At 37.9% G+C, this 72,089-nt stretch overlaps 3 protein-coding genes and 1 non-coding gene across 4 annotated transcripts in view; 2 read left to right on the top strand and 2 right to left on the bottom strand.

The window, feature by feature from the left end:
- Positions 1–39,231: 39,231 nt before the first annotated feature.
- Trnai-gau (transfer RNA isoleucine (anticodon GAU)) lies at positions 39,232–39,304 on the top strand. Its single transcript has one exon. It is a non-coding gene; the product is annotated as a tRNA-Ile (tRNA).
- Positions 39,305–40,874: 1,570 nt separating this feature from the next.
- Positions 40,875–46,308, bottom strand: LOC140230418 (6-pyruvoyl tetrahydrobiopterin synthase-like). Its single transcript, XM_072310569.1, has 5 exons — positions 46,186–46,308; positions 45,681–45,760; positions 44,913–44,935; positions 44,462–44,518; positions 40,875–43,424 (listed from the first exon to the last, which is right to left on the bottom strand). Exons 1-5 carry the CDS (start codon positions 46,260–46,262, stop codon positions 43,227–43,229), a joined length of 435 nt encoding a protein of 144 aa, XP_072166670.1. The 5' UTR covers positions 46,263–46,308; the 3' UTR covers positions 40,875–43,226.
- Positions 46,309–55,327: 9,019 nt separating this feature from the next.
- Positions 55,328–61,879, top strand: LOC140230417 (uncharacterized). The gene is made up of 3 exons (XM_072310568.1): positions 55,328–55,469; positions 58,216–58,374; positions 58,875–61,879. Exons 1-3 carry the CDS (start codon positions 55,428–55,430, stop codon positions 58,983–58,985), a joined length of 312 nt encoding a protein of 103 aa, XP_072166669.1. The 5' UTR covers positions 55,328–55,427; the 3' UTR covers positions 58,986–61,879.
- Positions 61,880–70,227: 8,348 nt separating this feature from the next.
- The window catches only part of LOC140231102 (lysosomal acid glucosylceramidase-like), a 13,371-nt gene continuing 11,509 nt past the window's right edge, over positions 70,228–72,089 (bottom strand). Inside the window, exons 9-10 of the mRNA XM_072311255.1 lie at positions 71,538–71,654; positions 70,228–70,378 (exon numbers count right to left, since the gene is read on the bottom strand). Coding sequence (XP_072167356.1) covers positions 70,267–70,378; positions 71,538–71,654 — 229 coding nt within the window. The 3' untranslated portion in view covers positions 70,228–70,266. The remainder of the gene's footprint in view (positions 70,379–71,537; positions 71,655–72,089) is intronic.

The raw sequence follows: 72,089 nt of genomic DNA, 5'->3' as shown, positions 1-72,089 counted from the left end.
CCGAAGGTTCATTGTTCCGAATTTCATTTTCAGATTAACGAATCTTCGTAATAACGAACCTTCGGAATAACGCCATAAATGTTCGGATTAACGAACCCTTTTTCATTTTTGGATTAACGAACATCTAGGTATAGGGAATTTGTGTGTTTTGGATTAACGACCCTTCGGAACAACGAACCTTCGGAATAGCAAACCTTCGGAATAACGAACAGCAGCCGGTGTGATGTGTGGTGTGTGCTGAGCTGACCCGACCGCCATTTCAAACTGGTGCAGACTTGCAGAAATCAATGCCTTGTGGGAACCTTGGTAGGAGTGTTATTCCAACATTACGACTATCACATGACTATCACATGACGTTGCATGTAACATGAATGCTGCCATATAATTGTCAGGTGTTCAGTGTCAGAGCTGTTACCATGCGGTGCATCTGCATATGCTCCAACATCAATACATCACATGCATTTTGTCTTTTCTTCTTTATCTCACCTGACATATTCTGATATCAACAACTATATTTTGTTGGTTGTTGTTTTTGTGTGTGTGTGTGTTCCTATTCACATATTTCATCCTATTTACATATTTTATATTATGTAATGAATGAATTGAATTGAACCAATTGAATATATCCATTCATCAAATAATTATCTGAAAAAAAAATAATAATTCAGTGTTTCTAAAAGCACACGTAGGTTGATGCCATCATGCAAAGTCATTTGGTGGAGAAAAGACACTTCACACCAAACAAGCATATGTGTAGAAAAAAAAAGAAAAAAGAAAACACCAACAAACAAGAAAACAAAAAAACTTGTTTGTCAATTATGTGTGGCTTTATAGAATAATATGGAATCCAACTAAATGTATCAATAACGTGGGCCCTGTTTCACCAAAAGATATGATCGATTTTAAATTTCCTTAACACACAGGCTGCCATAGACTTATGATAGAAATCAACTTTATAATCAACTTTAACTCTTCATAAAACAGGGCCCTGAATAGATAATTGATGAAAAACAGAAAACAATCAAACAAAATGCCCGAAATGATGAGCAATCTGTTTTCACTGCACACATCCATGTGGCAAGTGAATTGCACAGCACATTTCTACTTGAGGGACCCTCAGCTGAGATAGCGTATGGAATGCTGAAGCAGTCAGTAATGGGCCTAATTAGAAAGAAGTGCTTTGCTCTACTTCTTTTCACACACACACAAAAAAAGACAAATAAAATATACAAGACTCTTCATCACTGACAGAATGAAAGTGGTACACGTAAGTTGCAAGTGATGCACAGGATGCAAAGTGGACTACTGATGATGATATGCTGCATTTCATGCAATTTTTTCTGGTCCAGAAACCAAATGATATACCCCGAAGACAGTGAAATCATCAACCAATTTTCCTTCCCTACGATAGTGGAAGCACGGTGCAAAAAGTCATCATTTTCCCTTCCTCTTTTCTGCAATGATCTACACTCTGCATTCTTTCCCCCACCTAATGAGGCATATATGACTCCCTTGATTACTTTCTTTAGTCCCCCCCAACATCAGGCTGTGAAATTTGGCAGGCACGTCCAATTTTCTCTTAAAAGGGTGCTGCACCACACAAAAAAAAGGGTCTCTGGCAAAAAACAAAAAAGAAAAGAGGAAAAAAGAAGAAGAAATAGGCTAATGACATAATTGCAACACATTATCATTTTTTTCTGGAGATGGCATTGTCATCTGACTTAATAAGTTGAAGTATATCATGGTTGATTTTTATTCTTGTCTGCAACATGATAATACCTATTAAGTCTGGTAAAAAGAGCCACAGTTTAGAAATAACCTATTAAGTTTAATACAATATACAGATGCTTCCTACAGTTAACAATTTGTCACTAATAAGATCAAGCAAATTTTTATCATTACTTGTTTAAATGATCAGTTCAACCACCTTTTGACCCATTATAATGGTTGAGCATATGATAATCAAGATATGATATCCCCATATGCTCTAAATACAAAACAAATGCAAGCATATTCTTTTTAGCTCCACACCATACAGACTATAGGCCCCTACACCTCTCCTTTAGACTGCAGACCAACTGCATACTACATGCAGACTATTGAGTTATAAGCAATAGGTGTATGTGCCTCACTCAGGTTCAAGTAGGAAGCAAACCTATTTCCTGTTCTTTGACTGTCTTGAGGAAACTGGTCAAGCATATGAACTGCATTCGGAATCATAAATGCTTGTTGTTGTTGTTGTTGTTGTTGCTGATGATGATGTTGCTCATGTTGTTGATGTTGTTGTTACTGTTGTTCTGGTTCTTGTTGTTCTTGGTGGTGGTAGTGTTGTTGTTGTTGTTGTTGTTGTTGTTGTTGTTGTTATTATCATTATTATTTTATTATTATTATTATTATTATTATTATTATTATTATTATTATTTATCATCATTGTTGTTGTTGATGTTATTATTATCATTATTATTGTTCTTGTTACTGCTGCTGTTGTTGTCATTACTATTGTTTTTGTTGTTGTATCTGAATGAAAGGGAAAAGAAAGAGACTGATTTTGATTCTAAATGTGGGAGATTATCTAACGTTTTTCTGAGAGCTTGTTTAAGCTATAAACATTAATACACCAACAATTATAAAAAGCATTACACCAACCTGCTGGAGACTGTGTTAACGTGAAAGTTACGACCAAAAATACATGTGCAGTCATTTCAGACTACCAAGAGTGTCATGTTTTGAAGTGGCAAACTTACCATGGACCATCTGTTCAGTTCATTTTCTTTCTCAATGGGAACTCCCATCATATAAAAGCTGTTTGATACGCTTACACTTATAAACCGACAGACTACATGTATCACATAAATACTTGGGCAGATATTGTTACAAGGTCTAGCTTTTAACCCTGAATCCTTGAAACTTATTTGACATATCAGCAACACAGTTGGTTAAAGTATTTGACAAATGTGTTTGGGAGAAACGTGCCTGAAGTTCTGCCCTCAGACTTCAGAAGTATGACATTGATTAACTTGATCAACATGAAATGTGTGTCAATTCCACTTGACTCCATTTGACTCCATGGGCTTGCCACTATTGGATAAGCAGTTTTCAGCACCATTTTTTTGGCTACATTCTTCTTCTTTTTTCTTTTTTTTTTTTTACACAAGGTTCTTTTGGGAGTGTGAAACCTCTCAAAAATGCCTCCTTCTTTAACTTAATGAGATTCATGTTGACTGGTGTAAAATGGTTTCTTGCGATCTTTCTTCTTCCTATGTTACAATTCTCTCAGAGGAGTGTGAAACCCCTAAAAGACCATTTGCTCTTTAACTAAGTGTAATTCATGTCTTCTTCTTTGTATGGTAGTACAATGTGCCTGGCTGAAACCATTTGCTGACTGGTGTCAGTCACCTGGGGCAAACCGCAAGGGGTCGACATCATTCCCACTTTGGTTTCCCGTGATGAGACAATGATCACTAAAGCTATAAAACCAGAAAAGTGTACCTGTTAGAAAGAATTTAGCAGCAGCATTATCTTTATATTTTGATTTGATTCAGACTTCAGGTTTCAAGGGCAAGAATCAAATTTGAATTTGTTTGCCCCTCATGTGGAATAAAAATCCAGCTGGTAAGAGGAATTGGTACATTCACACTAGATCGAATGCCTGTATACGTGTTGAACAGTGCGCTGAACTGCACATTTCTACAAAATAGGATGTATGCGGGCTTTCATGATATGAAACATGGTATCGGATGGTTAGACATAGCAATGCAAAGCAAAAAAAAAAAAAAAAATGTAGCAGAGCTGACTTCCAGCACTTTCTAGCTCTCTAGAAAGAGTAGCATGCTGAAATGTTTATTGGGAATTGAAACCCAACAGTTGTCATGTATGGTGCATTATCAATTTTTGAGCAATCATAATGGAATTTTTTATAAATTGATGATGATTTTGAACAGGAAGTTCCCCTTCCACAGAGCTCTTGAGACTGAAGTGAAATTGGCAAGCAATTTTCCAGAGCTGTGCCTGGATCTATCTGATGAATGACACAGTCTTTGCATTTCTTTTCACAACATCCAGCTGAACAGTAAGAAATTTTTACTCAATCAATCATACCTTCTCTTTTTGGGGGGCGGGGAGATTTCTAGTAGAGGTTAATCTAGACTTGCTTTCCCGTAACCTAGCAGCTCCTAGCTTAGGGATCATGCTATTCCAACCCATGGTAACAAGTCTCATTCTAAGAAATCTTGAGTTGAATTGATCACCCATTTTAAACACACAAACATGCCACCCACCCACCCACCCCCCCCCCAACACACACACACACACATACACACACACACACACACACACACCAGGAAATACTGCATTTTTTGAACACGGGACTAGATTCTGCTTTGCATTTAGATTATCTCTTTAAATCATAAAAAACAATGAAATTACCATAGCTTTCTACCACCTCTCGGTGCCATTAAAGTCTTGTAAGGAAAATTCACTCAGGTGAGCCAGTGATAGTATGGCAAGCCAAGCTCTCCCAGACAGACATAAAAATGAAATGCCTTATTGGACTTCAACCATTAAAAAGATTATAACAATATATGATGAAATAAGTATCAAATAAGATATTGCATTAACAGTTTGATCTTGAGAATTGCTGAATTTTCATACATTTCAGTTATTTGGATACTCATACCATTTTTCATACCAATACCATTTTCATTATAATACTTATCATATGTGCTTACATTAGCAATAGAATAGCATACTGGGTGGGGATTATAAATTTACACCTTCATTTCACGTTCTTTAGATTTCAGAAAATCATCAGTACAGAAAGGACACAGGGTTCCAATTCAGCAATCATCCTGTAGACGAGAAACATAGCTGGAAATAAGAGCAATGTAAGCAGTGATAGAACATGAGGAAGAGAGGGATATAAAGCCTCATGGTAAAAGAAGGGGAGGAAAAAACAGGAAGGGAAAAAACCAGGGCAAGAGGTCCATTGTCTGTAGGCTATGTCTCGGCGGGTTTATTAAATCAGCAAGAAAAGGGAGACGTTCTGATGGAAATTGAGATGGATGGAGTAGTCTTTTGAAGCGGTGGAAACCTGGAAGAACATACCCAGACAATGTTGAACCACGTCTTCCACCAACGAGCGACTGAGGGGCATGGGCGGAACAGATGCAGAAGTCACAATCTCACCGCTATCATAGACAGGAGGTGCCTCGAAGGGCGGGGGAGAATGAGGACAAGATGAAAATATTTGTGAAGCAGCACTGAAAAAATGGGGGAGAGTAAGACAATAGCAGACGGACGTGATGAACATTTTCAAATGAAACAACAAGACGGAAGACACGTAGACACCTTTCAAGAGTCGCAAAGATGCAATTTAGCAGGGAATATATACACATGTACATAGCCATCCATTATCACTTCAGTATTGTCTCTTGTCTACAGTACTGTATACGAAATATTTTTTTCGCAAATTTCACAAGTTGGGTGCTATACGTGAATTTAACAGAATGCAATATTACTTGCTCTGATCATGACATGAATGCAAAGTGCACACACATTTCTCTGTTCATAACTCTACTCCATGATCTCGAATTCAACAACTCTCGAAACTGTCAGGAAGTCCCAATTTGAAGAAAAAAATTAGACCAGCTAAATATATGAATATACAGTACTCCTTCATACAAATATCATCATCAGTCACTGAAGACACACATACAAACACAAAACAGACATATGCACAAAAAAAAGGGGGAAAAGAGTCATAAAGATGTAAAGTGCATAGATCTTCAAGCAGTGGCATGATTTGAATATAAGAGTGGAAACCATTACAACACATAGTGCATTCAACCTCTCTTTCAAGCTCCCATTCACATCCTCACAATATAATCGCTCCCACAAGAGAGTAATGGAAATCAGACTATGGAAGGTTTGCCAGCAGGAGTGGAAGAAAGCAGAAGAAATAATGCAATAGAAGACTTTGCTCTCAATATGTATTCAGAACAGAATCCTCTTTCAATCAAGCTACAGACAATATATCTTTAAAAATTGTACTGCTTTCCTATCCCCTAATATCCTGCCAGACATGTGTACACACACACACACACACACACACACACACACACACACAAACACACACACACTCTCAAAGTTCAACTCACTCAGGCACACACACACACACATACACTATATAATGCACATGTACACACGGAGTGAAACTTATAGACATACAATTTGCAAACTTAAGCTTAGTCAGTGTAGCTTCCATTGAACACATTTAATATACCATTAATATATTCTTCTTCTATTGAACACATTTACCATACCAGTAATATATTCCTGGTTTCTCTGAAAAAAAAAAAAAAAATGTCAAGCGAGCAACAAGGGAGAAAGGAAAGTAGGTACAAATTCTAAGAATGATTCTGAAAGAATGGATTTACCTCATTCTGTCTGACTTAAATGTAGCATGTAAAGAAGTCTAAAACTGAGAAAGATACATGCATAGGTCCTATATATCACAATGTGTCAAATCAGTGAGTTCATATCAGCTGAAGATCACAGTCTAGTCTGATGTCCAGACACACTTTTGCCATTGTGAGACTTCTTGTCGTGACCCTGTTGGAATGGAAGAATTCATTATCCTCGACTAATCTTTATCAACTAATCTTTCCTCTAGAAACTGACTTCGTTTCTTGGCTCCTGATCTTAAAGGCACACAGATCAGTGATTCAAGAGGGCACTGTTGAATGTGTGATGATCACAGGCATCTTCATTATGAAGTTCAACCATGTCGCAAGGCCGGCGCCACATTTTTAGAATTGAGGGGGAGGGGATGGGGGCAAAAAAAAAAAAGGCCTTACCCACACTTCTAATTCATTTGTACATCACAAATAAAGCTTAACCACGTTTTGTTTGTTTGGTTGGTGTTGGTTTTTTTTTCTGGTGCCACTTCCGGGGTACAAAAAATGGGGGACCCCAAGTGGTTAGACCCTATCCCTGTGTAAAGCTAGTTAACTTGCAATTAAAGTAGGTAATGGGTGCAGATTGCCTGCACTTTCTTAGTTGCTCTCAATAGCTGTTCATGATTTGATGTACACTGAACATGAGCCAGGAATAATGACCAAATCAAGAGACAAGCTGAGATTGGTATTATTTCCACCATTTTCAACATGCTCACCATACAGATCAGTTTTACTCTTACATTCAGAACATGACAGATGCAAAAAGCAGCAAAGTTATCAGCAGCGCCCTCTTGAAACCCAAGTTCATGAGCTTTTAACATTGATCAAAATAGTCCAGATTTAATCAGGATATTGGCTTGATATACTACAAATCATATAACTGTAAGTTATACTGTCTGATAAAATAACAGCAAGGAAATCAGGACCTTAAATGCTTTGAAAAATATCAATCTGGGCAGTCATTTAACCCTTATGCATAACATTCATGTACACGGAATGACAAATATTTGGATTAACATTCACATTAAATGAGTGAGTTATGTAAACAAAAACAAGACATTAGAAGAGGCTATCAGACACACTAGAAAATATGATGCCTCCAGTAATGGTTCCTTCATAAATTACTGGTAATGACCCATCATCACCATTTCAACATGGCTATAAAGTACCAAATTGATGATGTCACAGTGTTTTGTTATGAATTGGGTTGGAACGAGGAGCGTGCACAAACACTCAGACTGGGTGAGGTTGTTAAGAACCAATTTCCATGGCAATGAATGGCTATGACATCCCACTTAGGAACTCTACAATATACCTATTGAAAATTTAGGGCTCACGGAACCATTGCTTTTTCAAGAGTCTGCCAATTTCCTTACAGATTATTCCCAGGCACACTTTTATTTCCATGAACAGACTGAATGTCACATGGAATGTTGTAGTAATTTCTCTCGACCTCACAGAGGTCCCTAACAGATACCTGCCATACTTTGTATTAACTTTCTGTTCAAACAGCTTTGAGTGATTGAGGAATAGATATAGTGGGTAAGATCAGTCTTCCCTGTGCAGCTGGAAATCAACTGTTCTGACTTTCTCTCTGCTGTTTGAAGTTCTTAGCATTGAGAAAAGGTTGTCACCCACATTCTTGTTTCCCATAGCCTCCACTCTCTACAGAAACATATACCAGTATGTACAGAATTACATCCCAATTATCATCAAGGTCATCAAAACAATTGGGGAGAAAATTGCCTATATTCTGAATAAATGTTCATAGAATAGCAATAAATTCTTTGTGTCAGATGGACTTCTATGAAAAAACCAATCAAACACTTTGGCCCGAATTCACGAAGGTGGTACAATTGAAACCATGGTTTAAACCACGGACAAAGACCGTAGTTTTTTATGGGGCACCAAGAGTTGCATGGCCTATTTCGTTACGAAATCAGTCATTTCATCGACAAAATGACCATTTCGTTAACGGAATGATAATTTTGTCGACGTAATGTTAACATTTCATAACGAAATGAACATTTCGTCAACGCAATTTTAACATTTCGTTGGTGAAATCGACGAAGTGACGGATTTCCTAACGAAATAGGCCATGCGACACTTGGTGCCCCATACAAAACTACGGTCTTTGTCCATGGTTTAAACCATGGTTTCAATTGTACCACCCTCCTGAATTTGGGCCACTGTGCAAGCTATAACTGTGTTATGAGTGTGAGGACAGTCTATTTTCAAGATATTTTTTTTTCTACTTCCTCAATATTAAGGACTGGGTTATTTGACTACTTACAGCCCAAACCCTCGAAAACTTGGCTGTGTGATCGCATGTCATATATAACATCAACCTCTGTGATCTTATCATTAATTTAGCACTCCTGTATTTCATTACACATCCTGTTTTAGAGACAGATGAGATAAATTGGCTTTTATTAACCCTGCACAAATTAGTATTAAAAGAATTTTACGATAAACTGCACATTTGAGAGGGAAATGGAAATATTGTCTCAAATGTTATGCAATTTTAAGAATCAGTGGTAAATCAAACAATTAGGAGGCTGCAACCAAAACAAACAATTACAAATGAACAACAACAACAAAGAGCTCAAGTGGAAGAGAGTTCTTACTTTACCTCATAAACCACTGACAAAGAATAGTAAACAAAATAACATACCATGTACTGAGAGCCCCCAGCTGAAATTATTGATCCTCAAGTAAACAGCATTAGCATTATTATTCGAGGGCCATAGTTCTGAAGATAATAGTGCTCATCCTGTCACCAGGAACCAATGATTTAACTTGCGGCTCAAAATAGTGCCTGATACATTTGTCTTATATTCTCAAATAAATCTTGTAAAAAAAAAAAAAAAAAAAATGTTTTCACTTACAACACATGTCATTCTAGTTTGGTTGTATGTGTACATACATATGTGACCGTGCACCTCAAAACGAACATAAAGTCGCACACACTGATTTTGCGTGAGGACTGAAAATAACTGAAATGGGTCAACCTAGCCGAACTTGACTTTTTCATATTTTCTGAAAGAGCGGGTCTTCTTTTACATTATGCTAAAATTTGGTATCAGAAAACGGGCAGGAAAGTGTGTTTTTTAGCAGTTTTTCTCGAACATTTTTGGCAGAATAGTGTGATTAGGTGCGTCTTTCGAATCCCTTTTTCATTTCTGAAAAACCTTGTCCACACTCTTCACTTTCAACTCTAATAACTTTTGAAAAAATAGTGCTACTGCTTTGAAAGTTGGGATTAATTATGGACAGAATGTGTTAATGAGGCATGCTTAATTTCAGTTTAATCTGATAATCCCTTAATTGTTGTTACTCTGGTGGTTTACTTCCTGTTTTTTTGTCCCATTCATCGCACAGCCAGCATGGTTTGGTAAAGATTAAGCGCTTGAATAGACACTGCACTTCAGAGCCTCTTTTCTCAGTTCACACTTTTCCTGAGTTTGTGCTTTCTTTCCAATATTTAGATAGGTTAGGAGAGTCCATTTGATTTGAGTTATACATCATTTTAAAGCTTAAAGTCTGGTCTTTCAGAATATGGTCTTAACTAAAAATTCATATCTGGCGACTTTTTGTTTGTTTTGAGGTGCACTGTCACATATTACAGCACAGAAGATCAGCATACTGCCATGCAGTGGACATGGTTTTACACAATGGTCTATGAGACTGATACTGATAGCACTTAACACACAATATGGATGAATATACCATGAATATGACGTCACAGTATGGCACATTTTTTTTTTTTCAATCGGCATTTGTCTTCAACGCAGCAATGCTATCTTTAGTCACATGACACTAAGTAGACCTATCAGCAAACAGGATTTCATTAACGAAGGATATCATGAAAAATTACACTGAAGATTCATACTGAAAAGATAGTATCCAAACAAAAGATAGGTGCTTTCTTGGACTTGACAGATTGAACTAGAATTACGTGTTGTTTGAAGGTTTGGGCAGTCATTTAACCCTTATGCATACCATTCATGTACACTGAATGACAAATATTTGGATTAACATTTTGGATTAACAAATATTTGGATTAACATTCACATTAAATGAGTGGGTTATGTAAACAAAAACAAATGAACTAGAATTATCACTGAAGGTGATTAATACCCCCGCCCCTAGTGTTGTCTTATAGTATGTGATGTCATGAGGGCAATGACGTTAATACCAAGTTTGTGCACTTGTCGAATTGGAAACAGAATAGTTTTAGTTTACTGTACAATTGCAGAGTTGACACTGAGTATAAAACTTACAGCAAATGGAAACATGCTTTCCCCCAGCATCACTACACTTAAAGACCATCATACACACCAAATTTGACCTTCATAGCTTGAATGGTTTATTTTGATACAAAAATGAGTGGTTACCATGGCAACACATTATCCTTAAACTAAGACATTGGTGTCTTGCAAAACTACACTTCTAGATGATGATACATACTAAATTTGACTTTAATTGCTTGAATAATGGAAAAGTTATTCGATCTGCAAGGATTTGGTAAAATTGTGGTTACCATGGCAATGGTTTGTGTAACAAACACAAAAATTATGTGTTCCACATCTATACCTCAGGGCCATAAAGCCTACAAAAATTTGGTTTCAATTGCTTGAAAACTGTGGAAGAAGTTCACTCTACAGGATTAAAAAACAACATGCGGTTACCACGGCAACGCATTGTCCGATACAAATACAAAGGACATTTTGCAAAACTACACTTAAAGAGCATCATACACATCAAATTTCACCTTCATAGATTAAATGGTTCAATTTGATACAAAAATGAGTGGTTACCATGGCAACACATTTTTCTTATATCAACACATTGGTGTCTTGCATAACTACACCTCCCGATCATCATACATACTAAATTTGACCTTAATTGCTTGAATGATGTGGAAGTTATTCAATCCACAAGGTTTTGGTAAAATTATGGTTACCATGGCAACGCTTTGTCCCACAAACACAAAAATTGTGTTCCCCATCTATGCCCCAAGGCCATAATGCCTACCACATTTGATTTCAATTGCTTCAAAACTGTGGAAGTTGTTCACTCCACAAGATTTCAAAGAAAACATGCGGTTACCATGGCAATGCTTTGTCAAGTACAAACACAAAGAGTGTCTTGCATAACTACACCTATAGATCATCATAGATACCAATTTTAAAATTGATTGCTTAAATACTATGGAAGTTATTCAATCCACAAGGTTTTGGTAACATTATAGTTACCATGGCAACGCATTGTCCGACAAACACAAAAAAACATGTATTGCACATCTATACCTCAGTATCATCATTTACCCTAAGTTTCATTTAAATTGCTTCAAAACTGTAGGAGGAGTTCGCGACGAAAGATTTTGCAACAGACCGACCGACCGCTCGACCAACCGACCGCCCGACCGCCCGCCCGACCAACATCACTGTGATTCCTATATATCCCCTTCACACTATGTGTGGCGGGGGTATAATTATTTGAAATGTTTGCAATTTTGTTTAGGGTGATTTCTCTTTCTTGTGTGATGGCTTGTGTGAGAAATTCATCTTCAAAATGAAAATAGAGCAGTTATTCTGAACACACCTGAATGAATGCTTTAGAATAGTGGACAGTTTACCAAATAAGGAAAATAACTGCTGCATTATTACCTCCATGAAGGTGGTTAGGTTTTTGCCCACATTAGTTTGTCTGTTCACAAAAACAAAAACAAAGTCAAAAGGTTAAAAGTGGATTGGAATTGAATTTTCAGGAAAAGCAGATAATGACACAAGGAACAGAGGATTAGATGTGGAAAGTGATCCGGATCACTACTATATCTGGTCACCAATGAAATGCCAGTGAGTCACTTAATATAGGCATTTCATTGTTTCATTATAATGGGAGCTCATACTTTAGATAATAATATTGTGGCAGTTACCTACATGACAATTCAACATTTTTTACAGTAAGATTTATAATGTAGCATTTTTTTTTTGTGCTAAATTATGTTTGGTTTTTGAAAGTCATCTAAACATTCATACATTGCTCAGGAACTAGATAGCTGAGAGTTTGTTTCCTCACCTCATGATACATTGTTGAAAGGAACATTATTTGATAATGATCCAGATAATTTTAGACATCACAAAAATAACAGGCTGATGTTCTTGACACAACAGGAGCTGTCATGCACTACTGTCACTATAGAGACAGTGACATTCACATTTGCTGGCAGAGCCTTGAGAATAAGAAAAAAGGAAAATCTTATTTTCCTGTAAGCATGTTCTGGCACACTGTCACAACCTCCTCTGGCCGTAGTTCGGGGCTGCACTCACGTGTTAACCTTAGAATTGATTGATGGGCTAAAGAGGAAAAATTCACGACACGACACTCGTGCGTCAAGGTTAACCAGAACGTCAACGAAGATGACACAATTTCCCTGCTGTAGCGCTCTGCAAAGATGCACAAAAAAGAATTTACTCAAAGCAGGATCCAAACACACAAGGACAACTGCAGGAAGGTGACATGCATCTGTAATTTCCCCCCCCCCCCAAAAAAAAAAAAAAGAGAAAAAAGATATATATATCACATATATAAAAATAAAAAAAATTGAATAAATTTCCAGTTGGTGGCACATCAGTATAAAGGAAAAGGGTGACGTCTACTAACTATGTTTCATGTGCCTCCTTCTACAAAAAAAAAAAAAAAAAAAAAAAATTATCCACTTCACCCAGGGAAAAACAACTATGAAAGTATTGCAGACATTTAAAGACCACTGACTAGTCAATAATCTCAACTAAGATCCCAATGCACAGATTTGCAAAATCCTTCTCATATTTTTTGAAACTCAACTATGTACATAATATGGTATGTCATAAAAATCTTTAAATGCACTCCACTTCTTGCCCCTACGGAGAGAGAAAGACAGAAAAAAAAGAGAGAGACTGCCATGAAGATGACACTATTTGGTGACAGAAGTCGTCATCTAAAGATACAGTGTGAGTGATGACCAGATACGTAAGATATCTGTGCTCCGATCTCCCCACATCAACTGCCAGGCAAAAAGGACGCCGGTTCTTTTAACTCTTTCGCTCACGTGGACAACATTGTATAAATACAAGTCTGCGGGATCTCAGTACATTGGTCTCAAGAGGGTTATACAAAAACATTGACAAAGTACCAGTCCTCCATTCAATATATTCTCTCTCTCTTCTCTCCTTCCCATCTTCAAATTGTCGCTCTTTAATCAGGTAGGCCAGAAGCAGGGCAATCGTACTAATCTAATTTGTCTCTCTCGGAGAGGAGCTCGCGGCTCCTGCTGTAAGTGTGCGCTGATCAATATTGGTGGTACAATAATAAACCAATCCCAGGGTGGGTTTCAGCAGGAAACGTGACGTCGCATAGCAAGCATTCTATTTCCTCTCTCATTTTATTTTTCTGTCTCTCTCTCTCTCTTTTTCTTCCATGGCAAAGGCTCAGAGTCAAGATATCCCACCTTTAATACACGCAAGAAGACATTAAAGCATCAATAATCTATGTATATCCACATATATACACAAATCATAATGTATGGCATTAATATCCCAGTACAAATATACCTATGCACGCAGGTCAAATCCAAGGCTTCTGATACTGTAAGAATAGGATATTTTCGCGCAACTAATTTTTCACGCTCGGCCGGGAAAGAAGAGTTTTGCATGTTTTTAATTCCGTGGAATCAAGACATCAACTACTGGAGCCTATGACAAGCAAAAATATTTGCATGCTTTTATATTCGCACTAGTTTCTCTTTGTGCATAATGCACAAAAATTTCAACACTGCAAAATTTTCCACTTTTACAGAAGATTAGGGAAAGATAATTTCCATTTTCAATGGTGTTCATCCTCTCACAAAAGACAGGATTCATTGAAATTCTAATGATATCAGAATGTTTATTATGCATGCTGTGTTCGTACTAGTTTTGTCTCCTTCTAATTTGTCACTTTCTAAGAGATATTAAGCTTTTCAAATAATTCACATATAAGAGACCTAGTAGAGTAGCATACCACAGAGTGAGGAGGCTGGCCTGGCTTGGATATATTCAAGAATCCATCTACAGAATTGTGTATAAATATCTCTGTGAAGTACACAGATGGTATGTGAAATAATTAACTCCCCTTTCTGTTAAAGACCCTGTAGTAGTAGTGGGGATTTATGAAGTAGGATAGCTGGTCTGGCTCAGATATATTCGAGAATCCCTCTAATTGAATTGTGTATAATCATCTCTGTAAAGTACACAGATGCTTCGTGAAGTAATTAACTCTTCTTTTGGACTGATTTTGCTACAACACGCGTTTCCCATAGACACCTGCCCGAGTATACTCGGGACTCGTCCTCCACGGGTTAAAGACCCTGCAGCAGTGGGGATTCATAGAGTGGGAGAGTTGGCCCGGCTCAGATATATTCAAGAATTCGAGTAACAAATTGTGTATATAGCTATCACTGATCACTGTGTACAATGCAAGCGCACAAACAGCTAAGGAATCTCCACTGGAGTCATTCATTACCAATGAGAGTACGCTGATGCACATATTTGCTGACCGGTGCTATTCATGGTTTAAGGTACCCTGGTCGGCGCAGCAAATGAATCAGGCCAACTATGAATCCCCACATTACTGGGCCTTTAACACATTACCTTCTCATATTTGTCTTTGCTAGACTTTCTATTCATCGTCAACTTTGTCATAATACATCCAAAAATCCTAAATCTACTCCATGTTTAACATGACTTTCAGGAAAGTGAACTAAAAAAAGATAGAAAGTTTATCAAAACTGGACCTAAAACGAATGACAAAATTTGGTCACTATAAAGATATCCAGTGCAAATGGAGAGATGTCATTGTTTCACATCTGTCCCACAGAATTACACACTAATCTTCACTACAATTTCCTTCTTTTGAAATGAAATATACAAAACATGTATCTTTCAAATCAAATTATCGAGTTGTGAGTTAGCAATGATGACTATGAAGAATGAGGGCATTGTGGTTGTTAAGTTTTTAGTTAATTCATAATTTTATCATATTTAATAGGTAAAAGGTGACAGGAGAGTTTAAGTATAAGATGATGCTATGTATTATGTACTTAAAACCAACACTACTGTTTTGTGGAAACATTTGAAATCTCCATATTCTGTAACTATAAATTATAGGTCTGATTTCATTGAAACACTTTAGCACTCTGGTCATGTTATTTTACACTTGACTTTCCTCAATTCAGTACAGTGCATTCCTGTTATAAGGAAATTCCAGTTACAACACAATAAAAATTCAGGCTGCAACATTATCTGCTGTATGTTTTTCATGTTTATTTGTTCAGTTATAACAAAATTTCGATATAATGACAGAAACTGCCAGTGCTGAGGACTTTGTTATAAAGGGAGTCCACTGATGTTGACATGAAAGGGGATTTCACCTTCAAAATCTTGACTCAAAAACCTCTGGCCTCTATACCCTCATGCCCGAGGCCTTGACTGATCTCCTTGTCAATATCCTTTGGACAGCTGACTGATCTCGCACGGCTTCTGAGACACCTCGTTTCTGTCAGTGTAATGGACCATCTTATTTTGCTTCCTTTCTCCAAAAACTTTCCGAGCCATTTGTAATCTTTCGCCCAGACAAAACATTACATACGAACGATTGATGTTCTTCCTCTCAATCATACATTCTTTTCTCACTCCTTGCTTGATTTCTGCTAACTTCTATTTTGCATCCCTCTCTCTGCCCTGCTCAAAATGTCAAATTTCCCACACATATGTGTATACTCTACTTCTCTTTCCTTCTTTCAAAATCATGCTTTGTTACCATCTTCATTCCAGTCTCCATACTGAGGTGGGGTGTCTTTTCCCATCTGTTTTGTTATTGTTGTTCCCCATATTTCTTTATTTCCAAGACAATCTTCTTGACTATGATACTGTTCTATTCTTTTACCGTCTCCTACTCCATTATACCCTATCCTTCCTCTCTATTAGTAGAGATGATACATTTGTATTTCCACCTCATAATTTTCCAAAACACAGAGTGAGCCAAATACGGTCAACCACAATGTATTACCTCTCCTTTCATTTTTGGTATTCCGTATCTTTGCAGAGAAACCGATTGAGCTGACTGATGATGTAACGGATTCCCACCCAGGGTTTGGGTCTTACAGAGTGGCATTCATAGCCTGGCGGACATCTTTAATTAAAGATGTACTCCCCACTTCTTCTCCTCATCACACTGCAAATGTCTTCCTCCTCAACATGCCTTTGAGACATCTGAATGGATGAGAAGGGAACAAATTAGAGTACCAATACCAAGTCTCTCTCTCCCTCTCCATCTCCTCCATCCATTCTTTCTTTCTTTTTTCTTTCTTTCTTTCTTTCCTTCTTTCTTTCTTTCTTTCTTTCCTTCTTTCTTTCTTTCCTCTATTTCTCTCTCATTCATTCCTGAACATAACAGCTTTGTTATAGTCATTAGGAGCATTACTACTAAACAATTTTCCAGACCAAAATGAAACTGAACTGCATGGTCTTACATGCTACAATATCCCAATGACTCTCATCTTGTATAAAATGAACATCAACAAAACAGATACCAAATGATTGATTTTTCAAAAAAAAACAATGTAGAAATCTGTAAGTAACCAGATTTGCCAAATTCAATTTTCTGCCGAGGTGTTTCTTAATGATTTTGAACATCATCACACAGCTAAGTTCACTGGTGTTCAGAAATTGAGAAACCTCAATGTCATACATATTCAATCTACGTCCCTTCTCCTTTTATTGCATTGATAGATGCATTGAATTGTTAACTGTATATGGATACTTTTAGGGCAATGCCCTTGCATGTTCAATGTAAACTTTGCTAAACAGAGCACGATCAAACAAAATGGGCAAGCATCATTAAAATTGGACATTAAGAGGCTTCCCTGGATGACAGAGACCATATTAGTATCACACCATTGAGAATTAACCACATTTTGAAGCTTCACATGTTGCCACGAACTAGTAGTATCAGCGACAACCATACATGTAAATTTTACCTAGTCAAGGACATCATCATCCCTCACGTCCATAATTGTTTTGTGCTGGAAATGAGTTAAATAAATCATATTTCCATCAATATTTTGGTCACTACAACTCCCTACCTCTTGACAGTCATAATTGCTAAGTTATTAGGACTCTACAATATATTTTTTTTAATGTACACATATGTCTAAGGATATCTATTTGGTGTAATTTAATTCCAAGAGAGGAAATCCTGGCCCAATTGTGTACAGGTTAATTGGTGCATAAAGGAACAATGACTTCATCCTCAGATTGTATTGTAAACATGATCTACAACACTACTTCACGTAAACACAAAAGCTGGTAATTTGAACTTTATTCTAAACCTGTCCAAAGTTTATATTTGATTTTTTCTTTGTGTGTGTGAAGGGCTTTTTTTCCTCCATTTTTTATTGAAAAAAAGAATGAATGAAACTTCTACCATGTTGTGGGACTGATTGTTACTATTTATCTAACTCACTCTAAACACAGTTTAGTTTCACTTTAAATAATTAGAAAACCAATGACAGCAGAAGGGATACATTTTACACAGTAGGCTAACATTTGTTTTTTTTTTCTTAAAGTTTATTGCTGTCATGTTTTTTTCCTCAATGAAAAATGGAGTCAAGAACCGGATTAAAATCTCAAAGATAAAATTCAACTACAATGTACAATGATGTTTGCACGTTAAAATGTTGACCAATGCAGTTGACATTCCAACACACACACACACAAAAAAAAAAAAAAAAAATGCTCACATCTGATTGGTTGATGATTATGTCACACTATCACTATGGAAGCCTTTTTAGTCATAAGAGCCAGAACCAAAGTCTGCGTATCTATCCAGGCTACACTGGAAGTGGCATTCCATAGCTATACTGGCACAGAAATGAAATTCCACTTCAGGGGGGAAAACAATTATCGAACCAAACATGAATAATTGCTGCTGTCTGAGCTGATACTGAGCAACACATAAAAAGGAAAAAAAAAAAAAAAACTCACACATACATGCTGCCTCATCCTAAAATCAATCTGCATGAAGTTGTTCATGATCAAACAATATGGTCTGGAATTTTGAATATGAATTTCCATGTAGTAGTGTATATGTCAAGATAGTTATTGTTGTTTTGCAAGTAAGCATGTGTGTGTGTGCGTGTGTGTGTGTGTTTGCCTATTTGTTTGTCTGTCTGTCTGTACAATCATGAACAGCCAGAAAGTTGAACCTTTCAGTATCTCCCCAAAGCAGAAAAAAACTTCCTCCAACAAAATAACTAGTAACTCGACTTTTTATTTTCAAACACATTCAATTTACATATTCATATTCACTATATCTTTTTATATCTGTTCATATTTATACTTAAAGACACTGATGTGATCTTAAGTTTCTTAAAGTCTTTTTCTACTCTCTTATCCATCTCTACCTGTTTATCTCCTAATGACTCTTATTCTGTCCCCCTTCCCCCCCCCCCCCCCTCGGTTCTCATAAGACCATAGCATCACACAGAGGTTCTTAAAGGTACATGGTCACGGTGGTTTAGTTAAATGCATACGCGGGCGCACGGCGCAAGTTTCCTATAGAGACCTACGCTATCGACTCCTCTTTAGCGCTTACGTTGTGGCCCACTTCCCCGAGTCCGAAGAAGTCCGATCCCCTGTAGTCAGTGGTCTGATCACAGTTCAGCTCATGATTCGGCTGAGGGGGATGACAACTTTAGCAAACTTCTTTTGTGATGTCACAATAAGAAGCACATATGCACGCACCCTGGCATTACTACAGACTGCGCGATGCGCAGAGAAGACGACGAAGGCAACGTTACTTAGCAACACCTACGCACTTTAAGCCTCTCTTACATCCCGTCGTGCGTGTTTAGAGATCGTGCGGACTCGGAGTTCCTGTCAGGCGTGGAGTTGTCGCAGGGTGAAAATTAAATCGGAGGGGAAGTATGTAGTAATACTTAATGAGTGGGTGTGTCTTGCTCAAAAAGTGAGGCCCGCAAGTGGTCTGTACACCTTTTTGGAAGTAGGAAGAAGTAAGGAGCACGTAAGATCTCTACTTCTGTCGCACAAAATGAGTGGGATAATTGTACGTGAATTGCAAGTGAAGCGTACATTTTCAGAAACGGTACTTATGAAGTAAGAGAAACGTAAGAGAAACGTGGACTCCACACCTGAGACTTCTTCTTCTCCTTCAGTCCTTTCCCCTTCTCTCTCCTCTGCAGCTACTTTTCTTTCCCTCTCTTCCCTTCTCCTCCTATCTTCTGATTCCTCTTCCCTGCTCTTCTTCCCCTTCCTGCTACCTGATTTTCCTTTGGGAGCCATTGTGCACAAAATGTGGACTCACTGCAGAAAATGTCGACGCGGAACTGAAAGTACGCTGTCCGTATCAGCTTTTATATAGGAGCACGATGCACCTGAGCATGTCTCAAAATGTACTTCTGACACACTTTTTATCGTGCCGATCACGTTCGTCGTCTGAGTGTGACGTACTCCACAAGTACGGTGGTAGTACTCCCCACGCATTTTGGAAGTAGGTAATATGCACGGAGGAAGTGCGCTCACCCCCCCCTTTTGCCAACACGTACATTGAAAGCAAGTGGAAAGTAAGAGCCTCTTGCGTGGTAAGTATACCTTCAAAAATACCCCGGAATTGTTGCATGTTTCGCCTGCGTTACACGCATGCCTATCGAACTTACTCAGTACTTTTGTCTTGTGTACTCCGAGCGTGCCACACACATGCTAATTGTCACAGCCAGGTCATAACGAAAAACTGGCCGGCCAGTTTTCAGGCTGTGTGCTATGCGTCGTGTTTGCGACTACAAAAAAAAGTATTTTCCACTTGCGTGCATCTCACTACTAGGCCCATTTTTGGCACGCAAACCACTCGTAGTACCACGCACGACCAGATGTAAGAGAGCCTTAACTCTTGATGACAGCTCAACTTCGGTAATCTTCGTATTAATGCTAACGGTGTTCGGCAGTGTCATCAACAGCGCCCTCTACACTACCGGGACAATGCGCCTTTAACCCTTACCCCGTTGAAGACAAGTCCCGTATAATCGGGCAAGTGTCTCTGATGGAAAATATGTGTTATAGAAAAATCAGCTTGTCCTCAATGGGTTAACCTCTCCCTATGTATGTATGTATGTATGTATGTATGTATGTATGTATGCATGTATGTATGTATGTATGTAAGGGAAAGCAAGTAGACTCTCTTAACCTGTTGAGGACAGGCTGATTTTGCTACAGGACAAATTTCCCATAGACACCTGCGCAAGTATACTTGGGACTAGTCTTCAATGAGTTAAAACATCACAAGGAAGTGTGTTTAAAAATGTTGTCTTTGGTGACTGAAAGCAATTCGGGCCCTCCATGGTTCCAGGCTTCTTGGATCACTCTGGCCAAGTAGAAAGAGAGAGGAGGGAGGGGGAGATGAAGAGAGACAGGAGTGGGAAAGAGAGGTACTGCATGGATACATAAGACTGGGCGGGGTCTGTACCCAGCCCCTCCCATACTCCACGTCATCCCACACTCCATTCCTGTTCTTCTCTCCCTCCATGCAAACAGACAATTTGTAAGTGTCAATTTAGCTGCAGGCCACCTTCGCCTTTGCCTCTCCCACATTGATCAAGATGTAGCATGTATATTCCAAGAAATGCAAGCACATCCTCCTCCCTTCTACCGTCCAACATCCCGAGGACATCTTCATCAGTTAACATCACACCGGTATCCCTTCGCAACAAACAATATCAGCAGCATCTGAAACTATTGAATTTCTCTGTTCTTCGGTACCGATAGTCGCCTGTCTGTCTGTCTCTTCATCTGCTATTCTCTCCTTTTCAACCTTCATCCATTTCATTATTATTATTATTATTTTTTTTTTTGCTTTAAGGAAAATTAAACGTAAATACATTCTCTCTCTCCTTCTCTATGTCACGTACACAAACATAATAAGACATACACAGCTTTGGTCATTTCCTTCAAAACATCTTTGGTAACAGGTGATTATTCTTTTTAAGTGAAGAAACTGGCTCTATTTACAAATCCTTCCAATGTGCATGATACATAGTACTTCCTGCTGTGGACAGGAGAAAAAAAACAAACAAACATGAAATGATATTCACCTTGGTATGGCAAAGAAAAATGACACTCAGTGCAGAGATTTCCTTGAATATTTCTCTCTGATTCTTTTGTTGTCTTCAGGGAAGGTGAAGATGAAGGACACATTAAGTAACCATTGCCATTTATGATGATGAATCAAGAGTTGTTGTTGGTCATTTCATTCTATGTCAAAATGAAAAGACAACTAGGGCTTTCACACTCACAAAGAACTCATTTGCAAATGCGTTTCGAAACGATTTTGAAGTCATGTGATCGATAAGCTGTTCTTGTATGTCTGGGAGCAAACTTGAATCATACGCTTTTCCCTAATGTGTTTCCTAAATTATGCTTGGCCATCCTAGAACTGGTAATGTTTTGTTATCAAGTTTTGACTGATTTCAGGTCAATGTTTAAATTTGAATCATTTAAACATGGCTTAAAAACTATTATGAAGGTGGTGCTACCTTGTGTACACTTCCTGCATGGTACATGCATAAAAAACCTACCTGTACTGTAAAAGTGTTTTGTTTTGTTGTTTGTTTGTTTTTTGCGTATTACACATGACCAGAAACTAGTGCAATAATAAAAGCGTGTGAGCATTTTTCTTGTTTTAAAGCAACGCTATCTAATGTTTTGATTACGCTCAATTAAAAACACTCAAATTTCATCTCATTAGGCTGAAAGTAAAAAATTACTGAGCAATTTTTTTTTTTCACAGTCCTCTTGAATGAAAGTGTATCAGGAGTCATGTATCACTGACAGTCCACAGAGTATGTGACACGGCTGTATGGAATGTTATTTGCAGCAAGTAGTCTATGAGGAGATTCCTTCATTGTCTGAGCACATCTAGAAATACACGGAATAAATGTGACTACAAACAAGTTCTTTTATAAATGTGAGTATTTTGCAGAGAAAGGTACTGAGACGCTCATGCAGAAACATCTTGGCTGTCTACAATGAAACTCAAAGCTGAAAATGGATACCCACGAGATGGGTACATCACAATAATCATTTTATTTTCTTATTCACCAGGTAAGGGGCACGTGTTTATTTAAAGATCCATTTACAGCCAGTAAGCACATCAAACACTATAAGAGAAGACATAGGGGAAGTTGTCATATAATGAAATACACAATGGGATATTCAAGCAAACCTTGCCATTTCGTGAGAATGATTGCAAACTAGCTCCTATTATCCACAACTTCATTTCGATCAAATGTAATGCAGTAATTCATTTTGACTTTCTTTGTTTTTTGTTTTTGAATGAGGCTCTATGTATATATGCCAATATCTTCTCAACAATCATTAAATTTTGACATAATTTCATTCTACGCCTTCTTTTATTTTATGATTTTCATCTGCAGCACTCCTTCTTGGTTGAAAGGTATTTAGTTGGTTGAAAGGTATTTATTGAATACCATCTCTTGCAGCCAGGAGGCTGAATTGCAGACATCTTACAAGGACTTTTCTTCTATGTAACTCCCATACCCTCATTCCAATCAATTTCTTAGTTTCCCATCAACATAAATTTCCCCGACAATCACCCTTCAGCCCACAGGATAAGTACAGGACTCCCCAGTATGTCTCCAGTGATCTTCTGCTACACATAAACCTCCTCTCTCCATTCAAGTCTCAATTGATGTCTGAATTCTCATCTGACTGATGAAGAATTCCAGCAGGATGAGCCAGAGACTGATGAACACTTAAATCGCCATGACTGAGGGGATATTCTTCCCCCCTGATGCCCATCCAATGACTCTAAGGAGAGTCTGAATTCATCATTAGCTAGAAGACCCTACCCCGCCCATTCTGCGGGGAATGACAATCGGGCAGTACATGACAAAAGACACTTAATCCCTATCCTCCTGCCAGTGTATAATACTCTCTTCCACTCTCCCCTTCCCTCTCTCCCTCTACCAATATCTTTCTACATCCTTTGCTAATGAAATCTGTCACTCAATCTCTCTCTCCCCCTCTACAACATATCCTGCTCTCAAAATCTTTCCTTTCTCTTTCTGTTATTCCTCTTTCTCTCTATTTTTGATAACCCCCCCCCCTTCTACATCTCTCACCCTGCTCCCCCCCCCCCCTCCCAATCACCTCTTCGCAATGTCCATCTCTTCCCTCCATTTCCTCTCTCTTCCTTCTCTGGTATCCTGATAGCTGGAGGGCTTTCTGAAGTCCCTGCTTCCACCACGGCATCATGATGAGGGGAGGGAAAAGTTACCTGGCGCCATTTACACATGGGTGTATAACGAGTCCCTGCTCATTTCCCTCACAAAGAGCAATACACACACATGCACACATGCGCGTGCGCGCACACACACACACACACACACACACACACATACACATACACATAGACACAGGGGCACAGGAAGATTAACCCGATGAAGATGAGTCCAGAGAATACTCGGGCAGGTGTGTCTGGGAAATGCGTGTACAAATGTAATATCAAAATCAGTCCGTCCTAAATGGCTTAAAGGTGCACCACCAAGAAAAAAAAAATCACTCAGCTGACATGCTGCCGGTACGACATAGCACCTCCCCTGTGCCTGGCATAAAAAATCTTGACTCTGGCGAAGTCAAGGTCTTTCAGACTACAAAGAAATTTTCCCATGTACTCCGGAGAGACACACTTCCTATCATGTTTGGAGTTGACACTGAACAACTATTTGCCTCATGGACTGCTGGATGCATTTGACATTTCACATAAGTGTGTCACAAACTCCATTACCTGTCAATCAAGCATGCAACTCTTGTTATGAATACATATGTGACCTTGCATCACAAAACCAACAAAAATTTGCCAGACATGGATTTTTAGTTTAGAGCAGATTCTGAAAGAGCAGACTTTAAGCTTTAAAATGATGCAAAATTCAATTCAAATGGACTCTCCTGACCTATCCTACTATTGGAAAGAAAGCACATATTCTGGAAAGTGTGAACTGAGAAAAGAGGCTCTGAAGTACAGGGTCTACTCAAGTGCTTAATCTTTACCAAGCCAAGCTAGCTGTGTGATAAATGGAACAAAAAACAGGATGTCAACCACCAGAGCACCAACAATGAAGGGATTATTAGATTAAGCTGAAATTAAGCATGCTTTGTTAACACATTCTGTAGTTGATTAATGCCAACTTTCAAAGTAGTTGCATCATCCTGTCCAAAGTTATTAGAGATGAAAGTGAAGAGTATGGAAAGGGTTTTTAAGAAATGAAAAGGGGACTCTATTTAAGGCACACCTTATCAAACTATTCTACCAGAAAGTAGGATGTTTTGTGATACAACTGACTAACACATATGCATAAAATATGTCAACTTGAACATTTTTAAATCACTGCTGCAAATGGTAAACAATACCTTAAAACTGACATCACCCCAACTACTACAAGAATATTTGAATAAACAATTGTTACTTAATTATCATAACTCATCACAAAAGTGCTTCAATGATGTGTTGATGCATCAATAAAATGATTCAGTCACTCATTAATGCGATGAATCTTACTAAAGTCAAGAAAGATGGTCCACATTCACTTTTTCTCTCTCTTTTGATAATAGATTATGATGACATCTTCTGTCTCTTTCTCACACATCCCCCCCCCCCCCTGCCTCGCCTGAAAAAGAGGGAAATAAACTATTGATCTCCCATTCTCAATTTTCTGTTTCTCCGTGAAACAAGGGATTAAATATGCCAAGCGATTTAAACCAGCTTACATGGGGATTTCTCTGAGAGGGATACAAGCTCTTCCAGCTACAGTGTGGAGACTGAGAGCGAGAGGAAGAATGAGGGAGAGCAAGACAAGCTGGCAGGAAAGCAGATTATCAGTAATAATGCATGATCTCACAGTGGAAGACAGACAAGTATGAGATAAACCTCTAACTGCTGTCACCTTTTTGTCCTTAAAAACATTCACCCCCCTCCCACAGTCGAAATATCAAAAATGGAAGAAGAAAATAAGTAGCAGCATGACTAAACTATCAAAAATCAGAAGAAATGCACCTGTCAATTGCTGACTGAATGAATAACGGATACCTGTGTAGCTCAGTTGTACCATGCAATTTCTCATACCATGGGCAAACAAAATCGTCTGAAAAGTAGACATTGCAACAAAGGGTTCTAATATCTTACTGGCAGTTACTAAAAAAGTTACTCTGAAAAGGGAAAGGAAGATATTATGACCAGTAATATGTGGATTAAAAGAATGCAGAAATTTGAGGAGAATTAGACAATCCATTCAAAAGTTAACTATATTTAGGTTTGTAACAAATAAAGACAGAATAAACTGACCAGAAAGAATATAAATTATTAGTGGAAAAGTGAGCAGAGAAAATGGGATTCCAATCGCTGGATTAATCCATTGAGGACTGATTGATTTTGCTACAACACGCATTTCCCATAGACACCTGCCCAAGTATACTCGGGACTCGTCCACAACAGGTTAAAAGACTACAACAATTAATGATGTCACAGTAGGAAAGTGATATGAAATATGAATACAGAAAGAGAATTCTACATAACTTGATTCTTTTTTTTTTTTTTTTTGGAATAATGAAAGAGCACTTAGCTAACATCTTCTAGGAGGCTGAGGTAGTAATATAACCCCTGACAGTCATTGAGGAACGGAAATAATGTGTACTTTTCTTAAACTAATGAAATTTGTGGAAAATTCTTTGGTTTCTCGATATCGCTGTCCTGCTGTGACATTGCAAGTGGTTGCAGTCGTCATTATCCAGCAATCACCATACCAAAACTTTGAATATGCACAACTTTCAAATTTGTTGAGATTTTCCTTAAACTTCATTGATATGTTTTCTACTAATATCTCTGCATTCACTCAATCCACATGATTATACATTTGGGGTTTGTTTCCCTTTAAAGTGCAATTCCACACTATCTTCAAGTTGATTTGATTCAGCAGAGTAAAATCAGATCAACCGAATGGCAAAAGTGGCACCAAAGTCACACACAGAGTAAGGTATTGGAACTATCACACTTTTCCATTGCATAGTACACTACTGCAAAAGAGGAAATTTTTGTAGCGTGGAAATTTCATGCACCAAAAACTAGCGCAAAAATAAAAGCATGCAAATATTTTTGCATGCCATACATATGTATGTTCCAGCAATTGATGTCCTGCTCCCAAGGAATTAAAGAACATGCAAAATTCATCTTACCTGGCCAGCATGAAAAATAACTCGCACAAAAATATCCACTTTTACAGTAGCATATTGGTCACAACCATGTAATATACAAATTAGCCGACGTGATGATGCCATCTACTCACAGGAGTGCTATTTGTCTGTGTACACAAAAATATTATAAAAATCATATTTTTTGGTGGATAATTCCAAAACTATAACCCTCTGCCCCCTTTACATAATCAATGCAAGGTTTCTGCAACACAATAGAAATATCGATATTGAAAGATGAATATTTGACCTTTTGATTTTATGGCAAAAATTGCACATATATGGAAGAAAGCCAAAATCACATGAAGCTTTTTTATTCCTTCTGATATAACGCACCCCCTATGCAAACAATAATCACTACATTATCAATCTCTATCATCAACACAAATAGACAGTAGTGGTAGACCAGTCATTTCAAGTCTAGAAAATAATTCACCTAGAAAATAATTCATCATGAAGGCATGATGACACAAAAAATTATGACCTATGGAATAAATTGTCTCATTATGTAACACATGCCATTAATTTGAAACCTACAAAGATTTGAAAATGATCATGCGACCACCACATCCTACAAATAAAAACTTTTTAAAACAATTTGTATTATACAAAATAAAACCCAGAAAGTTTATTTTTGAGAATGCATAAAGAGTTTATCTTGATGGCACTTATAAGAGCATATTTTTTTTTTTGATACAGCCTACGAGTCAGAAATAAAAATATTGCTTTTGATAAACAGGTGTAATTTCTGACAATTCATATCCCACAGGGAAGTATAGACACTACCTTGTAGAAAAGAAAACAACAGATTCCCTCTGGCTGTCACATCAGATTGTTTATTGATCTTGAACAAGTCAGAATTCTCTTCATGATAAATGATTTCTTCCAAAACATCCCCTGATTTGCATCTCTTGTTTCAATGCTTCCTAGAAAATTAAGTTTTTCTTTGGGATAACAATTCCAAAAACATTGCAATCTTCTTTACTGTCGATCCTCTTGGGGAGATGAGCAAAATACAACAACAATAACAACAACAACAACAACAAATTCAAAATAACAAAACATTTGCATTTTGTACTCATCAGCTAAGGTATCAAATTTGTTCAGAGCAGACAGACAAGCCAAAGCAAGCATGGGAAGGAGGGTTGAGAATACTGGATTGGGGTGCGGAGAGGAAGAGGAAGATGGGGCATCTCTGTGCATACTTCTTCGGTGCTTGGCACATTTTGTTTCATTTTTCCCCCGAGGTGGTGTAAAGGCAGGCAGTGATATATGACTCGGCCACAGCTGCTTGCATGACAATCCCCAGCGGAAGAGCCGGGCAAAATGATCCCGGTGAGCTATTCTATGAAAATTTTGAGACAGGAGATGGGGTCACCTCCACACTGCCAGCAACAGACAGAAAGACTTGTTGGGGGGGGGGGGGGGGGGAGACAGTAAGGTGAAGGGAAAATGACTTCGTTGAGAACAAAAGGCACATCCTGACAGAAAAACTCTGTCTGGAAAGGCATGTAGGAGTAATGCAACAGACAAAAATGTCAACATTACTTCCATAAATTTCTGAGTTTGCAGAAACTGTGAACAGATTTGACACTCACTTTCCAACAATTCTCATGTGGAAGGCTCTGATACTGCATCTGAAGCCATAAAATTGACCCTTCACCAAACAAAAGGATATGGAGGTGGCAGGGTAGCCTCTTCCTATGTGAACACTGCTCTCACTGCTCTAAAACAGGCAAACAGGGGCATTATGGGCAAAGCAAAAACAAAAGAACATCCTTCTCAAAAGAAAGAAGCAACAGGGACAGTTAGAATGCAGGACCTCAAAATTTGGAAGCCCAAAGCCATTACCAAGACACCACAGGGGTCCCATAATGAGTAACTGTAAAACCAAAAATTTTCCTGCACATGAAACTTTTGTGAATTTCACAAGGAGCCAAGATTTGCGAATATATAATGCACAAGAAAATTTTTGTCTACACAATGCATTGAATTCCACTATAATGCTGAACACAAGTACACATACATGTACTAGAAGTGTACATCATTTGTTTGCTTGTTTTAATTAAGCATGTTAAGTAGTGCACAGTCAGTTGTGTGTTTTATATCGACCAGCAGTGTGTGTCCAACAAATCCCAATACTACTAATATATTATGTAGTATACTATACTGACAGTTTTTTTCATGGCGAGCAATTCAAAAAAATTTCATGCCGCAAATTTTTTCTGATTTTACAGTACTATGTTATAATTTATCCCTCTTTCCATAATTCTCTGACTTTCCCATCCCAGGGTAAAGACATATGCATTCAGTGGCGATATGACTCGACTACCTCTTTGTCGTCTGCTGACACATTCCCCTTCAGGCGATGATAATCATTATGATGCATGGATCCATGAAATCTAATTTTGCATGTTACATCATACCGTTGGGGAGAAATTTTCTCTCATCTGAATCACATCTGGGCCTTCTACACAGCTTCAATTTATTCAAGAAAAAATGGTTGTAACCCTCATAATTTTGCAAATCACAATCAGTGGCTCTTAAAACAAAAATATGCCTGGTGAGAGGTATATTCCTGAAAGCTGACAACCATCCAGGCGAACCTTTCTAGACAATATTTGACTGATTTACAGAACACAAGTTTTGCATCTACATTTTATAAGAAGTCTAAAACTTTTCAAAGATGTTTTTCCTGATTTGTTTTTCTAAATCTTGCAGGCAACACCAAGATATAGTCAGAAGTGGAATGCTACCCCATGTTTACTTGTTGCTCTTGTTCCTTGGGGTTATAAATTTCAAGTTAACTTCTTTTTAAATAAATGGCTGTCAGCACCATCGACGCCTGAGGTGTTTAGAGTTTACTGCGCTAAGAGGGCCAAATTCATCACTCTGACATCAATGACCATCTTCAGATTGAATTCACCAACACATTTCCATTAGAGTGCTACTCCCAAATATCCTAGTGGTAAAGGAAACTAAAAGCATTCTCTTCAGAGAGTATGAGAAAATGATTTGAAAAAAAAAAAAAATATATATATATATGTATGTATGTATGTATGTATATATATATATATATATATATATATAATCATATAAAGTTGACAGCTTTTGTGAGTACCATGAAAACTGGAGCAAAATAAGTTTTATAGATGTATGGCTACATTATTAGGCCTGTTTTGCTCCCTGGAAAGTCACAATCAAATTATTATCATTATGTAAAAGGAGGCATTCAAAATATTTGGGTCAACTTGTTTTGATGATACTTGGCTTTCTGTTTGTCATATCTGTATCATCAGAAAAAAAAAACAAAAAAAAACAAAGGGTCCATCCCTCATCTAAGTACCTGCATTCCCTCCCCCCCCCCCCCCCTTACTCACGGGCATGATAACCAAGATTGTGTTACAAAGAGACACTCTGCATGCAGCATACTCTGTGAAACATTATCAATTTAGCCAGCGTCCTGGGGACCTCCATGCCTTAACGCTGTTGACAAATCTCTCTCCACTATTGTTGTGGGCAATGATGAGAGAGCAATTTACCTATTAGCACTGGCAACAGCTCAAGACGCCCTCGAAAAAAAGGAAATTTCACACTCAAATTGCATTTAACTCGAGAGAAAGAGATGTCACAATAAATAAAAAGGTTTATGCTACAACCCCTCCCTCCCTCCAACCCCCCCCCCCCCTCTTTCTCAATAAAAACTACCACTTCCCTGGTGAGGAAGAGAAAATTGAGACAAGACTGCCCCATGATTCATAAGCCATGAATTAATCATGAAGAGCTTCCCTGCCACTTGACGGTGAAGTAAGTTGATTTTATATGCATACTGCAACATGCTGGAAAAAAGGGTGAGAAAAAAAAAATCCTAGAATGCATGGCCTCTCAAAACATCGCTTGTTTATTCAATGACAAAAGCCACAATCAAAACAAGGAAATACTTTGCCTAAGAAAAATACTCCAGCTCAAAGATGAAGAGATAAATGCATTACTGTTAATGAAAAACAAAGGAATAAGCCCTTAGAATTGCTCCTGTTCCTCTGTTCCCTTAATCCATAATCTTACCATCATTTGCAAAAAGCCCCCCCCAAAAAAAAAAAATAAAAAATAAAAAAAATAAATAAATAAATAAATAATAATAATAACAAAAACAAAACAAAACAAAAAATCCATAAATCTGACTGAAATGATGTTTATAAGTGTAAGTTTTACAACATGTTTATTGTCATCACAGGTTAAGTTTCAATGAGCATGCTATGAAACATTTCTTTCATAAAATCTACACCATCCAGAAGTTCTGGTGTAAAATAAAGAAGAAAATCTGAATTGACCTTTTTCTTTCCTCCCTGTTTTCTCCCATGTAACAAGAATCCTTGAAAAATTTCACCTCTGAGAAATCGTAATAAATGGTGTACCTTCATTTCAGTATTTTTTCTCCTCTTTCTGTCACTTGCACGCACAAAAAAGCTACAAATTGGATAGAAAGAAAACATCTTGCATTTTGAACTCATACTGTGACATGAAAACCGTATATGTTGTATCTAGATGTATATGTAATCCAAATTTCTTAAATCTGATCTTACAGATATCATGAGCAGATGTGAACCAACTCTGCAATCCTTCCTTATCTGTGACCTGCATTGTGGGTCATAAATATTCACCAGTCCTTAAAACAGTTGACTTCGTTCACACTTGTGCAACCAACCTGAAACAAGTTCCTCTCCTCTTTCATGCACAACATAAAGCGAGGGAGAATCGCCTTCTGGAAGGCATTTTGGTGGATTGGAAGGTATTTGGGGGATAGAGAGTCATGTAGAGTAATAGGATGACTGTCACTGAGAAAACTCACTAGGCACCAAGGAATATTTTCAGGAAGCCTTGGGGAAGAATTAAGAAATGCTTCAGAAATGCATTCTCATTGCGAAATCAGAACACAGGTCATCATTTTTTATTAAAAAAAAAGATGGAATGTACAATATGTCAAACACTCTATCACAATATACACACATACACACAAACACACACACACTTATGATGTAAAGATATAAGTATATTGGTAGATACTAGAAATATGGGTAAATGTACACTTTTTTCTAATTCCTCTCTCTCTCACTCTATTTGTCTATCTTCTGCTTTTTCTCTCTATCTATGTATCCCTCTCCCTGTTGTTTTACTTTTATGCATTCATTTTTCTTGGTACCCGTATACCTTTAGGAGGCAAGGCCATTGTCTTTCTTCAGTTATTATTTTCTTTTAAGTTTGAAAGAGATTTATTTAGAGAACATTCTAGATGTTACAACCCCTTTCTCATTAGAGAGCATTTTTTCTCTATATATCATAAACAATTTTGTCACTCCGCTTCCGGACATACTCTCTCCATTTCTCCCTTTTGCCTCCCGTCTTTCATGAAGAGTTTTCCTGTATTCCTTCCAGCGCCCACTTTCTCCCAATCTTCTTTGTTTCTCCATCTCTGATAAGTGATGCAATTGTACGACTGTCTGCTTTGTTTCTCCGCCCATTCCCTCTCCATCTCTCCCCCACCAAAGTCGCCTGATCTCTCTCTCTCTCTCTCTCTCTGTCTCTCTCTCTCTCACTTCCTCACCACCTGCCTTGATATTAAAGGGACTGTACAGTTTTGGTTGAGGTGAGGATTTAGCTTTTAACGTTTTGCAAGATATTCAGAAACCACTCTATGAGATGTCAAAGAGCATGCAATTCTAATCGGTATCAAAAGTTTATTTGATAAAAATCAGTTTTGAAATGGCTGAGATATCCCCCCAAAAAAGGTGAAACAAAGAGATCCAAATAAAAGGCGTGGCCTGTCGCCTTTTATTGTTATCACTATTTTTTTTTATATCTCGGCCATTTAAAAACCAATTTTCATCAAATAAACATTGAATCCTTCTTAAAATTACACGCTCTTTCGTATTTCATAAGAGGTTTCTCATTATCTCACGTACAAATGTTATAACCTGAATCCCACCTCAACCAGTACTGTACAGTCCCTTTAAAGCAGGTAGCTCAAATGTATCTCCTGCTCCCAGCTTCTCCGCCCCCAATGCTGTGCAGTGCAGCCCTCCCTGTTTGTCCGCCCTGTCAGCCCCATTTTAGCGCTCAAGGAGAGAACTTTCTGGCACTAAATTGATAATGAAGGCATCTGGTGATTGTGATAAATGGTAATTTGAGAGAGCACCACATCCACAGGTAAAACAAAAAGGAAGGATGACAGGAATGGGAAAAAGCAACACTAAAAATAAACAAGCCAAGGGCACACATACATCTTATGCTGCCATTACAGCAACATGAAAGTCACATATCTGACATGAACTAATCATGTAATTCTGTGAACTATAAGCAATCGCTCCTCCAAATTCTTTATAAAACTGTCACTATATCGTATAATTATTTCCCTTCTTCCTTATGGTCATAATCACTTGTATACATATATACATCAACTCGTGGGCATCAGCAATCTCAGAGGTGTAAGGACTTGAGGTTTCTATTGTCATCATTGTTGTCACCAATTTTTAATCCGAATGGTGGAAATAAATTCGGACCCTCCTCTCAACCAGGTATTACTTTATTTTGAACATGATACATTCTTCCAATATTTTGAGACAGAAATGAGGCCTAACTACCTATTTAATTCTATGTCTTACAAATTATCAACATTTTATGTAATCATGGCATTAATCTGTTGGAAATTATCAAAGTGTTCTGATTTCTCAACTACAACTCATAGCCTAGGGAGGTTTATTTACAGACTTGATCTCTGCCTGATTAACATTTTGAAGGTTGGCAACTTCCATCTTAAGTGGGCCTCACTGTTATTTTGTGTCAGACATTGTAATTAACTTCATATTAAATTTCACCTCAGCAGCTAGTGCAGGTTGCATACAACTAAGAGGCTGAAATTGTTTTCACTGTACAAACTTCACCACACAGTCCAGAGACAAAGGAGGTGGGAGGATGATTCTGGAAGTTACCTTCATTTCAGACTGATATTTCAAAGTTGCTGTTGGTGGGGAGTCAAATATACAGCAATTTTGACAAAAGTAAGCTCAATGTACCCAAATAGCATAGATGGCTTTCATGACAAAAACATGATTATGTAAAAAATGCACAGTGATAAACAAGTCTCTAAGCACTTGAACAATAAAAAAAAAAAAAAAAAAAAAGGCTGGTAAGCTGTAAGAGCTGCATATATAATGTCCAATAAAGTTGCTGCAACAAAAATAATTTCAGTTTGCATTTAACCCGTTGAGGACTGATTGATTTTCCTACAACACACATTTCCCATAGACACCTGCCCAAGTATACTTGGGACTCATCCTAAACGGGTTAAGAGTGTCAACGGGTGGATCTGTCTTGAACATCCAGTGCGAGATGTTGAGAAAAAGATGCCATAAAGACAACCAAGTGTAGGAAAAGAGCTCTCTGTTAAATCAGATGCAGGTTTTCACAGCTTAGTTTGTAGTAAAACATGTGCCACTTGGACTCGAGGTAGGAATGGGATACAACTCAATTTATCCTGAAGTTTCTACAATTTCATTTGATTACATAGAGATGTACCAGATCTTGTTGTTTAACTATAAATGTTGAATATAATACTCATAGGAATTTCACCTTTTACAAAATGCATAGTTTGGCATTTGATGATTAACTTTTTACCTGGGTTGTTTTTCTTTTTCTTTTCTTTTTTTTTTATTTTTTAGTTGTTCCATCCTCAGTGTAAGAAAAGGACTCTACATGATTACATGGACACAGCATGATGCACGAAACCCTAGTGCAAGGGCACCTCCAGTGACCTGTACTTCCAGAAGTGAAATTACCGCATCAGTGGAATGAACTGGAGTGACTCTACGGAGTCAATGACTCTCGCGTGCCAGTCCCTCTAAACTGTCGCCATGAAGGCAAAAGGAAAACATGTTTTGCCGCATTGCATGTCCATTCTATTCCCTTCCTCAGCAAAGCATTGGTTTCCCCACAGCACAAATGTAGATCATTGGAAGGAGAGGATGGGTGATTAGTCTCTTGAAACACACTCTCGTCAAATAACAAAAAAACAAACAAACAAACAAAAACAAAAACACAAACACAACAATAAGGGTATCACACATTACTGAAGTGCATTTGTGGGCTATCAGATCTGCAGTACAAGCTCTAAAAAAAAAGTACTTGGAACAATTGTTATGAAAAATAATCAGGGGGAAATCTGATGGATTTTATTTGGCAGTTACGCTTCTTATCATTTATATAGCATCTCCTTCGTATTTTGCTAATATCATAACCATAGTTGAAATATAAAACAGCTTTAATCACAGTCTACATAGAGCAATAATGCCAATCAGTTCTATTTAAGCCCCCCCCCCCCGACCAAAAAAAAAAAAAAAAAAATCTAAAGCCACTTTGTACAGAACAGACTTGTTATTACATAATCTGAACTATCATCGTTCAGCTGATTGTAAGGTCATTTTAACATCTGACAATAATCAGGTCAGGGCCCTGTTTTATGAAGAGTTATAATTGATTATATAGTTGATTTCTATCACAAGTCTATGGCAGCCTGTGTGGTAAGGGAATTTATAATTGATTATATCTTTTAATAAAATAGGGCCGAGTATGGTCAAAAAGTTTGAGGACTTCGAAAATATTCAAATGTAACAAAGCAGAGTCAGTAAGCAATGGTTGTCTCAAAGAGAAATCAAGAGTCTTTTCTGAGATAGTCTTCAAGGCTTTCCTTTGATTAGTTGTAACAATGTTCCACAAATTGAATTCACAATCTTTGCTAAACTATTGCCTCTTTTTGATTTTTGTCATGAAGTATCAAAAGGTAATAACAATGACTGTAAGCCAAGACAATATGCTGTAGGAATAGTTCTATACAAAACTTACTTTAAGGATGGAATATTTCCCCAATTCTATTTTTTTTTTTTATATTCTGTGAATATGTTGATGTACTTCTGGGAAATGCTTTTCATATGCACAAGAGTATTTGAGTGTGCATGTTGGCAAGTGCATAATAATCTCGGGTTTTAGGAGACAGGGTCCCCAGGTAAGCCTACCAACAGAGGGCAGCATTACACTTTTTATGTAGGACCCATACAGTCATGAGTGGGACCAACATTTGTTGATGTTTCAAAAGTCAATGTTTGAAGAAAAATGGTTTTGGTTGTTGTTGGAGTTTTTTTTTTTTTTTGTTTTTGTTTTTGTGTGTGTGTGTGTGTATTTTTTTTCCTTTTTAGTATTGCATGTTGCAGCTAGAGGATAGCATCATAAGATACAATGGTCTAAGAGGTATCCATACTTAGTGCTATTACTGCAATTTGAACACCGACAGTCATCCGGTCATCAGTCTAAATACATACATGTATAATAACTATATCAATGTTCAAATACACACACATTTACAGAGAGGGAATATTCATGAATCACCTCATATTCAAGTGGCATATGGAATGGGACCTGCTTCAACATCATAAACTCAGAAGCCACAACAACTGTTTTTACATAAACACCTGCAGAAAATGGTTTTGCATGTGGAAAAGATTAATTTTCTGTTGAAGGCATTGTATTTAAATGATTACATCTATCTAAATTTGTGGATCAGAAGAAACTGACAGATTTTTAAATTTCTTTCTTTATTTATTCATTTTACTTTACACAGGGCTGCCAACATTGGAAACTAGTTGAGAGTGAGACTCCCATAGGCCAATGCTATAATTTAGGAGTCAAAATGAGTGAGATCAATAGAAGTGCATGCAAATGAAATAAAGTTTTAGAGTGAGAAAGGACCAAAATGAGCGAGAGTTGGCAGCCCTGTACTTATCTATTTACATATAAATTTAAAACAGTCACAGCAAGTCTAATCAAGCAAGCATATTAAATCATTCAAAAACTGAATGTACAGCTACAGTTTAAGATTTTGCAAGTACAACTTTAATAATTTTTACCAACTCCTCAGGTCATACATTACATTCATAGTTATTCTGTGTAATACACAACAGCCCCCTGATATGGACTTACTATGAAATGCTCCCTAAAACAAGTGATGTATGCTGGGCAACCCTGGGTTTCTTATTTGGCACTGATGCAGTTTGGTATCTAGGCAGATCAACTGCCACCATACCAAACTATCTCACACTTAAACAAAATATATTTGTATCAGATCACTTACATAATTGTGATTCATATTGGATTACAGGAAGAGTTCAGTTCAGCTTTGATATTCCACATTAGGAATTGTTGCTCAATGTGGATAAAATAGGCTTGTAGATAGTAAACCCATTGGCCCGAATTCACGAAGGTGGTACAAATGAAACCATGGTTTAAACCATGGACAAAAACCATGGAGCGCCAAGTGTCGCATGGAATATTTCGTCACGAAATCAGTCATTTCGTCGACGAAATTATTATTTTGTAACAAAATGACAACATTTTGTAACTAAATGAACATTTCGTCCACGGAATGATAATTTCGTTAACGAAACCTGTCATTTTATCGACGAAATGACCTATTTCGTAACGAAATATTACGTGCGACACTTGGCGCTCCATGGTTTTTGTCCATGGTTTAAACCATGGTTTTGTTTGTACCACCTTCGTGAATTCGGGCCATTGAGGACGAGTCCCGAGTATACTCAGGCAAGTATCTATGGGAAATGTCTGTTGTAGCAAAATCAGCCTGTCCTCAATGGGTTAAGAAAATCTTTCATAGTACCCACTTGTTGACACAGAGTATAGACAACGACCATGTAATATCATTCAAAGCAATGATAGTGATCAAAGTTACAAGTCAAAATTGACAGTTGCCATGCTCTGTTGATGTGGTGCAAATATATGGGAGTGATTTGATGTAGGCCTTTGCTGATAAATACATAATGTGCAATGTCAGTATAGTTTGGTCCAGCTGAATCCTAAACTTAAGATATCTGCTTGCCACACATCTGTCTGTCCAGGTTACAGAAAGTAAATTAAAATACATACTTATTTCCAAAGCAATGCACCATACTTGTCTACTTAATCAATCATGTGGTCGTTTCACAGTCGGGTATATGACAGCCAGCAGACAGTGTTTGCGCAGTATTCAACAGAACCTGAAATAGAACCTATTTTACAAGAGATGACTGTAGGCTTAAAAATTTCTTTAAAATTCCAGAACCCTAATTGCTGCTAAAATAGCTCAAGGAAGAAAGAAAGAAAAAAAAAAAATGGAGAAGCTGCCACTTTAAAGTTACCTGTGGTCGAGGGTTGAATTGACCCAAAATACACGACAACCAGGTGAAGTACTGTTGAATGTACACATGGACAGACATATGCAGATAAATCATGACAAATCCTGAACACCGCATAAGTTCTATAGTTGTGGTAGATCTAGCTACTCTTCTAGAAAAGTCAACTCTACATATCAAAGTCTTTCTCAAGACTCGATACAAAACAAACAAAAAAAAAACACCCGTCAACCTGAAGTTAATTAGCCATCAACCTGAAGTTAGCCATTGGCATATAAATTTACGTAAGTAGACTAGTAAGTTACTACTATGTATTATGCAACATATCTTTCACATAGCTGGGAGCTCAAAAGTCATTGTAGATCTACAAATGATTAATTGCAAATTGAGAGAAGTTGGTAGAGACATGCAGTTCCCAATCACTGCTTATCCTTCGTCCTATAGTACTAGTAGGCCTAGGAACTAGTAATGGCTAAAGAGCACACGAACACACACCACAGACAGACTAGCCCCGGAGACCCGCCGCTCTGCCCCAACACTGTACGTTGTACGTTGGGGCTGCTGGTCGCAGTTACAGACTAGATGCAGCAGCAACTCGCATACACATGCACACACACACGGCTCAACCATGTACCAACTTCTTCTTTTAACTTGACATTATCATTGATACATTGATTGATTCTTAGCTCCCGGTTAACTTGACTTGAAAGATACGTCGCATAATACTGGATAGCGATAGATAGCTTCGCCTTCGGTTCACTCAGATTTGCACTGCACTGGCAGGCAGGCACGTCCGAACGTTCTGCGTAATACAATAGGTAGCTCCTAGTGACACAATTTCCGATAGATGGGACTGAGGGTACTTGGGCATTTCTTAAGCAGACTACATGATCAGATGTCGGAAGTGCATCGAAACCAGCAAATTGACGTTGGAATGCAGACGGTAGGGACAAAAATATACAGTATGTATGAATTCTCATTCTCAGGAGCCCAGGTTTCGTCACTTACCGTGAAGTTGATCAGAAAAGTCGAAAGGCCCGAATCTTTCATGCACTCAGCTAAGTAGTTGGTGTAGTGATGGAAACCTTTATCGATGATGTTTATATCCTTCCGAGCTATAGAGGGCAGTATAGTGCATCATATCTTGCACGTATAAATTGTTAATCTGTCCCATATATAACAGCGAATGGTCTGTTAGCTCAGTCGGCAGAGCGTCGTGCTGATAACGCGAAGGTCGTGAGTTCGAGCCTCACATAGACCACAGCTCATACTTTTGCCTTTTTTTTACGTTACTATTTTTTTTTTCTTCTTTAGCATGTTTGAGCATTCTTATTCAATTACAATATACATAGTTATCAACTTATAAACTTCATCCCCAAAAATGCACAACAAAATTAAATTGCCAATTTTATTGACAAGGCACCCTAAGCAATGTCATAAAGAGACTGACAAGTACCAGTACATGCTATGTTGATGTAGGGAATTTTCTCTCCCTACATCAACATAGCATGTACTGGTACTTGTCAGTCTCTTTATGACATTGCTTAGGGTGCCTTGTCAAGCAAGTTCTTCAGTGTAATTTTTGATGCACACTTTATGAAATGATTAAAACTCATTTACGTCAAATTTAATACCACAACATTATCTTATTCAGCAATAGTCATCAACTATGGGGGGGGGGGGGGGGGAGAACACGATGAAAACTAGAAAATCACTCAGAGAGCGCAGACATCTGCCAAGCAGATTACATTGTACAATGTATTTCTACCTATACACACATGCTGAAAATTGCTTAATTTTCCAATATATGAAGTCAAGTGATCCATTCATCATTTATAGTCAGGATGGGGGCTCCCTTTTTTTTTTCTTTTTCTTTTTTTTTGCAGAAGATTTATATAAAGTCTTACTTTTTGGGCCCCCTCATTTATTTTCAGGAAATAGAGGGGGCCACTTTCTTTTTTTTTTTTTGTTTTTTTTTTTTTGTTAAGCTCCTAGTCGGGTGGTGAAAGTGAAGAAGTGTCACCCAAAAAATGTTAAGACTTCTTTTGCTTGGCAGTCGATTAACCCCTAAAGTCTTTTTTGCTTGTCAACCAATTACCCCACAAATGGCACCAGAAAAATGTGGCAGCAAAATGTCCCCCCCCCCCTCCCCCATCATCAAAAACTAATCGCATTCCCTGCTCCCATAAAGTCAGCCCCCTCACTTTGAAAAGCATAGCACTTCTCCTGCTAGTAGATGTAGTGGTTTCCTACATCATTGATCTGTAAAAACACCTGAAACTTATGAAATTTATCATCTTTGATATATTAGATCATGGACCTACTACACATAATGGACTATGAACGGAGGTCTTTCTTTGATCCCATCATCACCACCACCACTTGATTATGTGCATCTTAATGAGTACACTCACGTGCTTGGATAATGGCGATTGTGCGATCATGCATCATCATTAACAAAAGAACCATTTCCCTCATTGCGGTCTTGTTTTGCTGATTTGAGTTTTTGAGACAGAAATTGTCTTTGAATAAAAATACAAAAAAAAAAAAAAATGTACTGTAGAACAGTAATATAACAGTAATCACCAATCCTTTCCAACACAACATGTACTTGTGGGACAATGAATTATACTTGAGAGCTTCAAATTTCATTATTTATCTTTTATGTATCGGGACAATGAATTATATTTCAGAGCTTCAAATTTCATTATTTAAGTATCATCAAACATTGCTGACACAACCTGCACTAATGATTACACAAAATTTCACCATCTCCAGCCGGTGTTACATATCCACGAATACCCCTATGGAAAAAGCTGGCATCTCATGTCTTATTGGATATTATATTGCTTTTTTATTTCCAGCGAAGACAACGCAATGTCACACCAACATGTACATGTACTTCTAACATATACATGTACAGTAACATATGTACAGTCAACCTTGCTCAAGTCAACCTAGCATAAGTCAAATAATCAATTGCTTAACTCGAAGGTCTTTCCAGGGTCTCTTATCTTTATATGCTATTGAGTTTAATCCCTCATAAGTCATATTTTCTCTAAGTCAAAGCTATTTCTTCAGTCAAAATGGATTCGACTTAGGCAAGGCTGACTGTAGCCTCAAACAGAAATAGAACCACTGTTCATTAAAACAAACAACAAATCTGACCAAGCAAGTAGGTCTTAAAATTAACCTCTTATTGCACTTGAACTTTGAAATGAAACTAGATAATCAGAACTTCAAACAACTGGTGGACATCATCATCAGTGATAAAAATGCAAATCAAATATAATAATCATAAATGCCCTATCACCATAATATCCTGTTAGAGTCATGAGAAATTAAAGCTGAGAAAATTACAGAGTAAGGTGATGTGGGGGCACAAAATCAGAAATCTGGCATTTGTTTAATCATCACAAGTTTCATGGCTGTATTTACTTCTTGTCCACATTTCAAAGCCCAAGAATATTTTCAAATGTGAACCTTGCTGTTGTGGGCATTTTTTTTTTTTTTTTTTGAAGCATGCGACTTTGGGATGTGTAATAAAATGATGTGTTTACGGATGCTTCTGCATGGTCTATACCTCAAGCAGATTTCCCTTAATTAAAAAAAAATATATATATATATTAAAAAAATTTTTAAAAATAGAAATGTCACCACTGCCACTAGTATGCCTCTGCCATATCAAAGTATCCTTTCAATAGGTCTAAAGTGCATATTGCCAACATGTGATGACAATTTCACATGATTGGCAAATAATAATTACCTGGTACCCATATGTGACCCTGCACCACAAAACCAACAAAAACAAAATCACCAGACATGGATTTTCAGTTAAGGGCAGATTCTGAAAGAGCAGGCTTCAAATGGACTCTCCTAACCTATCTAAATACATATTTGTATTGGAAAGAAAGGCAAAAATCTTTTTACAAAAGATTAATCTTTTACAAAGCTGTGCTAGTTGTGTGATGAATGGGACCAAAAACCACCTTAGCAACAACACTGAAGAGATTGTCAGATTAAGCTGAATTTAAGCATGCTCTATCAACACATTCTGTCCATGATTAATGCTAACTTTCAAAGCGGTAGCATTATCCTTTCAAAAGTTATTAGAGTTGAAAGTGAAGGGTGTGCAAAGGATTTTCAAGAAATGAAAAGGGCCTCTAAGTCATACCTGATCACACTATACTCTATCAAAAAAGGTTGTAGAAAAACTGCTGAAACCCACTTTCACATCCATTTTATGATCCCCCCAAAAATGTAGAAGAGGAATAGCTCTTCCAGAAAATATGGAAATCTAAAAATGGACTTGCTTGACCCGTTTCATCTTTTTTTTTTGAGTCCTCACAAGGGGTGCGACTTTTTGTTGGTTTTGTGATGCAAGGTCACACATAGCAATTTCCATGACGATACTGTGAGCTACTTTCAAAATATGGAAAACACATAAAATCTTTTTATTTTCACTTGACCTTTGACCCCTGACTGAAAAAGTTTGGATGCTTCAGATGGTTCTTAAGTTATGTCATTAACACAATTGACTGTGGATCTACGGACAGACAACCTTAAAAACCTAATGCCTCCACCCACCACTTCGTGGCAAGGAATTAAAAAAAAAAAAAAAAAAAAAAATGTGTACCGGAGTTGTCCCTACATTAGTACTGTTTATGGTGGTAGGTTTTAGGAAATGATGTAAGACCAATCAACTCTTACAGTAATGCTAAGGTCAGAAGAGTTTGAGCATTTTGAAACCAGTAACGTTCAGCCTCTTTATCAGGTTTATGGCAATGGATCCCATGGATGGTACTATTGGTGACACAAGAATAATTCTGTCACAGGTATGGGGCCAAAAATCAGACCAATGGAAAAATGAAAAGGATAATACCACTGGATGTTAAAGGGGCATAGCATCCTTTTCACGGCGGCAAAGAAGGTCAAGTCAATAAGTCAAAGGAATATGTGTACAGTATTCAGTCAATCTACATAACAATCTCTGCATATTCAGCACAGAGGTTAAAAATCTCTCCGTCCATACAGTAACCATTTATGACCACAAGCCAGCATCTCACAACTTATTACATTTAGTACAACTTGGCAGCATGATAGGAAAATCCAAAGAGAGGAATAATTGTTTTTGTAGGGGTTTTTTGCCCCTCTCCAAGCGCAGAAGCACTTCCAGTCTTTCATCATTCCCCTCGGTACACAGCAATGTTTTTGTCCGTCTCGTGAACTTTGACCTCATGGAGCAGAGTGGGATCAGGTAGGCACAGGGTCATGCGTTCCCAGATGAAGCAGGCAATGTTCTCCACTGTGCTGACTTTTGTCTTAAAGTACTCCACATCCTTGTCCAAATTCTTGTGGTCCAAGAGGTCTATGAATCCAACCTGTAAAAATAGAGCAAAAATTCACACTCACTGTAAGATGAGCAGAATACATGTATCAGGTTTGACTCAAAAAGGAAATGACATACTACACTGAATACACGACATTTTATAGTGTTTCTACTATCTCTTAGTTTAAAGAATTTACCAAAAACTGTCAAAAAACACTTCCATGTTGTATCTACAAGTTACGCAGGTATTTAAGCTTTGTATTATCGTATAATCTTCAGAAGAAAATTATATGTTGAAGAGCAAGTTCTCATTTCTAATAAATTTTCCCCAAAGTGGCTACTGCATGGAATAAACTATCATTCTTTAGGAAAACAAGATGTTACAGTTCTAAAATATTGTAAGGAAGCTGTACTTGACATATCTGAACCAATAAGGAAAAAAAAAACATTCAGCTAGACTTTTAACAAAAAAAAATGGTTGTTTTCCAAGTTATAATTTCAAAAATAATCATTCTAGACAGCTCACAACATAAGACAAGTGCTTTGAGTCAATTACGAAGTACTGCCTATGGTAAAGTGCAGGGATAGCGCCCCCAACACACTTTTTTTTTTTTGCATAATACTTTAACAGGAATACATAGGGTCAACTACTTGCCCCCCCCCCCCCCACTTATATATATATACATATATATTTCTTCTTCGTTTTTTCTTTTCTTTTTTTTCACCCCCGGATATGGCACAAGAAAAATGTGGATAAGTTTTTTGGTTTTGTGTGTGTCAGCCAATTAAACTTGCAGAGTTTGTTTGTTTGTTTGTTTGTTCGTTTGTTTGTTTTATTTTTTGCTCGTCAGCTGAAGAAACCCGAAAGTGACACCTGATATATAAACTGAACCCTCCAAAAAAAAAAACAAAAACAAAAACAAAAAACAAACAAACAAACAAACAAAAAGCAAAACAAAAACAAAACTAAAACAAAAACAAAAACAAAAACAAAACAAAACAAAACAAAACAAAATAAAATAAAAAAAACACACACACACTTTTAAAAATGCAGCGCTGGCCCTGCATTGTTGGTAAATAACTCCTCACCTTCATGTACTCCTTCAAATCTGCAATGTTAATGATCATTCCAGTCACTGGGTCTACCTGGGGGAAAAAGAAATTAAGAAGATAAATCAACAGATGAAAAATAACAAAGGAGAGGAAAATGGATTTCTATGTGATAATGAGAATAAAACCTTATCACAGTCTTACAACTGTGTATTGTCACATCAGCATGAGTATTTCAGTGTCTTTGATAAGAGGCCTTTTGAATCAAACCTTTAAATGTAACCACCTCCCCAAAATTAAATGATACAACATCTACACTTCCCCCAGTAACAATCATGTATTTGACTGGAATTATTTGGCAAGTAACAAAACATTCCTGTGCTTGCTTGCCGCATGTTCAGGGCACTTAAGTTTGTGTTTTTGTTTTTGATCTAAAGATAGTACTTTATTGTCATAATGAACAAAACAAAAATAGATGATGCTTCCTTACCTTTCCTCGCAAAGTCACTTCAACTGAAAATGAAAAGAACAAAGAACAAATCAGAGGCATATATTCAAAGCTAGGACTTGCAGTATGTATTTCTGTGCCAGACTATGAAAAAAAAATAAATAAATAAATAAATAAACGAAAAAGATTTCTTCACATGACTGCACTCACAATTGCCAGAAACACGCATCACATACTTGTACATGTATGGATGCATGATATTACATTGTAAGTTCTTAGCAACTCAAGTGTGGTTTACTGTACACTGTAGTATGAAGTCTAATCAAGAATCTACTACACGGCACAGTGGCACATTAGAAGTGGATGTTACATTTCATACCTTAGACTATGAATACTTGCACAAACACATCATCTATTCAGATGTGAAAATGATAACACAATAGAAACATTCCCTTGAATAACAAACAGTTTCACTACTTCATCAAGAAACAAGTTGTTACGTGTATGGGGTTGTACACGTAAATCACAGACCCACACTTCTTAGCCCTCTACACACAGTAATCTATGATTCGCCATTTACAGAAATAGCGTGTTGTTTTTTTTATTGTAATGTAAGGAAAATATGTCTATCTCTCTTGAATGACACTTACTCGATTTACTGCTATCCATTATTTCAGGATAGCAGATCATGGCACATACATATTTGCATAGACACACCCAAACATGCCATTTACCAAATGAAATTGCTGGGGTCCCATATGACATGCTATGCACAGCCCCACCTATTCAGGCAAAGTTCAACACACCTACCTGTGTAATTGTGTCCATGCCCATGTAGGTTATTGCACTTTCCATACAATGCTGCATTCTCTTCATCACTGAGAGCTGGGCTGTCATGAGAGACAGAATATACACAAAAATATGACTAGAAAGTATGACCATACTCTCTGATAGTACAAACTGGAAGCGAATCTCCAGACAATTTGCAATAAAAATCAGTAATAATCTGGTTATTAACAAGACAAAGGCACTACATAATACACCACTTTGTACTGTAATTTAAATGACTGGCACATGCACATGCACTGGCACATTTTCTCCCCTGGTGCTGGGTGGTGGACTAGACGAAGCTTTCTAGCCTCTTCGTGTCACCAGGTTTATCGTGCGGTAGCCCAACAGACGGAGACGCCGCCGTGCGTAGAGCGGCGCGACTTCTGCAATTCTGCACAGCGACACTGCTGTGTGTAGTTACGGTACTATCAAGTTAAATACCACGTAAAATAGTCTAGATTATGGCACTAAGTAACCTCAATACCTGTGTAGCCTGTGACATGAAGAAATCTTCTCAATCCTCGTCAAGTAAGCGATGGGGGTTTTCTTTTCATCGCACATTTTGAGGAACTGTAATGACCCTTCAACACTCAAAGCTCACACAGCACGTCTCGCCAGCCAGCCAGCTAGCTGCTGCTGCTGCATGTCGAGCTGGCTGGAAGCTTTTGCTAGATAGTCTTAGAATGTACGGCAACAATTTATTTGTTAGTCCCATACCAGCCAAACTCACCCATGCTTTAATTTCTCGCTTTAACAATATAAAGCTTTGCCATATTTTTATCATTAACATGACTGTTTTCAATTTTAAAGATTTTCAAATCAAAAGTGTAGATTAAAATTATATCGATACTTGGAAAATAAGACTAATCGGGGAATCACCGGAATCACCTGTGGATTGGTGAATGTAAACGTGCTTGTGCGTTGAGCACGTTGAGCTCTGTACTAGCAGGGAGGTGGAAGAACTTTCTTCCACCTCCCTGGTACTAGTATTCGATCTCTGCACTAGGCATACTGTAGTAATGCAAAATTTCATCAGTTTTTTTTTTTCTTACACTGTATCCGAATGTGATGAAACTGTGATAGTTTTATTTTCTTTTTGGCGTGAGGAATCCAAATAACCGTCCGCGAAAATAATACACTGTATCGTCCGAAGACTGTTTAAACCGTCCGCGAAAATAATGAAGTGTATAGTTCAAAGACTGTTACAGTCTTCGGACTATTCAGTACATTTTTTTTTTAGCGGACGGTTACTAGTATTTGGATTCCTCACGCCAAAAAGAAAATAAAACTATCACAGATTCATCACATTCGGATATAGTGTAAGAAAAAAAAACTGATGAAATTTTGCATCACAATCTGATAGAAAGCAGTGACGGATCTACGGGGCGGGGGGGGGGGTGGGGAGGGGGATAGGCATGCAGTTTAAACCCCCTTGGATTCCCTTTTTTTTTTACTTTTGTTTGTTTTGTGTCTTTTGTGTGTGTTTTGTTTTTGCTTGCCATTCGATTATGAGAGAGAAAGAGAAATGGCAGTAAACAAAATGTGAAGACTATTTTTTGTGCTTGCCATGACCCATCGTCAATAATGGGTCATTCCCCCACCCCACCCCTAGCAAAAAGTTAGATAAGTAGCCTATGTGTAGTTATTAAACGTCGCAGTTTATGTTTTCATGAAACATGGATGTTGATATAGGCAATTAGTGATTCTGCCACATCCGCATTTGCACATTCTTAGATGAGGTGATGGCTGTCAGCGCCTCACAATGTTTCCCGTTTATAGGATACACTGCGGAGAAATTGTTCACTATACATTTTGCAATGGGGAAAAAAAGTTACAGTTAAATCATTGAATAATTAAGTTGAGAAATGTTTAACAATGATAACGTTTATGGGGAGAAGGGTTGGTGCTAATATCCACAAGAACATAATACTCTTCATGTTTTGTATATATACAAGCTGAAAACAGAGTTTGGGAGGAGATGACTTTCATCGAATGTAATTTGCATATTTATTTTATGGTATCTGATTATAATGGTCAATGTCAGTGTTTCTTATAGAAACATGACATTGTGAAAGTTTGAAGTGTCACAGCTATCACATTTATAGGTCTATGCGTAGTTTTAATTCCAGTTTCCGTTCCCCTCTCTTTGTTTACGTCAACTTGAACTTAAAGAGCACTGTTATGTTCAATCACGATTAACTCATACAATACCGGTAATGGTTTCATCTTTTCATCTGTATCTTTTATCAATTACAGTAAAAGGCCTAATTTCCACTGCGTGAAGCACATTATTTTCAATGTTTATTGACAGTCTTTTTTGTACTTTATAGTATACTTCAACGTATATTCTGATGATTTTAGCATTCTTTTTTCCAGTGCATGTTATAGATACAGTGTATTATATTTATTGTGAGATGTTATACGAAATTTCATTCATTTTCGTATAACATGTACCAAGACCAGTTTGCTCTTATGGGCATATAGCTTTTCCTGTGCTGCCGGCGCGGCGTTATCAATATTGAAGGCCCAGCCATGTACAAATCAGTTGGCATCGTGCAGATACTAACTGATATGTATCTACCCATAATACTGGCTATTTTATAAGATCTCTATTAGATCATGCACTGATACCTTGTCAAAGAATGTATACATTTGGCAAGATTCTACCAGAATCTCCAGTTTGGAATTATAGGCGCAATTCATCCGCTCTATTATTGGCCTTCCTCGGATCAGACATGTTCCCTGCACAGTATTTTACTTACAACTTAAGGCCTATTTTACATGATTTCAAGACATACTGAGTTTTCACCCAATAAAAGATCATTCAGAATTTGAAATGCAGATTGTTTAATATTCAGACAGTAATGATAATCAAACTGTGTTTTTCAGTGATTTGTGTGTGAGTGGGGCTAAATTACCAACACACTTAAACAGGACTTAGGACAAGGCAGTGATACAATACCTTTTACTTCTCCATATGGGCATGGTATTTATTCGTACAGAAAAAAAAAAAAATGTGTATCTCGTTTTATTTTTCAATGAATGCAACTGTACTCGGGCTCAACCAGTGAGCCCGAGCTTCTGTGCCTCCAGTGCCCTGGTTATGACCCATCGTTTCCCTCTCCTCTCCCCCTCCCCCCGCCCCCCCCCCCCTCCCCCTTGTCCACCTCGGACTTTACCTTCCTCACTATCTTTCTATCCTCTCATCAATCTTTCCTTACAAGAGAGCCGCCTTGTGTTTGTCAATGTGCATGGGTATGTGTGCATGTATGTGTGTATAATTACTCTGTCTTTTTTTTTTTTTTTTTACTACCGCTTAGGGAAATTGTTGTTTTTGCTATACTATATGTTTTTTTTTCCGTAAGAGGGGACTGCATTCTACAAGCTCTGCTTTTTAGCAGTCCCCTCCATTTCCAGCAATATTGCTTATGCATTTACCACAGTGAACAGTTCTTTTTTTGTATCTCTGTTGATAATTTACCTGTATCTTTTTACAATGTTATTTCTGTTCATCGCATTGTGGTACTGATTTTCTGACATCTGTGTATATGAATGTTTCATTGTACTTATTATTTTGTTTGTTGGAAATGAAATAAATCAATTTGAACAAATTGAACTTGAACCCTCCCCCGTGCACACAATGTTGCTAAATTAGTTTATGAGAACGTTGATATTTGCTCCTGACAGTTCCTACTCTGGTCTTAAAGGTTTGGGTTGTGATGGAGTTTTAGGTTTAGTTTGTTGTGAGGATTAGGATTTAGGGTTATAAATACGAGTTATAAGGCCCTATATAGAATTTATGTTTGGGATATAGCGTGCAGATACTTTCATGGGAGTAAGTCGCAGGAGCAAATGTCATCACGAGAACCCATGAGAACAGCACCATAAGAACACTGTTGTAAGCTGGATTAATGATGACGCTGACAGTCTCCAGTTGACGTTGCATAGATTTTACTGAACGAATCAAACAGTCTCAGTCTGCCGATACATATATAAACTCCGTATCATCCGCATTATCCTCAGCTAGATACGTCTAGACTCTATATGCAGAATAACAAATATAGTCGAACTTTTGATTATTCGACACCAAAGAGCTCGCAGAGACTATGTCCACGTCCATTTGTCTCACAAGTCAAAGTCAAAGTCAAGAATCAATTAAATCTGCGTCATCTTCTCATGAAAATAAAAGTTGCGTTGTGCCCATGCCAACCGTAACCACACGCACACTGCGCCATTGGCATGGACACAACGCGCATCAACGCATTGACGCAACAATAACAGATCGCATATTTCCATTTACCACAAACTTCCCCGCGATTATATAACACAACCATGGGTTATATAATCCCAATTACATCATATCATTTTCATAACATTGTACATAATAATACATAACAAAAAATTCCCCGCTCTTCATGTCAAATCATTATACACTTTACAGCAATCCCATATAGAGCGGATTAACAGTAGATAATCACTAAAATATATTTCAGGAAAGCGTGTGTTCCCCGCTTTTCCAGTCAAATATACAAACGCGGAAATACTACAAAATCGAACATTATTTTTGAAATCTGCCAAAAGCTGAAACTCTTGAACCTTCCAAATTAACAGCAAATCATACAAACTCAGATACATGGCATAAAGGTTCGGGCCAAGAGAATAACACATCAATACGTTATCTTCAGTTCCGCTTCAATGTATAGCTCAGTTGTTCCACATTGTCAGTAAGCAATGTTCAGATTCTCCGGGAAAATGGTCTTGGTATAAGCCCAGAATAACGTCAAACGTGCCGTAACAGAACAATGTTCTGCGTCGTATATAAAACCATACATTAATGTCTGTATCAATTAAGATTTATATCGAGGCACAACATAGACAGGTCTCTTAATACATATGCAAATTGTACATACAACACGACAACTTCCCCGCGATTATATCATACGACCCGTATGATAATAATCTATCTTCTAAGAGTAATATTTCTCAATTACTCAATATTACACAATTATATCAGGAAATGCAACACTTAAAACAAAGTGAAGTCACGGAATATTAGAATTCACTACTAACAGAAATGAGCTTCCCCGCTTTAGCAAGCATATAATAATAAAGGTAACTTCCCCGCTTTATGTGTCATATCGTCACAGTCAACAATTTGCTCATTGACAAAACTTCACACAGATTAAGGGATCATTCAAAGCATGAATTTTCGACCATCTATTCTCATTATCAAAAGTTTCTGACTCACTGAACAACCACTAATATTGTCAGAATGCCATGTTGTTCAGCTGCCAACAAAACAATTAAAACAATAGCCATAGTTCCTTCGTTTTTCCGCGTAATAGTGATTTCAAATGCTTTCATATCACTATTCCAATATCTCATTAAAAACTTCTTATCAATCACATATCAATTAAAACAACCATATTATATTGATAACCATTTCTCGCATTGCATCTCTAAATTGGCATATAGTTCCTAATTCCATTGCTACTTGAGATGGTACACAAGTTTCAGCTGCAGTCATGAACGTATATAATTATATACACTGTAAGCGAATCAAGTCACAACGAATTCCATGGACGGACAACGAATTTCTAACCTGCAGCGACCAAGCTTTCATGAAAATTCGGTCTCCAATTGGACTCCCAGGGCCCCCATACCGTTCCCTGAACATGACATCCATTCTTCCACACGTTACAGATAGGTATGCATGCCTCCCTTGTTATTACATCATTGACAACAATGTTACCATGAGTAATATTCCCCTCTTTTGAAATTGACCACTCCTTTGGCGCTACGTGAGTGCTTGGTGGCTGCACTTTTGCATGCTTTTGGACATCCTGACCTTCATGTGATAATTCGGGACCCCTCTTGGTACCCTCTCCCACAGGTTTTGCAATTAGAAGCGACCCAGCATCTAAATCCTTTGCATCAACCTGTTCATCACATGACTCATGTCCATGTCCCCCAGCATCAATTTCTGCACCACCCTCATCTACATCAACGCAACCCAGAATCTGCGATCCCCCATCCAAAAGAGTAGATATGGCATCTTCCTTCTCCTGTCCCGCTGTATCTGAGGAAAGATCTAGCTGCTGAGCAACCGGGTCAGTGAACACTACTTGCGTTCCAGCATCAGCACTCCCAGTTTTCAACCCATCTCCCTCTAGCATACAGTCATCACGGAGAACTAATAGTGCTTCTCTCCTAAGCACTTCAAATCGGCATCCCCGATTTTTCATGTGCAAACGCCTCAACAAAATTTGTTCCCTCTCATCCCGTGTTCCACTGACAAACTGGCTGGACAGAGCTTCGTCTCTAAGCTGCCTCAGAGCCGCAGCTTCCTTCTCATCGTCTGCAGCATCTACCAATTTTGCATAAAGACGCATGAGAGCCCTACTGAAGCCTGCCAAGTCTTCATCATCACGTTGAACACGTTTATAGAACAAACACCGCAAATAGTGAGAATTCTCTCGACTAAAACACAGGCGGAGAGCTTTTACAATCTCTGTAAAACTCCTCCGCTTCTCGTCCGACAGACAATAGCGAATCTCTTCTCTTGCTGGCCCTATGAGGTTGTTCACTAAAACTCTAGCCTTTTCCTCATCACTTAAACTGAAAGGCTCAACAGTGAGATTGAACATTTCCATCCAATTAGAAAAAGGTGTTTCTGTGCCATCTTCACAATACCCACTAAACTTTTCAATTAGTGCATGGCCTAGAGCGAGATTTACACACAATCCTTTCATTGCCTGTCCAAATGAAGAGGAATTATCAATTTGCGCATCCTTATGAACAAACTGTTCACACATGACTAATTACGCAGTTAAACTGACCAATTTCAAACATGAAACGTAATGCCCAAATAATGGCATCATAGGTCCAAAATCTGCATGAAGTCCAATCGGTTAAACGAAAGTTCAGCATCATCCATTATTTCAGTTACAAAATACTTGCTCAGTGCGTGAGATGCCATATCGCAGCTCTGTAACCGTCGATTTCGCATCCCGATTGATGTTCAGCCGCCCCCAACGCACGCCAGCGCACTCCGACGTCCACAGCAAAACTCCCGACGGACCATCATCAGCTCCAGTCTCCAGCCCACCATCGACGAGCCTGATCATCATGAAGCTGCCTCACAGAGTAGTGCTGCTCTACCAGGGCTGATCAACGTAGATCGATCTACACCATCAAGATCAAGATCAAGATTACCCAGCACTCCTCCATACTCCTGCCCGCTACCAAAGTGTAGTCAAAACAGCAGGTCTCCTCGGAGCGAAACGTGGACCATTATTCCGTCATACTCGAGGCTGTTATTCGTCGAACAGGGTTCTTCAACTGGATGAAGTGGATCACTCCGTCAGGCTGTCATCATCCCACTCCTGACACCATTTGTTGTAAGCTGGATTAATGATGACGCTGACAGTCTCCAGTTGACGTTGCATAGATTTTACTGAACGAATCAAACAGTCTCAGTCTGCCGATACATATATAAACTCCGTATCATCCGCATTATCCTCAGCTAGATACGTCTAGACTCTATATGCAGAATAACAAATATAGTCGAACTTTTGATTATTCGACACCAAAGAGCTCGCAGAGACTATGTCCACGTCCATTTGTCTCACAAGTCAAAGTCAAAGTCAAGAATCAATTAAATCTGCGTCATCTTCTCATGAAAATAAAAGTTGCGTTGTGCCCATGCCAACCGTAACCACACGCACACTGCGCCATTGGCATGGACACAACGCGCATCAACGCATTGACGCAACAATAACAGATCGCATATTTCCATTTACCACAACACTTTTGATGTGAAATATCAGGCCAATATGCACTTCGACATTAGGTTTACATGCATGTTCAATGCACTCCCGTTATAACGAACACGGTTATAACGAAATTCCGCTTACAAGGAAATACACATTTTACAAGTTACCCATGCAGTTATCCGCTCTGTTTTTCCGGGTTTTGTTTGTTTGTTTGTTTGTTTGTTTGTTTGTTTGTTTGTTTTTGTTTGTTTATTTGTTCGGTTTTAACAAAATTTCGATATAACCGAAAGAAAACTGCCGGTCGCAAGCTCCCGGCGATGACTTGGTTATAAAGGGAGCTCAAGTAATGTAGGCCTATATATGCCTATACTATAGTTGTCCGGGCCGGATATTCAGCTCGTATCATTGCATAAAGAGAAAAAAAAAAATGCTTTACTTATAATTCCAACCATTTCGATCATCACAGCATATGTTCTTATAACTTTTATGCCAGTCCCCTTCTATTTTCCTAACATAATTCATCATCACCTCCACCAAGATGTGCTTCGGATAGAATCGAAACAATTTAGAGAACAGGAAAACTAATAGGTCTACATTTTATGGGCAAGCTCATATTTATTTGGGCTTACTCAGTGATTGGCTCTGTTTCACTGAGACCAATAGGGAATACATGTATTCTCTGATGTTGGGTGATAGTGTAAGATATAGACCTAATGTGTTTAATTCTAATTAAAAAAAAAAATAAAACCCTCACCTGGGCCCTGTTTGATTGAATTGATTATAAAGTTGATTTCTCCTGTAAGTCTATGTCAGCCTGTGTGGCAAGGAAATTTAAAATCGATTTTATTTTTTGATAAAACGTGGCCCAGAACTGTGGGAAAATAAACCCAACAAAATCAAACCAACAAACAACCTCCTAGTATCCCTTAAAGGACAAGTTCACCTTCATAAACATAAGGATTGAGAGAATGTAGCAATATTAGCAGAACACATCATTGAAAGTTTGAGGAAAATCGGACAATCCGTTCAAAAGTTATGAATTTTTGAAGTTTTAATGCAGTAACCACTGGATGAGAAGACTACTGCATTGTATGAATAACTTAGATGTCACATGCGTACAACAATATAAGGAAAATACAAAGAGAATTTCACAAAATTTCATCTTTTGAAAAAAGAACACATTCCCTTGACTCGTTACCGACATAAATGTTAGGGGTAATATCATTCCCCCTGCCTTTAGAAAGAGGCAAGTCAAGTGCTCTTTTATTATGCGAAAAAAGTGAAAATATGTTGAATTTTCTTTACATTTTCTTTATACTGTTGTACGCATATGACTCACAAGCTGTAGTAGTCTCCTCATCCAGCGGTTCCAACACAAAAATTTTAAAAATTCATAACTTTTGCATCGATTGTCCAATTTTCCTCAAACTTTCACTGATGTGTTCTACTAATATTGCTGCATTCTCTCAATCCTTATGTTTATGAAGGTGAACTTGTACAGGGTTCCTTCTTCCCGATTGGCAGTTGCAACAACAACAAAATATTGTCACTTAAGCAAGAAATGCTATCTTTATCAATAATCACATTTTTATAATAAAAGGAGACCTTGCCCCCTGGAACCTTGCAAGGTAATTCATGTCATGACCCCGTCGTATTGACGACCCCGGCGGTTTGCATGGTGACTGTGCAATATTTTCCTGATAAAACTGTACAACGAAATTGCATGACATTTTATTGCACCACTAAACACGACCTCAACGTTGTGTCTAGTCTAGCGTATTGTTGATGCATGCGCATGCATGCAATGCGATCTTGATCCTGAGCTGTACGCTGAGTACCTTACTGCAATAACTTGTATTTTAGCCTTTTTCTACGTCCTGTGGAAGCACCCCACTTGTGAAGTTGCATGCCCTTTAGCTGATTTATTAGGCAGCTCGAGAATCGTTCAAAAATGGCCCAGAAATTCGTTGAAGCAGAAATACGCGACAATAAGGTAAGAAAGTAATATGGGACAAGTGTTCTAGCACTAAGTAGCAGAAGCCCAGAACAAACGTTAGTGCTAGCATTCAAGCAGTGGTGGAAGTCATGAGTGGCTGCCTAAACCCCGCGTCGCCCGGGGCGCTCCATGAGCTCCTTGTGAGAGTTGCACACAGTGATAGGGTACCGTATATAGGCCTACACTCCGCTACAGGTACCGTTAGTGCACCAGTTTTCAACAGGACCCAGATTTCGACACCTAGCAGATAATTCTCATAAAATTTTATACTCTGTACTCAATACAAACGTCTGACTTCAGCAATCAACCAAGTTATCAATCACATTTCTAGTCTTTGTTATATAAACACCGTTTGTCACTTGTCATCATAATCCGACGGTAAATTTAGAATATTTAGGAGAAAAGCAACACAGTGTCAGCAGAAATGTTAATGTCAGCCATTTTTAGGGGTTCAAAACAATATGACGCATTTTGTATACATCGCCGTAAAATTGAATTCACCCGTGCCGGCTATTCTTGCTTTAGTATCAGTTTGTTTGCCAAATCTTGATGTTTGATTTCATAATCGTCTTTAGTAATTTCATGGCTGAATTCGTGATAAATGAGCAAACTTGTACAAAGAGTTGGCTTTGAGAATGTGGCACCAGATTTCGACATTCCCATATCAAGACACGTTATAGAGGAAACAACAAGTTCTTGCGCCAATATGATTGCTAGTTTGCTTCCACAATGCAGTGTACGCGTACTGTACGCGCCATGTGATTTCTGTGTGATGCGCGCTGTGATTGTGTCGAAAAATGATGTTGGGTGTCGAAATCTGATGCCAGCGACGACGTGACGGAAATCGCTTAAAAATTGAACGCAAGTGCATTCAAATGAGAATTCGTTTAAGGCATATTATTATTGGCCTTTGTAGCTCAACTTCATATCGAAATTCCGAGGTAAAAACGGTGCAGTATTGATGGTAAACAAGGAAATGTGCTAAAGTGTCGAAAACCGGTACCATTACTGTATGTTACCTCGCGTTCGGACTGGTTACAGTTCTGGCTGCACGTGTGACGTGTTGCTGGCTTTTGAAGATGTTGCGTCGTGATCTAGAAATTAGAATAGATGGGGATCACAGAGTTCAGAGAAAAAATGCAACGTCACGATGTACAATTTGCAACCCTAACCCCGGGGCATTCGCAGTTTACATTTGCGACCCGCAATTTAACTGTAATAACGGTCAAGACGGTGTTAGGCATATAACTGTTACTGGCTTTTTCTATTCCAGTATTTAGTAGAGCTAGATTCCTATTACAAGATGCTGTCATCTTCGTGACTAGCGCGACCAGACGCTGATACTCGGTATGCTGTGCGAATACAGCGCTACTTACAGTGACTGGGCTGTGTATAGTTACTTCGTGACAGGCTGCATAGAATATCTTCTTATAAATTTGAAGATTATTTAAGAAAAGAAAAAGAAGAAATGCCGTGCCTGTGAGTGTGAAACGATACAATAGAAACAAAGACATTTTCTCCTTTGGATAAGTACATGTAGAACCTCTAGATCTACACTTAAGCCCTTTAGATAGATAGAGATTAGATTCTTGGCACTGTACATCCTCTTATTCAAACACCCCTGTGTGGGGCAGGGGCCAATCAGGGAGGTGGGTCTCTTCCCACCTCCCTGGGCCATCCTAGTATAGTAATGTAACTGCGACCAGGCTGAATGCTCCCACAGTATAACTGTGTACAACTTACTACAAGGAGCGCCCCGGGAAAAGGGGTGCGCTGATGTTGGTGGCACAGAGAGAGAATTTTTTTGTTCAAGCTATAAATTTTACAGCTAGTTCAGGACAATCGGTTGTGCCTAGGTGGTGTATTCTTAAATGTAGTGGAGGACTTCTGTTTTGAAAGTAGGTACAAAAGTAGGTCTATCCTTGTTTGAATGCCTGTGACTGCTGATGGCATAGACCGATGGTATCTGTCTCTTCACGGTGGACTTCTTATCTGATGTTGGGACATGTATGGTCAGAATGGATACATGTCCCAATGTAAGATAAGAAGCCCACTGTGAAGAGACAAATATCATAGGTCTACTGCTGGCAATGTTTTCTTCCACTCTGTGATGCAGGGCTGCCAACTCTCACGCATTGAGCGTGAGACTCACGCATTTTGGTCCTTTCTCGCTCTAAAACTTTATTTCATTTGCATGCATTTCTATTGATCTCGCTCATTTTGACTCCTAAATTATAGCATTGGCCTATGGGAGTCTCACTCTCAACTAGTTTCCAGTGTTGGCAGCCCTGGTGATGGTCGTTGCAAACTTGTAACACATTAGACCTATAGCAGTTTTTATTTGTGCCAGTTTTTAAGGATGATGCTTCTAGCATCTTTAGAAGGCGACTTCCAAAGAATCCTGCAGATCAGATGCAGGGCTTTTCTTACTGGGATGGATAGGCTGTGCCTCATTGGTTAAACAAATCCAGTTACCTTGAAATGTACATACATCTGTCTTTACTCTTGAAGCTTGCTTGTAGTCTTACTGATGCCCTCGAACCTTTGCATCATTTGTACGATGACATGATTGTACAGTGTATTATGACTGTAGCTTACACGTCCAGAACATGTATTTGCCATTGTATGGAAAAGGGAAAGAGAATGAGAGAGAAGGGTAGACAGCTTTGTTTGATGCAATGTACTACTGTACTTGTGAGTTTACATTAATTTCTTCACATTTTTTCCCCTCTTTGTCCATCAGGTTGTAGTCTTTTCCAAGACATATTGTCCTTTTTGCACCATGGCCAAAACTGCGCTGAAGGATGCAGGCCTGGAAAATTACAAACTCATTGAGCTGGATTCACACTCCATGGGTGCCCAGATCCAGGACTGCCTTAACGAGATCACTGGTGCCAGGACAGTAAGTCAATCTAACAGCAAATTTTATGTGCTGCTTGCTCTCAAATTCAGTTTGAACTTGGCATACAATACTGTATCATAAAATAATCTGATACATGTATGGCGTGATACTGTGGAATATACCTAATGAATATACACATGTACTCCATCAGAAATTTAAAAAATGGCATCAAATAAACAAATTCAAATTATCAACAGTTACCAGTGAAAAAGGGAAAAAAAATGGGTGTTAAAAGGTTGTGTGTTTTCCAGGAGCCAGGAGGATTAGTAGTATAACATTTTGTTCATGTGTCTATAATTGTAACTTCTCACTTTTAGCACAGTTTTATAAGAGTATGTAAATTATTCCACACTATCGATTGAAATTGACTAGACGTGGTACGTCTGTACTGAAATGTGAACAGAGAGTTGCTATCATGCGTGCTGCTACTATCTATGAAGCATCGCATGGTCATAAAGGTGTTTTCTTTCTTTCTTCTTCTCCAATTTCTTCTCTGATAGGTCCCTCGTGTGTTCATTGGAGGAAAATGCGTTGGAGGAGGAACTGAGGTCAAGCAGCTTCAGAACAGCGGGCAGCTTGTTACCATCCTGAAGGAATGTGGCGCCCTCTAAGGCAACTTTTGCCTTCTTTACACTCTCCTCCAAGGTCCACGTCGAACCCCTCTTTCCCTCCTATCCCATTTAGTCAGTTTTCCTCGGTTTTACTGTTTCTGCCTCTCTGTTACCAAGTCTTTCAGTTAATTTCTCAATACTACTCTTTAAGCCTTCTGACACCACTCAGCTGTAGTCATCCAAAACTTCAAAGAAAAGCTGGTCGCAATCCATGAATTTCATGAAACTCCTGGAATACGTCCATGGTCATTTAGTCTAACACTAATTATTTCCTGTGAGACTGACATTTAAATAGATCTTACTCCCATCCAATGCTTTACTTTTATTGGCAGAAGTAAGAAAAGCTGTCACATGACTGTGTCCAAGAGGACAAAAGTATTACTTGCTTGCTTAACTTGCATTTTCACAAAATGCCAAAATTAAGTTTGAGGCATTTCTTTTTTTTTAAACCTTTTTTTTTTTCTTTTGTGTGTGGGGGATGTGATGATAGAGAAGAGAAAAGAAAATCAGTGAAACCAACACTTTCAAGCATTTCTGGATTTCTTTTCAGAGACTATTTTGATGATATACTCATCAAAATCTGCTACCTCTATTCCGAGCAATACAAGATCCACAAAATTAATGTGTAGAGTACACTGTACCTTGGGTTTACCCCACCTGTCAGTAGGCACTTCAAAGTAAAAGCATTATCAGAGTGGATATAGTGCATGGCTTGCTCCTCTCCAAGTTAACTGTTTCATTTTCATGTTATGGTAACTACAAAGTGGTACGAAGACTTCTCAAAGACTTACCTTATCAGTTTTATTTTGTCTTCGTCGTTTTTCTCTATCGCCAGATTCAAGGGTACATTTTTTAAGTGTGTGATAAGTGCAGTGAAAGTGGAACAGAACAATTGATGTCATTTTTTGTTAAAGGCACATCTATATATATAAAAGTCTCGAACTACTGCTGCTGCTGCTGCTGCTGCTGCTGCTGCTCGCACTTGCTCGGTGCACTCAGGCGGAACGCCAAGGGCATTCATAGGTCATTGCATTGAAAAACTGCCTGTGTCGTTCCCACTAGGCAGGAGGGATGATGCGTGTACACTCGTGCAAATGTGCACTTGGTTGACTCAATACAGCACTAGTTTATGTCAATTTTATGAAAAGAAATAATAAACTGTGAAGGTGTAATGAAAAAATATTATGTTTCTGGGTATTTTATTCATAAATCATCTTCATTTCAACCTATCTGTAATCACATCTCACCCACTTGCAAATCGACGTGTCCGTAGTGTCCTCGAGCCCCCGAGATAGCGCTGGGACACTCCATTTAATGACGGGGTTTTTATTTTGCAACGTTATCAAGTAACTCTCATGTAAGCAAGTTCTTGCTATGGCTAATCTATTCTATAATGTATCATAATCTATCTATGCTTAGATAGCCTAATTCAATTTTGCAGAGACATAGAAAAAGATTTGTTTTACAATCGTGATACGTTCAACTACTCATTTACCCTGTGCTGAATCCGCATGTCTGCTCCGCACGTGTTATCGCTATCGCTCAAACTTCGATCGCGATGGCTTGTATGTAGGGGAAGCATGGGAATGAAAAAAAAAAAAAAACATGCAGCACGTGGCATGGTACAAACAAATCGGACATAAGAAGTCGTACATTCAAGAGCTAAAACAGACAAATAGCGAAATCAATGTCCACTGAAAAGGTCTTGACACTGTAATGTATGTTCCAAAATCATGTTTGGCTTAGTTTTGAGAGGATTTTCATGGTTTTCCTCGCTCGAGATCAGGAATGAGATAGCTGAACTAGGTACTCATACAACGCGTACTGTAACATGTGCAATGTGACTGCTGCATGCATCGAGTGCGACAAGAACGCTAGGAATGCACCAGCTACGCGGTGTGCTGCAAATTCTTGGGGCGAAATTAGACTTCATTGTTCAGCCCGTCTAGTATTTATATTTTCATAATAATTCTAATTCTTCATAAAATCACGATTAAAATACTTGATATATTCGTTATATATTTTAGAAGCGTAATATGAAATATTTTGGGGGGGTTTCAGTCCGAGAGAAAAGGACTTTTGAATAAAAAATTAATAATAAACAAAAATTCTTAACTCAAGTCTAAATTCCATGCGCCTTCTTGCAGTTCCCCGCAGTTGCCCATGGATACGATGCATAAGTAATCAACTGTTTATAGAAGGCGTTTTCACATCAGCCCGATAAAAATCCAAGCTCGAGATATTTTTTTTTTATTCCCCAAGTCAGAAAATAGCGCGCTATTTCGAAACATCGGGCTGATGTGAAAACGCCTAGAGTCGTACCTACCCTACTGCTCCTGTTAGATTGTAATTGAGAGCGATTGTGATTTTATCGGTGGTGTTTATAGTTTTATAACCCTAGCCAATAAAAAAAAAGTCAAATTCAAACATCAAATGGTGTGACAGTTTTAGTCAGAATTCCCTATCGATATCACTTGCACATCATCACCTGCACACGCACTCACAGGCACCACTCCTGTTTACCAAGTAATTGTATAAAACTGGATTTACACGCACTTTAACATGGCCCATCTGTATTAGTGTTCAAGTACTACAATAAAAAATGGTAATTTAACTCTGGCTGTCCGTCTGTTCAAGCACGGCTTATAACGGCGGCCCTCTGCATCATATGTATATATTATATATTGTACTGTGAATTAAGTCATTATTGGCCATATAAACATTTTGTATGTTATTTAACGTTTCATTTGTCTTTACATACAAAATATGACTTACTATGTAATATGTCAATAATTTTCAGAATTGTATTTGTGTAATTGAACCTGCCTTTGTCATTTTTGTTATTCTGAAAGAAAATATGAAATGCAGAAAATAAAATCTTTTCAAACAAACTTGTTGCCACGATAGTTTTCAGATTTCACTTGCTTCATTATCGAAGCTGTTGGACGTTTGAAAGAACTGCTTCACAAGAAATCACCTTTGATTTATCATTCATTTTCACAAATAAGAATCTTTATTACTTACATATTTCTTTTATTAGTTTAGTGTCATAATATTTCATGATGGTATGTGTTCTGTCTTTACATGGCAAGATGGGATTTTTTTTTTTCATCCAGGGTCAAAGAAGGAAGTGACAGCAAGGAAACAAAAAGGATAGGGAGGAAATGAAGAGGACAGAATGAAATACCTGCTCAGCAGGCTCTTTTTTATTGATTTAACACAATGGTGAACGCAGTACATCAGATTATAAGTACAATTCTAAATAATTTATTAGTTGAAAAATTACCAAAGAAAACGGGATTTCATCAAGTTCTAAATAAAAACTAAATAAATTAGCATCGCCATTTACATCTAATATTCACTACAGAAAGACCTAATGCAAACTTATTGTCAAGTTTTTGGTTGAGTTTCTTTAGAGACACAAATTTTGGTAGCACTAAATCCGAGTGAACAAGCAAAATGAAAAAAGAAATGATAAAATGCAGGTCTCTAGACCATTCCTGTCTGTGCACGAGCGAGCATCAGCACCGTTTCAGTGTCACTCTCGTCATCGGCCTAGGCTACTCGTGTCATGTCGTACTCGTCATCAACGTCATGCTCATGGTCACACGAAATAAATTGCATCACAAGGGTTCGTTCATCAACATCACCAGAATCATGGACATTATCATCATCATCACTATCATCTCAACCCCAGCAAATCCCTGAATATCACTCCCATCATCATCATACTCTTCACTCTCACAAAACACATCAGCAAACGAGACATAGCTATACATTAGTTATACACAAAAATGAAACGGAGGTGGAAAACAAGTAATGAATGCACGAAGACTATCGACAGTGGTATTTCACCGTAGAAAAAAATACACAGAACATCTGGCACCGGAAAAAAAAAATCGAGGTAAAAAACTACGATGAGGAAAACTAGGGTGAAAACCCGATGCCTGGAAGACGAACGATGAAAACACTTTACAGTAAAAATGCTTACTCGAAAACAAACGAGTGGGTACCATATAAAGAACGATGTTCTCGCACACACGTAAATAATCTACATCGTGTTCAATCAAAAAACTCAACAAACACTCGAACAAAAACTCACCTCTAAATTGTTGCAAACGAGATAATCACTTAAAATAATGAACAAAACAATCTCAGAAGTACGATTGTACTCTGAGAATTAAAGATATAGAATGATACGAAAGCAAAAGAGAAAAAAGAGGGAGAAATGGACGGGAAAGCTAGAGAAGTTACGCAACACTCACTAACGTAGATGGAATTCGACACACACAGCTAGGTAATCAGATATCCACCACCCACGCACTCGGTGGAGGAGATCGATCGATATCACGATACCGCGCGTAAGAAATCACTGCAGTTGCTGGGGCAACAAAGATACATGCGCGCTGTAAACATGAATATTGATTACTTTCTCAGCAGGCTCGAACCCCTGGTAGGTGTTTTGGCCAATAAGAGACATTCTAAAATACATTTCTTTGCTTGTAATAATTTTTCTGAGTCCATGAAGGATCTCTGTGATTGGCTAAAATTATTCTACAGCTCCTTGGCTAAGTCTGAGGTCGTAGGACGCCCTCTTTTGGTCATAAATAATGCACCCCACGCTGGATGTTTCAGATTTTCGCGAAAACTGTTCGGTTTTCACCACAATTTGCTTGGTTGTGGTGGCCCTGCCAAGTTTCCAGCGTACTGAACACATTCCCGGTCATAAATTTTTGTTTAGTGTGCTTAAAACAATTTTAAGCGGGGTGACGGTATTCGGGCCCCTGACGAGGTGCGGGCACCTCGCTATACTTGACAAGGGACGCCGAGGCGCGTAGCGCCAAGCCTAGCTGCCGAGGCGCGCGCGCAGCGCGCGCCGAGGTAGCTAGTATAAGATATATGGCTGCTTTAATGTGTACACAAAGTAAGACACCTTCTTTGACTAGCTATTATCCACAGCATTGAACACTTTTGTGGATGTACAAAGTTATACTGTTTCTGTGACATATGGGTGCACAACATTGAGAGGGCGGAAGAAGAAAACATGATACCCATAACTGATGTCATGTGATATGCATTAGGTCTTTGTGCCAATCATGTACCCAGGCTTGTGATTCAAATGCAGCAGTGATTTCTGCATGCGTTTGTACCAGGTAAATAGACAACAGACACAAATACAATTTCGTATGGGTAAGCTCAGCATTATAAAAGCAGTGAATATCATGACGGTAGGAATGTTTTAAGGGTATAACCATGTTTCATGGCCTTCCAGCATTTTTATGCCTCCGCCACGAAGTGGTGCCGGAGGCATTATGTTTTCGGGTTGTCCGTCCGTCCGTCCGTACGTACGTCCGTTCGCATTCGTTTACGCGATAACTTGAGTAATATTGACTGGAATTTTACCAAACTTGGTCCAAGTATAAAGTATGATGGGGCAATTAATTGATTAGATTTTGGGTGAAATCGGCCAAAGGTCAAAGGTCAAGGTCAAATCATTAAATTGTATCTGTTTACGCGATAACTCAAGACTGGATTCAGCAAATTTCACCAAAATTTGTCTGAGGATGATGTATGATGGGACAATTACTTGATTAGTTTTTGAGTGAAATTGGACAGAGGTCAAAGGTCAAATATCAAGGTCAAATCCTAAAATTTATCTGTTTACGTGATAACTCAAAACTGGATGAAGCAGCTTTCACCAAACTTGGTCCAAGGATGATGTATGATGGGCAATTAGTTGAGAAGATTTTAGTGACATTGGCAAGAGGTCAAAGGTCATAAGGTCAAGGTCAAATGCTAAAAACGTTGCTATTTCCCCCATATCCATGCAATGCCCAAAGGTATTATCTTGAAACTTAGTGTAGACATGTACTCCTGCATAAAGATTCTCCAGAGAGAGTTTCATGTCATAAGGTCAAAGGTCAAAAGGTCAAAGGTTAGGTGAATATGTTACAATTTCACTTTTCTTGCAAATGGTTCAATGTATCTTCATGGAACTTGGTACATACACATGTACTGACTGGCAGGGATTTTCTAGGGAATGTAGAGGTCATGGGTCACTAGTCAGGGGGTCAAAGGTCAAGGTCAACTCCTCAAAATTTTACTATTTCCCTCATATACTAGTATATGCAATGCTTACATTATTATTTTTAAAACTAAAACTTGATATATACATGTATTCCCTGATGGAGATTCTCTGAGAAATTTCCAGCCAGAAGGTCAAAGGTCAAAGGTCAGGTTTAAATGCAAATATATATATATATATATATATATATATTATACTGTGATTACACTCTTTCTTCATACCTTGAAAATTACTCAATGCATAAACTTATAAAAGGGTAGGTCAGAAGTCAAGTAAAAATTCTCAATTCCCCAAATACAGATACCTGCACTCTTAGACAATTATAGCAAATCTAGTTCAAGGAAAGTGAACATTCAAGATATTTCTGACAAACCTGTCATTTCAATATTTTGTTAGTTTTGTGAAACTGTCATAACACATTGTGAAGACATTGTACCATACACCTATTGGGAGAATCATGCATTATGGCGGAGGCATCAGTCGCCATAGCGACATTTCTAGTTATGAATGTTTTTATACCTTCACAATTTTGATTGATTTTTTTTTTGCATTGCCTAGGGATATGCAGCTGAAGGTGTAGTGATATACATATTCATGGCATTTCAAAGCAATATGAATTTTAACTTCTGTGTCTGCTTGTTTGTGTTTTCTTTTTCTTTTTTCTTCTTTTTTTTTTCTTTTTTTGCCATGAACATGTACTGTGACAACTCTGTCACTGTATGCCTTTTATCTTCTTCTCCAGAGGGTTTTTCTGTCTTTTACTGTCATGGTATGCATTACCTGGCACAAGTTTGTATCAGCCAGTATTAGTGGTATAGAATCCCAGTGTATATATCTTTTCTTCCCGTTTGTGGAGAAAGGGAGATTGAGCAATTATTCAGACTGGTGAATATAGTCTATCCGTTGATATGACAGAAAGTGATAATGGGAAAGGTAGTCCAGGGCCCCTTGGCTCTTAATCCTTTCTTTGCCAGGGACTTTGTAAAGTGTTCACAACACCATGGAGCATAAGCTGTACCAACCCTGTGTTATGGTACATGGAACCCTCATGCCAAGCCATGCTGCTGCTGCTACCACTAGTTCACTCTCATCAGCTACCTCCATAGGTCATAGAAACACATAAGTTTGGTTTAACATGGAAAACAGCATGAAAAATGTAGTTCAGAGCTCTTTATAATTATATGCTCATGGTAGACCACACAAGTATGCATTTTAGAACTCTGCATTTCCAAAACCAGCATGTGAAATATGTGAGGTTTAGTCAAGGAAAAAGGAACAAAGATGATATTTTGTGTGTAGAAAAACAGAATTATCATAGCAGTCCTGTAGATTTGTATCTGCATTGATAATTTTTGTATGGGTATATTATACAAGGTATATTGCATGTTTAATGTAATTCTGTCAAGATTGTAGCTTTACCACTCAGTCATATGTTGAGAGGGTCATAGATTTGATTGGTAATTTCCCTTGAGTATGAATTTTATAATGCACACTGTAATTGTAAGTACTGACTTCATTTGTGATGAAGTTCAGTACTTTGACATAGAGTGCTCAGATTTGGGGGGGTTTTCATTTTGAATACAAAAATATGTGCTTGAATTTTAAGATATATATATATATATAGAAACAAAATGTATGTGAATCACTTGTATGTGAAATAAAAAAAAAAATCATGCAATGCTCTTGGATAAAAGGTATGTCAGTGGGAAAGTTATGTTTGTGCATGGAAAATGCAATTTCTTGTCAGTTGAGATTGTACATGTACATGTATCTTTTTTTTTTTTCTTCTTCTTCTTTTGAGGAGGGGGGGGGGGTGATTGGTAAGCAGATTTTTATATTGAGCAAATTCTTGTATTTCACTGTAATCATGAACATTTTCTATTTCATGTGCTTCAAATGAAATCTTGAATAAAAACAGCTACATTGTACTTCAAAATGGTTCCTCTGTAGAAGACTGTGGTTGTAGAGTAAATTGTTGAAAATATTGTGGCTTTCAGCTCATATTATACATGTAGTACATGTATATTTCATAGATGATTTTACCACAATGTAATGGAGACTACACATAGCACATATGCTACCACAAAATATGTGCCATATTGCTGCTATGTAATGATGACTTTGAATTTGTGAGTATGTGTGTTGTGTGAAGACTGAGCATTTAAAGGGGCATTCCGGACGATTTTCATAATTTCACATCATGTAGTATCAACAGCGCCATATATAGATTCGTGGAATTTATTGTGGTCCTTGAGCAGAGAAACCAACAAATTGAGAATCTTAAACAAATTACACTGAACAGTGTTGATGACATCAGAGCCTCATATATTTCAGAAATGTAGCAGTGTAATTCCATTACAATACCACTTGCTCAACAAGTTCACCTGTGAAAAATGTATGCATGCCTTCTTCTTTTGTTCTCCTCCCTTGAGCCCCAACTCGTGCATTCTTATGGTGAGGCTGTCATGTCATCATCCTTGTTCATTGTAATTTGTTATAAATTTTGGACACATTCTCATTCCTTATCCCAATCACTACAAATTCTGAAACTCTGTACTCAGTTTGACTAATTTATAGTTGTTCAAATGTAAAAGTCTGAAAATCATCCGGAGGTCCCCTTTAATGTGTTAGTCAATTCCAAGAAGGAACTTGTAGAGGCAAATTTACCAATTGTTTTGAGCATACACTCAGTAGGTGGTTATCTACAGAATCTGTAGGGGGCTCAGAATCTGTTCAGTAGGGGATGGGTCACTTATCTTGGGTTGTTCATTATGAATGAATTTTCCTTTTGTTCTGGTGTCAGATAGTAGATGGTTGATGTGTGTGTGTGTGTGTGCGTGTGCGTGTGTGTGTGTGTGTGTAATGAGGCAGAGACGGATTGGGTTGATTAAGTTGATCAAGGCAGCTTTTTCTGAGAGTCCAGAATTTCATGTCATTTCTCTTATATAAACATGGTATGATTAAAAAAAAATAATTAATTAAATATATATATATATATATATTGTACTCTTTATGTTGGGAAAATATTTAGCAGCACAAGAGAGAAGAATACAGCTGCTTTTTTTTTTTTTTGTTCATATTAATTTCGTTATTAACATGGACCTGATATTGAATGAAATTCAAATAAAGAATATCATAAAACAAAAAAGTATGTGTGTGTGTTTGTACGTGTGTGTGTGTGTCTGTGCGTATGTGTAATTTTCATTCACTTTGATTCATATGTTCTGAATGGTATTCAAGATGACACTGTCAACCTTGAGCTGTTGCATATCCATGACCCTCTTTTTTGGACGTTTTTCTTTTCGTCAGCAAGTCTGAAAGGGGATGGCTAGTAACTGATCAGTGGGAATGCTGGGGGATGATTGTTCCAATCCTTATGGGATTCATTTAAGAGTACATTATATATCTATTGTTGTGTGAAAATAATGTTTGCTTCAGAATGGTCTCATATTCAAGTATATGTGCAGTTTAATGTTTCAAGGTTAGCATGCCTGTACAGTGACGGGGCTTAAACTGCACAATACTTGAATATGAGACCGTTCTGAAGCAAATAATTTCACACAACAATATATATATAATGTACTCTTAAATGAATCCCACAAGAATTGGAACAACCATCTCCCAGCATTCCCACTGATTCCCACTGATCAGTTACTAGTCATCCCCTTTCTCCTGAAGGATAGAGTGAATATTATATGCTGCCAGTATAACTTCTGCTCCAGTAGACTACATGTAGTTATGTCTTTCCCCTTACGACAGTGCCTCCCAACACTTTTTCTTTAATCAGTGACACAAAACGGGCTATGGCTATACGGTATTTTGTATCTTGAAATGGCGTGAAGGACAAAACTTGTGCAACATCATGGGAAAGGATTACATGTACCATGTGATAGCTTGGAATATCTCCAGCGTTCTCCAGTGGGAGTGTAATCATCAACTTTACAATGCCTCTGTGATATATACCACGTAATATTCTTTTTCTGGTAAGTCATAATAAACCCCAAACGAGCATAATCCAACGCGCAAAAATGAAACAACTAATACTCGTAAACATACACTTTAAAAAATACTACCTTTTATTGTCATCAACCTTCAGAAGCAATTCACTGCCTCATTCACATGCACATGCACATGCACACGCACACGTACACGCACCCAATGCGTAAGGACATTTCCACAAGGCTTGCACGAGTCACTTATGTTGGAAAAGTATACAGTTTAATCTTTGTTGATGGGCTCCGATTTGACATAATTGCGCATATATTCATACATTTGGTGATTATCGAGGTCCATGATCTACACATCACAAAAGAAAAGATTGAAATGTAGTGAATGGTACATTGTGAATCACAAGTAAAATGTGCATTTTTTTTTCCAGCGAGTAGATGCCAGCTTTCACATCATTACAGACTATGATGATTTTTCAGCGGCAATGCACAAGAACATAATTTGATATTGCATATCAAATATGTCTTTGTTATCCATGGTCACGGCCACTTCATCATAGTTTCAATCGCACGTAGGCTTCCTACATTGTAAGGACATTGGTCCTACATGTACATTTACCAAGGATACACTGTACACGTTCTATGATATTAGCCTTCAAGAAGCACTACATTGATACACATGTGTAAGTATCAAAATTCATGCTGGTACATAATGTATCTCATGTCATTTAACTCGCGTGGTGTTTTTGTTTTGATTTGTTTTTGTTTTTGTTTTTTAGGGGGTGGTCTCAGTAATAGCAACACAATTTATACTTGAGCCAGAAATGTTAGACACTCCAGTTAATGTGTGATTAACGTGACGACAAACTGGTAAAGGTGAATTATATTGATATTTAGTTTTAATAATTCATTCATTTGTTTATTCATTCAATCTTTCATTCATTCATTCATTCATTCATCTATTCATTCATTTATGCACCTATTCGTTTATCCACTTATTCATTTATGTATTTATTTTTCATTAATTGTTCATTTATTCATGTATTTATTCATTTATTTTTTTATTCATTTATTTATTTATTCATTTATCCATCTATCTATCTATCTATCTATCCATCTATCTATTTTTTATTTATTTATCTATTCAAGCATTTTGACTTTAAGGGGAAAACGCATTATACATGGCATACATCACTGCCTTTGTGGTCATGCATGCAGTAGACACAACTTGTTCAGCTGCCGTGATCAGTTAGTTGGTTGGTGACTTCCACAGAAAAGTCTGGATGGAACGAGAAGGTATCTCTGCGTTCAAGTAACCCACAGCTGGGTCATAGATGTGAAGAGGAAACGTAAATTCCTTCCTGTCGGGCCGATTAAGAAAAAAAAAGGATGGAACAAAAATGAAAGTAGACACATGAAACCGAATGAGGAAAATGATTGGGAAATATACACTGTATCTATACGTGTCAGATTCTATGTATACAGTAGACCTAAATAGGAAAAACTAATTTATATCATGCCTCAAACCACGCGGATCTTCTTGCTGCGTTATGCTTTGTTGTGAATTGGCGGATGACAAAGTAGTTATTATCTTATGCAAGTGAGTGAATCCTTTCTGTGAATTCATTCGGCGTGACACCAAGCGGGCCTAATAAAAAGAGATTGTATGTTAATTAGTATATAAAATAACCTTAATTGTATCCACAAGAAAACTAGCTTTTGCCAAAAGTCTCGCCAGGTCACATAGATTACAAGCGAGGCGAGGAGAAGGTTGGCACTGCTAATCAGAAATATAATATTCCTATCAAATACATGTATATTCAACAATCTATCAAAATATTACGTGGGGTTTTACACGTGTATGTAATACTATATCGAAAGCGTGTGTGAATTAATGCTATGACGGTATTGTAAGGACCTCAAGCTATAGACTACTGTGTAAATCGCATCCCGGTACACTGACTCATATGACATAACCAGGATTAGACTTTAAGTGAAGTTTATGGCGAATAAATACATCGTTTTCAAGATTCTTTGGAGGAATATAATTATATAAAACATATCGTGCACTGTTTCGACCCACATGTGAAGTTCTAGATAACTCGGTGACAGATATTGTTCTGTATAATTTCTTTGGGCCTGCGCCCCTTCTAGAATGGTGTTATATTCCTGTCATCTCGGAATCAACAATGTCAACTATATAGCCTCTCGGTGCATGGTGCATTGTTTAACATATCCCAATATAATTTCAATTTCTGATTAGCACAGGTCTTTGCTGCCTGTGAAAACTTCTTAACATAACAATCATGATCAATATTCACCTTATAAGGAGTTATTTTGTTGAGGGAGGAGTTACTAAATACCGGTATATTTCGTTTACGATCGTGGTATAACCCATAGAATTAAAAAGGAAATCCATCCCCCCAAATAAATAAACTTCAACAGGGAGAGAACAAAATTCCCTACAGAACGTTCCAAAAATGACAAAATTGGTTACGACATGATCCGACCTCATCTCACCTGTTCAGAACCACGAGCGCCATGTTACCATCTGGTAACTGGAAAGCGATGTGCTCAACTCGTCTGTCTTGATCGGCCTCAGATCCAACCCGCAGAGAACCAGGTACCACAAATTTACTATAAGAGAATGAGAGTATTGAGGAACAGGAGGAAAAACTGATTCTTATCTATTGTAATCATCGCAGGAACATTCAAACTTTCATTTTATTGTATTATGTTTATTGAAGACGATCAAAAATTGCGTAAGATAAGTCTTTCGCGGAATATCACCGTTTGAAAAGTTCTCTATTTCCATGTTGTTTGACAATCAGTTGGGGTTTTTTTCCCCACTGTCGTTATTGCTCTGCTCGTCGTTATTCTTTCTTTGCATTTTTTTTTATTTCATGTTATAAAAAATCATGATTTACAGTGAACTTCCTTCTTGATGCTTACAACAATCGCGAAAAAAACCCCCTGAGAATAGATAAGAGTCTGTCATGTGGCAAGGGTAGCATATTCTGTGCTATTACTGTACCGATCGCAGGATTACTATTTACTATCAAATATTCCTAC

The sequence above is a fragment of the Diadema setosum genome, chromosome 7 (assembly GCF_964275005.1).
Source record: "Diadema setosum chromosome 7, eeDiaSeto1, whole genome shotgun sequence".
Classification (NCBI taxonomy): Eukaryota; Metazoa; Echinodermata; class Echinoidea; order Diadematoida; family Diadematidae; genus Diadema; species Diadema setosum.
This window is presented reverse-complemented; position numbering and strand designations above follow the sequence as displayed.

Excerpts from the sequence above, each read along its gene's own strand:
- LOC140230418 (XM_072310569.1), bottom strand. The coding sequence starts at position 46,262 with ATGTGCGATGAAAAGAAAACCCCCATCGCTTACTTGACGAGGATTGAG. Across the intron at positions 44,519-44,912 it reads AAGTGACTTTGCGAGGAAAG|GTAGACCCAGTGACTGGAAT; the intron begins GTAAGGAAGCAT and ends TTTTTCCCCCAG. Across the intron at positions 43,425-44,461 it reads ATTTGAAGGAGTACATGAAG|GTTGGATTCATAGACCTCTT; the intron begins GTGAGGAGTTAT and ends CTATTTTTACAG.
- LOC140230417 (XM_072310568.1), top strand. The coding sequence starts at position 55,428 with ATGGCCCAGAAATTCGTTGAAGCAGAAATACGCGACAATAAG. Across the intron at positions 55,470-58,215 it reads CAGAAATACGCGACAATAAG|GTTGTAGTCTTTTCCAAGAC; the intron begins GTAAGAAAGTAA and ends TTTGTCCATCAG. Across the intron at positions 58,375-58,874 it reads AGATCACTGGTGCCAGGACA|GTCCCTCGTGTGTTCATTGG; the intron begins GTAAGTCAATCT and ends CTTCTCTGATAG.